At 32.2% G+C, this 72,089-nt stretch overlaps 2 protein-coding genes across 2 annotated transcripts; both read left to right on the top strand.

Moving 5' to 3' along the window:
• The first annotated feature begins 5,286 nt into the window (after positions 1-5,286).
• Positions 5,287-8,932, top strand: LOC143922708 (kelch-like protein 28). The gene is made up of 10 exons (XM_077446036.1): positions 5,287-5,540; positions 5,635-5,789; positions 5,860-6,062; positions 6,200-6,397; positions 6,474-6,653; positions 6,744-6,896; positions 7,232-7,386; positions 7,490-7,700; positions 7,859-8,036; positions 8,174-8,932. Exons 1-10 carry the CDS (start codon positions 5,422-5,424, stop codon positions 8,302-8,304), a joined length of 1,683 nt encoding a protein of 560 aa, XP_077302162.1. The 5' UTR covers positions 5,287-5,421; the 3' UTR covers positions 8,305-8,932.
• A 14,883-nt stretch (positions 8,933-23,815) lies between these two features.
• LOC143922254 (sorting nexin-13-like) lies at positions 23,816-34,858 on the top strand. The gene is made up of 23 exons (XM_077445479.1): positions 23,816-24,002; positions 24,071-24,179; positions 24,253-24,464; positions 24,540-24,748; positions 24,834-24,980; positions 26,004-26,173; positions 26,673-26,786; positions 27,338-27,470; positions 27,794-27,946; positions 28,025-28,257; positions 28,336-28,430; positions 29,044-29,129; positions 29,720-29,794; positions 29,872-29,940; positions 30,889-31,034; positions 31,106-31,324; positions 31,406-31,502; positions 31,579-31,664; positions 33,026-33,180; positions 33,248-33,316; positions 33,385-33,500; positions 34,461-34,574; positions 34,776-34,858. Exons 1-23 carry the CDS (start codon positions 23,890-23,892, stop codon positions 34,856-34,858), a joined length of 3,003 nt encoding a protein of 1,000 aa, XP_077301605.1. The 5' UTR covers positions 23,816-23,889.
• Positions 34,859-72,089: the final 37,231 nt, after the last annotated feature.

The raw sequence follows: 72,089 nt of genomic DNA, 5'->3' as shown, positions 1-72,089 counted from the left end.
GCCTGGGATTTGCGAACACACTCCAATGTACAAATTTACAGTCTTTTTACTTTATCTATGTACGTAGTAACAATAGATGAAGTTTTGTGATCATGCGAAAATTCGAACTCGAGATTTTGACTGATTCGAACTCAGAATCGATTACTGATCACGTTTTCATGATCTAGAAAAAATGTGTGTGTGTGTGTCTGTGTGTGTGTCTGTGTGTGCGTCTGTGTGTGTGTCTGTGTACTTTGGGGATTTTTTTCAACACCGTTAGTCCTATCGAACTGAAACTTTGTATCGCTTACTGAAATTCTTATTGACACTACGTAAATTTTTTTCAAATTTTTAAGTTGACCGGAAATGGTACCTCTCCTTATAGGTGTCCTCTTTTTTTTAAGTTTTTGAATTCGATTTCCTCCCAAACTACTAACTGAATCGGACTGATTTTTTTTTACATATACTAGAAATAATAATTTTTATAATTTTATATTTTTTAAATATTTTTATCTGAACCGGAAGTAGTACTTTTACTCTAGAGAATCGAGGTTTTTTATGTTTTTCTCAAAAGTCTTTTGATTTATCGAACTGAAATTTCATATCGATCAGTTTAAGCTCAATACCAAGTTATGTATAAAATTTGGTAAGCGTCCGTCGACCGGAAGTGGCAGTTTACTCTTGTTCGATTTGTCTTCCACTATTTTTTTCGACCCCTTAAACATGTGTGGTCTTCACGAAAAAATTCAAGTATAATTCATGTATCAATGTGATTAAAATAAAAAAAAATCACTAAATTTAATAAACCGGAAGTGGGATTTTTCCCTTCCGGAAGCATCCGGAAGGAAGGTCAAAAATGTTGTCGCCTGGATCCTGACCACACCCCTGAACGTATTAAACTGAAAATTTATATTTATATTCTTTATGTACTAACTTAGATTTGGTAACGTTTTGGTCAGAATTCGTAAACCGGAAGTAGTATTTTTTTTAAAAACAATATTTCATTATTTTTTCATTATTTTATTTTGACCTTTTAAATTATTTTAAGCGTCTTGATATTTATTGTGTATAATAAAGATAGTGATTTTAAGTTAAAATAAAAAATAAAACCATCAAATTTAATGAACCGGAAGTGGGATTTTCTCCTAATAGAAAGGTCAAAAATGTTGTCGCCTAGATCCTGTCCACACTCCTAAACGTATTAAGCTGAAAATTTATATTTGTGTTGTTTATGTACTAACTTAGATTTGGTAACGTTTTGGTCAGAATTCGTAAACCGGAAGTAGTATTTTTTTTAAAAACAATATTTCATTATTTTTTCATTATTTTATTTTGACCTTTTAAATTATTTTAAGCGTCTTGATATTTATTGTGTATAATAAAGATAGTGATTTTAAGTAAAAATAAAAAATAAAACCATCAAATTTAATGAACCGGAAGTGGGATTTTCTCCTAATAGAAAGGTCAAAAATGTTGTCGCCTGGATCCTGTCCACACTCCTAAACGTATTAAGCTGAAAATTTATATTTGTGTTGTTTATGTACTAACTTAGATTTGGTAACGTTTTGGTCTGAATTCGTAAACCGGAAGTTGTATTTATTTTTAAAACAATATTTCATTATTTTATTTTGACCTTTTAAATTATTTTTATCATCTTGAAATTAAATGTGTATAATAATTATACTGATTTTAAATAATTAAAAAAATTTGAACAAAATCCGCCAACCGGAAGTAGAAATTTTGTCTTGTGCAAGTATTTGCATATATTTGCGCTCAATTTGTATCGCTATCATAGTTATTAGTTCAATATCGAATTTTGTTTTGTAACCTTCTTATATTCCTCAAATACATAGATAAAGTCATGGGTTGGTTACACCCGAATTTTTTTTTAATATGCTATGGATATCCACCATAGGCATGTTTCTATCTTTTTTTTATTTTTTTGATTAGTTATTTTTTATAAAGGCTAGGAGCCACCAAACATTTATAAAATCACCTCGTTTTTACACCCACGAAAAGAGTCCAGCGTTCTAATTTTACGGTTGATTTTTAAAAAAATATGAAGACACAAATATAGAAAATATCTTTCTCATACCGATGATGAAATTTTTTTTAAAATTGGTCAAGTTTCGGAGGAGAAAACTGGAGAATACGAAACCTCATAATTGATATTTTCCTTTAAGGTTTTTTCTTATTATTTACGAGACTTTCAAAATCTTTATTGGTTTAGCTGTGTTTCTGCAGCTCACGACTCATAGTCATGTTACCCTCAAATATCATTATCCCTCTTAACCCTTTGCCCGCGTCACCAAATTTAGCAATCATGCCCTGTACGCGGCTGCGTTTTTGCGGATTTTGCTATCGCGTTTTCGACTATAAATATAGGTTGTAATATTTTTTTGAATTTTACAACCTATATTTTATTTTTTTTGACTACTGCCATCTATTGAATTTGGTAAAGTATACATTTAGTAATATTTTCAACCAAGTTATAAAATTTTAACACAATAGACGGCTCTTATACAGGTTGGAACTTCCAAGACATCTATGCGTGTCTCGCGCGCTGAGGGCACGTTCGTTAGGACATGTATAGTAGTCGTACGCGGTGGAAAGGTTAATCTGTATGACTAATTGAGTGTATCTACTTAACCATTAAGCGACACCCTCAAGGGATACATATGTAAGTCAAATATTGAATCTTAAAATATTGTTTTTAATTAACTTTATTGCTTTAGCCGCATTTTTCTTAAGAATCGTGCTACCCTCAAATATTATTATCCCTCTTAATCCTTGCCAACCATTTCTCGATACACTCAAAGGATACCTCAAAGCAGTGGCGTAGCTACAATTGCGCAGAGTGATGCAAAGCATCACGGCCCATGCTCGACAAGGGCCCTAATTTTTAAACACTCAATATGAAAAATATATTATTATTCATTTAAATATATCGAATATTGAAACAGAACAGAACAGAAAATGACAAAATACTTTCTCACGTATTCCAACAAAAGCTAAGTAAGTTAGGATTATATTTGATGCTATATATGTACATATGTATGCGTATGACAATTATACGAAAATATTGCAGAAACGAGATCTTACTTTAGACGAAGCCACTTTGGTTCGTATATATGAGAATGTTAGAAAATTACGAAATTCATACGAAGAAATTAAATCAGAAGCGAAAAAAAATGGGCCAGGAGGTTTCCTTAAATGACGATTTTGAAAACAAACGTCAAAATATCATTAAACGTCATTCTGATGAGTTAGCATCCGATTACAGATTCAACAGTGAACAACTTTTCAGAATAAATGTATTTAATAAATGTAACATTATTGACAAGGTAACCGTTCAACTTAAAAGTCACTTTCAAGTAATGCAGTTAGTAAAAAACTATTTCAGTTTTCTTGAACCTCGCAATATTATGAATTCATCAAAAGAAAATATTTTAGAAAATTGTTTAAAATTAAGGAAAAAAAATCCAGGAGTTTTCTCAGATCAATTTGATGATCAGTTCATTCAAGTATTTAATTATTGAAAAATTATTTAATTGAAAGCATGACCATAAGACACAATTACTTATCACAAAATACAGTTGTTTAGAAAGTGAGTTTTCGGAAGTTTATATCGTGTTTATGTTATTTTTTACTTTACCAATAACAGTGGCGAATGTTGAAAGATCTTTCAGTAAATTAAAAATGATTAAAAACTACAAAAGAAACTCTATCGAACAATCAAGCCTAAATAATCTTGAATTGTTGGTCATTGAACATAAACAAGCGGCAAAATTAGAAGCTAAGGTTTTAATTAATGAATATGAAAGCAAAAAAGAAAAAAAAATTGGTGAGTTATTTCTAAATTTATTTATTATGTAAAATATGTACGTAGACTTATTTCATTTCGTATTTAAAAAAAATATATCAAGGGTAATTACGTAATTTTTGCATCACGGCCCAAAATTTCCAGCTACGCCACTGCCTCAAAGGATATATCAAATACTAAAACTCTCTTACGCCTGAATGCCACTGTTAATCACCAGTTGTTTTACCAAACTGTGATTGGTTGAATTTGTCACCCTTATTGTATACTAATGGTTTTACCCGGCTTTGCTCGGTATTCGTAATATAAACCGCTTAAAAATGGCCAATCTCATACTATACAATTTATTTGAATATTCATTTGTTTTTGTTTTATTAAATCTAACGTCACGTATTCTACGAACCAACGATAGTTACATACATACTAAGTCTCTTTCGAAATTATTATTATTAAGAAACAAACAGAAAGAAACAGAAACAGAAGTCACCGGCGAAATATGCAATTTTACCGGAAATCAAAAATTTAATTTAAATTTAATTTAAAAAAAATTTAATTTAAAATTAAATTTAATTTAAAAGAAAATAAAAAATTTAAATTATTATTGGATGTAAAAACGAGGTGGAATTCAATGGCAACTATGATAAGTGTAAACATAGCACTAAAATAATATAATTTCAATACTGTTTCCAAGAATGAAAAAAGGGGGGATAAGTTCAGCGCTCTAGCACTTTTTTTTAACACTACTAATAATTTTTACAATATGATGACTAGTTGTTGCGACATTGGCAATACATATAGGGTATTTATACTATTTAAAAAAAGTTTTTAGTTCTTGTAATTTCGTTTTGAATGTTTATTTTTTTTATATTTTAATAGATGTAATTAAACACAATAAAAAAATGGCGCCAAATAAGACATTTACGAAGAGGGCCAAAAACGTCGCTACGGCTATGTATACAATATTATGTACATACATTGGACGCATGTAATACATGTATGTATATAAATTTGAGTTTTGCCACCGGTGCAATGAGAAGTTCGTGTTTGTGCTTGTTTCGTGATTATTCATAGGATTGGAATTCGTCAAAGTTACATTGTATGTATGTACATACATTTACGTACATATATGTATGTTTGCATGTAATATACAGTGGCCGCAAACCATTTTTTTAAATTCTGACAATCTCGAAAACAATAAATTTAAAAATACTACGTGATTATATTTCTTTATTTTTTTTTATTACATGTACGTATCCACACAATGTACATACGTTAAGTATAAAATAGACACTTTTTATTATTGATAGTTATGTATGCATGTATTACATATATACAACCCTTAAATAGATAATAATGTTGTAGGATGTATGGTTGAATTATTGTATTGGGATAGTTTTCATATTAAATTATTGCGGAATAATAATTCTGGTTGTAAGTTATATGATTGACGATCGCTATAGTTTATACGAGCATGCGTTCATAACCTCAGTTGGCTCTAAGCTCTTGACTTGGTTTGGCGGGCGCAGAACTTGTTACCGAGATTAAGGGCAGTTATTGTTGTAGATATTTAAAAATTCATCAGTTAGTGTTTCAGTAGTGCGAATCGAATTCATTTACGAAAGATGGGCGAAATATACAATGAAGTTCGGGGTAGGCATGCCGTAAAAATTTTGGAACGCATGCACAGTTTCTACGAAGCAAGTGTATTGTGTAATTTCGAATTGGTGGTCGGCAACGACAGGTTGGTATCATTTCAATATGTGTATGTATCATTATTAATTCAAATTTTACTTTAGTAATCGTAGAAACTGACACGGGGAGTTTGCATTTTCCAGATTTCCTATGCACAAGCTGATATTAATTACGAATAGTGATTATTTTAAGAGCAAACTAAATGATACTACCAGTGAAATCATTTTGGAAGACTGTCAAGAAATTCTTTCAGAGACCGTAAAAATGGCTATAGAGTTTTTTTACCTTGGCGAAATTGGTAAATATATGTGATATAAAGTGTTTAAAAAACATCAATATAATTAATTTTGAATGAATTTAAACTTTAGATATGGACCTTCACCAAGTACCGAAAGTAATCGAATTCGCCAAAGTGATTCAGGCGGATATACTCGAGAAATACTGTTTGGATTACCTCGAAAAAATAACAAACACTGAAAATTTCCTATTCATTGAAGAGTATGCGAAACAGAATGGATACTTGCAATTGTATGATCAAACAAAAATTTACGTTACTAATAATTATTTAGAGGTACATATATATATTTTTTTTAAGACAGTAGAATATCCGTGTTGTAGATTTACAAGTTAATAAGCTTTTTACTAGTTACATTTGTATTTTTTATATCAGGTAATTCAAATAGCCTAAAGAATTCTTCGGTATTTCAGATAATCCAAAAAAAAGAATTTTTAAATGTGAGCAGTGATACACTGTGCGAATTGTTACAGTCTGACTATTTAAACGTAACAACAGAAGAGCAAGCCTTTCAAGGATTGAAGATTTGGATTGAAATGGACATTGAATCACGGATGATCCATTTAAATACCCTGTTAAAGTATATCAGACTTCCTCTATTGTCTGTCCAGGTATTTGCAAATGTTAATATTAATTCAATCGTAACATTTCTTCTTTTTTTTATCTCACTCTTTTCTTTTTTCCCAGTTTTTATTAAAAGAACTAAAGCCATTTTGCATTCAATGTTCATTGTCTTCTGAATTAATGTGGGATATATTAGAATGGTATCAAAATCCAAAAACGAGATCGTGTCTAGCTACATTGAATTCAACACCCCGAATGAGCGCCAAACAAACTATTTTGATTGTTGGGGGAAACTGCATCGAAGTATGTCTTTCCAATTATTCAGATAATTTTATTATATTGTTGTTATTTTTAAATAACAATGCTAAGTAATATTTCATTGGTGAATTTTAGACAAGTGGTGAAATTGAAACTTGCAATGACAGTGTAGAAAGATGGTCTACATTTTATAATTTAAACAATAAAAATTGTTGGTTTCAAGCTGTTATCTTGGATAGTAAACTCATAACAATTGGCGGTAATGTTGACGGTGTATCCACCAACAAGGTAATTTTAATTTTAATGGATGTTTTAATTTACGACAAAAGGAAAAAAAATATTCCGTAAAATAGTACTTGAATTCAAAACATTTGTAACAAAAATTGGATAAACATTTGTAACATTAATTATCAATATTTACTGTAATTTTAGAAAAAAGGAATATGCATTTTCCGTAAATTAATACTTGGGTAAATTGTCCAAAAATTGTATAAATTGTATGTTTAAAAAAAGACATACAAGTGTTATTTAATCATGTTTTTCTAACATCAATGTTTAACAAACAAAATGTCTACAATTTTGTAATTTGAAAATTCAAAATGCCGTGTATGCACAAATCATAGGTATATTGTTTTGATCTTGCTACCAAACAAACGACTGAATTGAAGGAGATGCTACAGGAAAGAGAATTATTTAAAGCAGCCGTTGTCAATGGCCAAGTTTTTGTCTTTGGGGGACGCTATGATGATGATGCACATATACTGAAGTCTACCGAAAGGTTAATGATTTTTATTATCTTCGAGAATCTCAGTCACCTGTGACCAGTGCAATACATGTGACAATGAATAACGAATCATTCATTATTTTAAATTTCATTTCAGGTATGATCCTGCCTCAAACTCGTGGATTTCGTTAGCTCCTATGTTGAGCAAACGTTGTAACCACGAAATAGCAGCAATAGCAAACGAAATCTACATTATTGGAGGACAACCTGGTGGTGCAAACTATGTAAAAACAATGGAAGTTTATAATATAAACCAAAATAAATGGACAGTCGCGCCACCAATGAAACGGAAGAGAGGTAATTTTGCGGTAATTATGATTTTTTTTACTGAACTGCCTTAAAATCTATGCGATATTTTTTTCCTATATGAAGTTCATTTTTGACTTTTTGTAATCAAAATTCATCGACCCATTGAATTCGCCAATCGCAAGTGTGTTAGCTGAATACAATTTTTTGCAACTTGTAGGCTGTCACACTGGGAGATCACATCTACGCTATTGGAGGTTACGATGGATCATCACCATATCTTAATTTAGTGGAAAGATTTGACGTCAAGTCTCAAACATGGACATATGTGGAAAAATATCCTCATCTAATTTTGGGTCATAAAGCAGTTGCTTTTAACGATAAAATTTTTTGTGTGGGTGAGTTTTAGAAATCATTCTCAGTCATTATGATTTATTTGGTGCTTATTTTAACGAATATATGTAATAATAAATCATTTGAATATATATAATATTTTGCGGATCAACTTTTGATATGTGCTTCATCTTATTTTCAGGAGGTAATTCATTATCATCGTTTGAATACGATCCTAGTACAGACAAATGGACGCCACGTGGATCTATTTCAAAAAACCGAAGCAACTTTAATATGTTACTTGCGCCAATGGATCTATTGAAAATTGAATAAAATGTATTATGTTTTAAATGCGTATTTTTTCATGCTTGTTAATTAAACTATACGCATTTAAAACTAGATGATTATCCCGCCTCCGTTCGATGAAACGCATTTTTTTCACACGGATTTAATTAAACACCTGTATATGATCCACGTGTTTTATTTTTATTTTAAGTACATAATTTGCAATTTTAATATTTTGTCGATAATGTAATTTTTTTCGTTATTTTTCAAATTCTATTTCAACACTACTGATTAAAGACTAAACTAAAAATACTGAAAATTTATGGTTTTTCCACTAAGTTATGTAACCTGTTGTAACTTGCAGTATAACATTTAAATTTCGCAATCTCAGTTGAGCTGCAAAAAATTAATTAAACCAGAATTTATTCTATTGAATCATGTATTTACATACATGTCCATATATGCTGTAAATATGTACATGGATATACCTTTTCAATATTGTATTACTTATTTTTAATTTTGTGATTTTAATGATTTCTAATATGTTACTGATTTTTTTTTTGTTTATTTTTTCTTGGTTCTTGTTGTTTATTTTTTTTGTGAGACCTAATGTGACATATTGAGGCAACCTGTTAGGTCATATTGGTCATTAATTATTAAATTTTTTATCGCTATCTATTCGTTTTTATGTATTACTAGCTGAACCCGGCATGCGTTGCAATGCCACAATAACGCATGCAGTTCCTGTTCCTGTTCCTGTTCCCATTTGTCGGAAAAATGCAGGCGGTGAACATATAGATTATAATGATTTAATAGAAAATAATAGTGAGATTCAACATGAGTCTATTTGAATTATATAAATGAGTATTTATTTATTTTTATGCTTATTTAATTAGGGTTCAAAAGTAAATGCACTTTCATTATTTTCACTTAAATGCATTATATATGTAAAGACGCTATATTGTGTGTGTGTGTGTGTGTGTGTGTATGTCGTAACGCTAACCGAACATAATGAATGAATCGATAAAAAGCCTTTGTATAAATTCATTCGTCGAACCCGCTATCCAAATATCCTCTTATAGGCAGTGGTGTCACCCTAATGGTTTCCATGGTTTCCGGAAAGCTGTTATTTAATCTAAAAATTCATATAATTTTTGTTAAAAATTATACAAATCTTGAAAATGTAACAAACTTTCATGCAATAGTGTCTTAGACGGAAAAAAATGGCAATACAATTATTTAAAAAAAAAAATAATTGGAAACCCGTTGTAAAATTGGGGTGAAACCACTGCTTATATGTAGGTACATATATTCGAGTTCAGCGAGTTAAACAAAGCCATCGTCCATTTTTCTACTGGCCTTCTTTTTTTTTTTAAACATTAAATGAAATTGTTTACTTCCCGCCATATAAATATTACGTAATAATAACTTTATTTAGCGAAGTTTTGAACCATTTCTTTTGTTTTCATATTAAACAATTAAATATATAGATTTTAATTAAAATTAATTATATTAAAACGATATGTGAAAAATAAAATGAAATCGAGATCGCGGAAACGAACCCACCCTTAAGATCCTAAGTGTCAATGTTTTGATCTTAAGGGTGGGTTCGTTTTGACTGTTAAGCGAGATTTTGGCCAGAAACTCCTATACAAAGCGTATCATGCTCACAGAAAATCGTCATTTTTTTACTTACCTCTTATTAAGTTAACATGCTTTTCGTGTAAGTGGTCATTTTTTATATCTCTTATCTCTTATCCGATCGTTTTCATACTTTGCCATATTGCTCATTCACGGTTCCGTCTTTATATGGGTTGTGTAAGTTATTGTGAAGATCCTTGTCTACCAATCTTTATTTAAGATACAAAAAAATGCCACAAATATATAAGAACTTAATTGTGTTAAGTACTTATATATTTGTTAAGTGCTAAGTACATACGGGTAACGGTTATAAATAAAAAAATTCGGGTGTGACCAACCCATGACTTTATCTATGTATTTGAGGAATATAAGAAGGTTACAAAACAAAATTCGATATTGAACTAATAACTATGATAGTGATACAAATTGAGCGCAAATATATGCAAATACTTGCACAAGACAAAAATCTGCCAACTTCCGGTTGGCAGATTTTGTTCAAATTTTTTTAATTATTTAATATCAGTATAATTATTTTACACATTTAATATCAAGAGGATAAAAAAATTTAAAAGGTCAAAATAAAATAATGAAATATTGTTTTAAAAAAAAATACTACTTCCGGTTTACGAATTCTAACCAAAACGTTACCAATTTTAAGTTAGTACATAAAGAATACAAATATAAATTTTCAGCTTAATACGTTCAGGGGTGTGGACAGGATCCAGGCGACAACATTTTTGACCTTTCTAATAGGAGAAAATCCCACTTCCAGTTCATTAAATTTGCTGATTTTATTTTTTATTTTTACTTAAAATCACTATCTCTATTGTACACAATAAATATCAAGACGCTTAAAATAATTTAAAAGGTCAAAATAAAATAATGAAATATTGTTTTTTAAAAAAAATACTACTTCCGGTTTACGAATTCTGACCAAAACGTTACTAAATCTAAGTTAGTACATAAACAACACAAATATAAATTTTCAGCTTAATACGTTCAGGGGTGTGGTCAGGATCCAGGCGACAACATTTTTGACCTTCCTTCCGGATGCTTCCGGAAGGGAAAAAATCCCACCTTCGGTTTATTAAATTTAGTGATTTTTTTTTTATTTTAATCACATTGATACAAGAATTATACTTGAATTTTTTCGTGAAGACCACACATGTTTAAGGGGTCGAAAAAAATAGTGGAAGACAAATCGAACAAGAGTAAACTGCCACTTCCGGTCGACGGACGCTTACGAAATTTTATACATAACTTGGTATTGAGCTTAAACTGATTGATATGAAATTTCAGTTCGATAAATCAAAAGGCTTTTGAGAAAAACATAAAAAACCTCGATTCTCTAGAGTAAAAGTACTACTTCCGGTTCAGATAAAAATATTTAAAAAATATAAAATTATAAAAATTATTATTTCTAGTACATGTAAAAAAAATCAGTCCGATTCAGTTAGTAGTTTGGGAGGAAATCGAATTCAAAAACTTAAAAAAAAGAGGACACCTATAAGGGGAGGTACCATTTCCGGTCAACTAAAAATTTGAAAAAAATTTACGTAGTGTCGATAAGAATTTCAGTAACCGATACAAAGTTTCAGTTCGATAGGACTAACGGTGTTGAAAAAAATCCCCAAAGTACACAGACACACACACACACATTTTTTCTAGATCATGAAAACGCGATCAGTAATCGATTCTGAGTTCGAATCAGTCAAAATCTCGAGTTCGAATTTTCGCATGATCACAAAACTTCATCTATTGTTACTACGTACATAGATAAAGTAAAAATTCGGATGTGACCAACCCATGACTTTATCTATGTATTTGAGGAATATAAGAAGGTAACAAAACAAAATTCGATATCGAACCGTACAGACACATTCACACATACAGGCAGCATTACGAAATACTAATAACTATAACGGAATTTTTGATACAAATTGAGCGCAAATGTATGGAAACTATCACAAGACAATAGTTCTACTTCTGGCTATCGGATTTTGTTAAATTTTTTTTTATTACTTAAAATCACAATAAATATCAAGAAGATTAAAATAATTTAAAAGGTCAAAATAAAATATTGAAATATTGTTTAAAAAAAAATACTACTTCCGGTTTACGAATTCTGACCAAAACCTTATCAGCTCTGAGGGGCCGTTCAAGTATTACGTAAGCACTATAGAGGGGCGGGGGGATCTTTGCTTTGCTTATTTTTGATGACATGGGGGGTGGGGGGGGGTCGAGATGGTGATTACGTCAGCAGTAGTTATTTTTTTTTACACATTGGCAACCCACACATTGTCTATGCTTAAAAACCAAACACGTATTCGGGGATTCCCACAAATAATGAATACGTTTAGGTACTCGCTTGGAAGCGAGTGGGGGAATTACCGCGCGCTACTCACTTGTCAAAAATGCATATAGTAAGGTACCAATGTTTACGTAATAATGGGAGGGGGGGGGGGTAAGAGCTTTGCTTACTTTTGCTGACAAGGGGGAGGAGGGGGTAAATAATTGTAATAAATCTGCTTACGTAATACTTGAACGGCCCCTAAGTTAGTACATAAAAAATACAAATATAAACATTTTTGACCTTTCTAAGACGAAAAAATCCCACTTCCGGTTTATTAAATTTAGTGATTTATTTTTATTTTCATCAAGTTGATACAAGAATTAAACTTGAATTTTTTCGTGAAGAACACACATGTTTAAGAGGTCCAAAAAATAATGGAAGAAAATCGAACAAAAGTAAACTGCCACTTCTGGTTGAGGGATGCTTACCAAACTATATACATAGCTTAGTATTAAGCTTAAAGTTCTAGATATGAATTTTTAGTTCAGTAAACCAAAAGGTTTCTGAGAAAAACGTAAAAAGCCTCGATTCTCTAGAGTAAAAGTACTACTTCCGGTTCAGATAAAAATATTTAAAGAATATTAGGTTATAAAATTAATAATTTCTATTACATGTAAAAAAATTCGGGTGTGACCAACCCATGACTTTATCTATGTATTTGAGGAATATAAGAAGGTTACAAAACAAAATTCGATATTGAACTAATAACTACATATGATAGCGATACAAATTGAGCGCAAATATATGCAAATACTTGCACAAGACAAAATTTCTACTTCCGGTTGGCGGATTTTGTTCAAATTTTTTTAATTATTTAAAATCAGTATAATTATTATACACATTTAATATCAAGAGGATAAAAATAATTTAAAAGGTCAAAATAAAATAATGAAATATTGTTTTTAAAAAAAATACTTTTTCCGGTTTACGAATTCTGACCAAAACGTTACCAAATCTAAGTTAGTACATAAATAACACAAATATAAATTTTCAGCTTAATACGTTCAGAGGCGTGGACAGGATCCAGGCGACAACATTTTTGACCTTTCTAATAGGAGAAAATCCCACTTCCGGTTCATTAAATTTAATGGTTTTATTTTTTATTTTTACTTAAAATCAATATCTCTATTGTACACAATAAATATCAAGACGCTTAAAATAATTTAAAAGGTCAAAATAAAATAATGAAAAAATAATGAAATATAGTTTTTAAAAAAAATACTACTTTCGGTTTACAAATTCTGACCAAAACGTTACCAAATCTAAGTTAGTACATAAAGAATATAAATATAAATTTTCAGCTTAATACGTTCAGGGGTGTGGTCAGGATCTAGGCGACAACATTTTTGACCTTCCTTCCGGATGCTTCCGGAAGGGAAAAAATCCCACTTCCAATTTATTAAATTTAGTGATTTTTTTTTATTTTAATCACATTGATACAAGAATTATACTTGAATTTTTTTGTGAAGACCACACATGTTTAAGGGGTCGAAAAAAATAGTGGAAGACAAATCGAACAAGAGTAAACTGCCACTTCCGGTCGACGGACGCTTACCAAATTTTATACATAACTTGGTATTGAGCTTAAACTGATCGATATGAAATTTCAGTTCGATAAATCAAAAGGCTTTTGAGAAAAATATAAAAAACCTCGATTCTCTAGAGTAAAAGTACTACTTCCGGTTCAGATAAAAATATTTAAAAAATATAAAATTATAAAAATTATTATTTATTGTACATGTAAAAAAAATTCAGTCTGATTCAGTTTGTAGTTTGGGAGAAAATCGAATTCAAAAACTTAAAAAAAGAGGACACCTATAAGGGGAGGTACCATTTCCGGTCAACTTAAAAATTTGAAAAAAATGTACGTAGTGTCGATAAAAATTTCAGTAACCGATACAAAGTTTCAGTTCGATAGGACTAACGGTGTTGAAAAAAATCCCCAAAGTACACAGACACACACACAGACACACATACAGACACACACACAGACACACACACAGACACACACACAGACACACACACACACATTTTTTCTAGAACATGAAAACGTGATCAGTAATCGATTCTGAGTTCGAATCAGTCAAAATCTCGAGTTCGAATTTTCGCATGATCACAAAACTTCATCTATTGTTACCACGTACATAGATAAAGTAAAAATCAAGCGCTCATTAAACGCCCGCTGTTTGCCTGCGTTGAAATGATGAATGAATGTGTGTGTATGTGTGTACACTCCCATGCAGCGCATTTGACGCTAACGTAACCCAATCCAAGTCGGGTGTTCAATATCAAGAGAACATGCCAGATGATCCGCACCCCCTACTTCCCTGATACCCTGCTTCCCCGCGTCTCCTCGACACGATAGGTCGTCACGCCACATCCCTTGCTTCAAATGATTGCAAACCACCCGGCTGCATGCTCATTTCGACTGAATTTTAACTGTTTGAATTTCAGCATGTACGAAAGTCGAGATATTCATGGGGTTGCGCAGATGACATTTCGATGTACATTGTTGATTGGCAATTCTTTAAATTGACTTGGATCTTTCTGGCAAGTTTAAAATGGCAAAAGCCGAGACAAAAGTATGAAATGAGCATGTTTGCAATCGTTTGCAGCGCAGGACCCTATGCATAACGTATACTCCTAGTATTCTAAAATTTGTTTTTATGAAATCTCCATACTTTTCGATGCACTTGCACATACATACAAATCATGTTTGAAACGGTTTCAACAAATTGCCAACTTTTACCCATTTTCAGGCAAAATTTCGAATTTTTCAGCATCTCGAATTTTTGCACATTTTTGAGATTTTTACTAATCAGGAGCTGAAATAAAATGTTTTTACGAACAAGAGCCGAAAGCAAATGAGAATTTGTTTCTCTGAATTCAAATTAAACACTAGGAGGTGTAAGAAACCAAATCTTTGTTTAAATTAATTCTTATTATTGCATATTTTTGAGATTTTTCTGAGAGAGAAAATCACGCTTACGAGACATAGTATTGTAGCGTATGCTAAAAGTAGCCGCCGTTATAATTGGTTTCGAGGATTATCTCCAGGCTTAAGTGCAAGTCGGCTAACAACGAGAGACCCCCGAATGCACTTAGCAGCGGTAACGGCACTCGGTTGCATTCCCGTGGAGTTCTTAGAACTGACAACGCGAAAGCGTGGGACTGTATATCCAAGTACGTGACTAAACAATGGGGAAGTAACCGGACGTCGAAGATGTCCTGAGCGACCTTTCCTTTATAAGGAGGTACTTTGACCATATCGAGACATTCTGGACGGAACACTGGCGGTGCGTGTATCTCCTGAATCACCAATAAATGCTGTGAAACAACTTTGGCCTTTTACTTGGATTCTCCACCCACCCCTACGCAATAGTATAATTGATTGTCCTACGTACCATTTAATATATACTACATAAATATTTTGTTATTTAGTTACTGATCGTTTTTGTATTAAGTAACTGACCAAAAAACTTGTCTTTCAGAATTAATGCTGCAATTCGCATTATTGAGAGCTTAAGCATATTAAAAACAAAGCGTATGTCTGTCGATATGAAAATTTACTCAATTAAAAAATAGATTTGTTTGTAGAAAATAATAAACACATTGCAGTGTTTAAAAAAATATTATTTATATGCGTCGTGTCACCGTGCCAAACTGTGACTAATATTTTTTTCCATTGCCAAATATCCTAATCTAGAAATAAAATTAAAAATATGTGACTATTGCTTTTTCTAAAATTGTAGGTGAAGAATTTTATCGCGGAAAGTGGCATTTCGCCCTTGGAATGGCCGATTTGACACAATTGAGAACCTGTGGGCTTTAATGGGTTCTAAAATTTAAAAAAAATAGGAAATCTTCTACTAAATTAGAATTGTTAGAAACAATAAAAATAATTTATTGTTACTACGTACATAGATAAAGTAAAAATTTGGTACATTAAAATAACGGATGAGTACTTGCAAAATTTAATACAATCGATACCTCGAACGGTTGACACAGTATTAAAATAAAAGGGAGAGGGGGGTAAACAAGAATCAAAATAATTGTTATTTGTAGCCACTATTAAAATAAAAATAAAATGCGATTTTCAGTTTTTTAATTAATAAATTAGTTTCAGGGAAAAAAATTGTTTCCATTACACTACCAAACCTTCCCATATATTACTGATTCTTAATCATTTGAATAACATGGTAGTTTCATTTAAATTTCATTGTATTGCTACTTGATATTATGTCAAACATTATAAACTTCATTTAATAAGGAAATATTGATAGTTTCAAGCTGGGAACCTTCCACTAACCGCTACGGTATGTATATTTCGTTAAATATTTGCGTGCGTTACTCCATAAGTGTATTTTAGAGATAATTCGATCATCGTTAATCTTAGACCTAAGTATATTTATTTGGTCAGTAGCCTCGGTTGATTTTATCAGAAAATAGATAATTGGTTATATAATATTATCGATCACGTACTTACTGTTCGACTATTGTCTAATTTTCAAAAAAAACATTTTCATTTTCACTTTTCAATTTTCAATTAGAGGTTTTCTGTGTTCGTATTTAAATGTATTAAAATTATTCACCTCAACGTTTATATTATATGTATGTAATTACTAGCAAATTTGTTTTAGGGAGTGCGTCACGTGGTCGATCCGCGTGATGCTTTGAACAGGACGGTTTTTTGGCTAAATCAATAATATCCGACACAAAATGTATGTAATCTCTGCTTTTGTATCCCAATCAACCATTTGAAACAAAATTTATTTGAGAAATATAATAACGTAGAATCAACAAATAAATAAAGATCGCACTCGTGTTTATTGTATGTAGATATAAGAGAGTTTTCGATATAGATATTCTAGATATTCACAAACCCATACAAAATAAATTTTAACTTAGGCAAAATTTTCGTCTGTGTCAACTTACATACATACATATGTAAGTCGTAGAAATAAAATGATGTATTTTTATGATCGACCATTAGCCACAATAGTTACGTCAAATATTCAGCCCTCACGTTTCACCCCGTTCGTGACACACTCTTGAATGTATTGGTCATCACTAGTCACCGGAGCCTGAGGGGGCCGTGTATTGTTCAAAGGTTGTAAATGCATTGTTAAAGGTTTGCCCAACAATGGATAGCACTGTGACTATCCTACCTCTAGTCATCACATTGTTGTACAGTACGATTTCAAAAAGGAGAATATAGGGTAACTCATACAAGTTTATCTTTTTCATTGTTGTTGAACAAACTAACACAGGGACGCCGGGTTCGATCCCGATTGACCTCGATTGAAAAATAATGTATTCTGAGTATTTTCTGCAATGCTGCTGGTCAGACTTGGATATTTGTGACTCCAGGGCGATCGTTTCCTATCAGAGTTTGCCAATTTTTCTGATTTCGTTGTTGAAACGGTTCCTGATTAAATTGGCTAAAAATCGAAAGTGAAAAGCCCGAAAAAGCGAATATCGGAAGGCAAACATCGAAAATCGAAAGATCTAATGTCGAAAGATAAAAAAAGGTGCATGGTAAACGGTACTATGTACATATATATATAATATATATGAGTGGCATGCGGTTAAATTATCTCTCTTTTTGTCATACAGCCTTGTTTAATGTGCGCGCGCAGAAACGGAAGGAAAAGCCTGTTCTTCTTGTTCCTGTTGTATCCTGCTCGCGCAAATTAAGTGAGGATGTACGACGGGGGGGGAGAGAGTTTTACCGCACGCCACTGATATATAGACACCGGATAGTCACATTGTTCCGTTGTTGTAAATCCTTTGTAAAAAAGGTTCGGCAAACCTTAAACAATGCATTTACACCCTTTGAACATAACGCGGCACCTTCTGGGTCCGGTGTCTACTGATATATATACTAAATGTTTTTCATATGTATGCATGGTAAACGAACATTTTCGACTTTTTAACATTCAGTGCGGTGACGGTCACCTCTTTTTGATATCAGGCACAATATTGGTAAGTTGCATTCTAATATCTGCACTTTGACTTCGTTGCAGCATAATAATAAAATCCTTCTTCCCATAAATAGGTTGTAGAAAACGGAAGTAAAACAAGCTTGTTTTGAAAAATTGAGGTACACTTCTGACAACTCGCCCAGAAATCATTTAAAGACTGATCGTTGTATTTTTGTTTCAAATCAGAGTCACTAATTAAATCAATCCGATTTTCATAGTCACTTGCGCTTAACCAGCAGCGTGGTCAAGTGGTGCGTATTGAATTCTTTCATGCTTGATGTCACGGGTTCGATTCCCACTAAGAGTTTTGTTGTTGGCCAGACCTTGGTTTGTCGAGGTCGATAGTTTCTTATCAGAATTTGCCAATTTTTATGATTTTAATTGAACCGGTTCCTATAAAATTGGATTTTCCTTCCCAATTTTCTGTTGCAAACTTTGAGTTATTGTTATATCTCAGATTTCGCCAGATTTCTCACCATAGATGTCTCTGTGGTTGTTTATCCAATGTAAAAATTCGTATTGTTACATGAAAAATGTTATTAATCGTATTTATACGATGTTTGTAATATCTGACCATAGGTGTCAGTTATTGTTTCGATTTAATATTAACAATAATTATGTATTAGATGTCTCGTTAATTATGAGTTTTCAATGTCTTGTATTAAATTAGCCATAGTGACGACCTGGAGCTAATCTGTAATGTTACTGTAGGCGGGGTACATGTGTGTTGACCGTATCCCGGCCTAACGAAACACTGTTGTGCTAGTTTTATAAAGTTTTATTGTTTGCCTATGGTTGTACAAAGGTATTATATTTGTGGGCAAAAGTATGTCGTTCAGCGGTCTCTGGATATGGTAGAGTGTCGCTGGCTCGGCATTCAGCTATGTTCTGAAGGTCTCTGGATGCGGCAGTGTGTTGCTGGCTCGTTGTTCGGCTATGTTCGGAAGGTCTCTGGATACGGCAGTGTGTTGCTGGCTCGTCCGGCTGGTTGATCTTCCAAGTCCGCGTAGTGTAGTGGTGGCTGGTCAGGAGCTGTATGTCGACGCTTGCTGCTGTGGGTCGACTGGCGTTGTTTGGGTTGTACCTCCTTTTATAGTGTTTCTGGAATCACCTGATCGATGGTGGTGGTTTGTTGATGCGTAAGAGAGGAATGCACTTTTGTCGAGGCGTAGAATTTTCTGGAATGATTGATGGAAGTGGTTGTTGATGCGTAAGCGCATGTGTTTGTTGATGCGTAAACGAGGAATTTGCTTTTGTCGAGGCGTAGAATTTTCTGGAATGATTGGCGCCGTTCCGCTCGATGTAGTTTAATGGTGGCGGCGTGTTTCGACCGTTTTGGTTCCACTCGACTGGTAGGGGCGTTCCGCTCGAGTTTAATATAATGGTTGCAGGTGTGCGACGTCTGGTTTTCGGGAATGTAGTTTGTTGTTGCGGAATATTCTCGAATGTTTCGATGACGATGACGATGACGAGATTCCTACATTACTATGGCGAAATTTAAAAAAAAATTATAAATAAATAAGCCTAGTGGCTTAGCTGTCACAGAAAATGGATTCCGAACCCAGGAATCGTCCTTACTATGTAAGAGTTGGTTTCAAGTTATGTACATAGGTGTTCTAAAAATACTTTGGAAAATTCTTGATCTACCTTAAAATTTAATTTATTTAAACATTCAAGTAAGGCAGGAAAACAATCAAAATTATTAGATTCGACTGATGAAATCCAAAATTGTATTTTTTTTTTAACAAAAGATTCAATTTTATCTCTTGGATTGAAAATTGTAATACTTTTTCCTTGTAATGATTATTAATAATTACAAGGAAATCAATAATTATTAATATTTTTTTTTATTTTTACTTGTAATGATTATAAGTTAACTTCATTGCGCTTGGTAACAATATATCTGTCAGATATGCAAGTTTTATCAACCATGAAGGATTTGTTAAAACTTTAGCAGAATATTAATAGTGCTTTTCCTCTGGATAGCCATCTCACTTCAATATGTAATAAAAGTGCTTTGTGTCCACTTAAAAAAACAAAATTTTCATATATTTGGATTGAAGTGGTCTTGATTTTATATAGTTTGTCACTTTCACTTTTTGTAAGATTTTATTTTTAGAAATAAAAGCTTTTTGTTGACTTATTACTAGAGGTAGGATAGTCACAGTGCTATCCATTGTTCGGCAAACCTTTAACAATGCATTTACAACCTTTGAACAATACACGGACACCTCAGGCTCCGGTGACTACTTATTACTACATATTTATACCCCAAACAAAATAATTAGTCTGAAAATCACGATAAAGTGTTGATGTTTTCAACTCGGCCATTATTAACATTTTTATACTGAATTTTTTTCGTTACCCGATTTCTAGACTTTATTTTGTACGTCTTCCTATGAGATTTGTCACTGTCAACGCTCCCCGAAAACCCGTTGTTCGAAATTTAACTTTGCTGAAATCCTGTTTTTTAATACTTTGAGCTCGCTTTGGGATTGTAAATCGAAATGAGGGATCTGAATGTTGAATGTTTACTTATTTATTTGTTTGGCTCAAAACAACCTTCGCTGTAAACATTTCTATGTATACATAATAACGATATTGATTAACAATACTTTGTTTCTTGTGGTAATTCATATATTTTCGGCATCAAACGAATTTGACACATTTTAAGTCATTCACACTAAATGTCGTCAAGCCGACTAATAATTGATTTCACGGAACTATTAAAAATTAATTCCACATCTTATTTTGACTCGGACGAAAGTACTTTATTTATATGTGAAATTGAAACAATTTTGTGTAACCGAATTTTTTTTTTAAATACAAACCCATTATTTTAATTTCTCCATAATCGATTTCCTGCCAATCAATGTAACCCTGGAAAAATTTCAACAAACCAATTTTTGTCTACTCGTCCCATGGGATTAACGAAACTTTGAATCGTATTTGTCTGCGTGTACATATAATATGTGCATATGTATATTGGGGGTCCCAATCGAATATTCGATATTCGAATAAATTCGCCCCTTTTTCAATATTCATAAATTCGAGTATTTATAAAACAAATGGAAAATATGATTTTTTACTTTTTTTTAAGTAATTAAGAAAGTTCATTGGTAATAAAATCGTCTTTTTAATTAACTCGATTTGCAGAACTTCAACAAGGTTTTCGATTTTTACTTTATCTATGTACGTAGTAACAATAGATGAAGTTTTGTGATCATGCGAAAATTCGAACTCGAGATTTTGACTGATTCGAACTCAGAATCGATTACTGCTCACGTTTTCATGATCTATAAAAAATGTGTGTGTGTGTCTGTGTGTGTGTGTCTGTGTGTGTGTGTCTGTGTGTGTGTGTGTGTCTGTGTGTGTGTGTGTGTATGTGTGTGTATGTCTGTGTGTGTGTGTGTGTGTGTGTGTCTGTGTGTTTTGGGGATTTTTTGAACACCGTTAGTCTTATCGAACCAAAACTTGGTATCGGGTACTAAAATTCTTATAGACATGACGAAAATTTTTTTCAAGTTTTTAAGTTGACCGGAAATGGTACCTCCCCTTATAGGTGTCCTCTTTTTTTTAAGTTTTTGAATTCAATTATCTCCCAAACCGCTAACTGAATCGGATTAATTTTTTTTACATGTAATAGAAATAATAATGTCTATAATCTTATATTTTTTAAATATTTTTATCTGAACCGGAAGTAGTAGTTTTACTTTAGAGAATCGAGGTTTTTTATGTTTTTCTCAGAAACCTTTTGGTTTATTGAACTGAAATTTTATATCTAGAACTTTAAGCGTAATAAAAAGTTATGGATAAAATTTGGTAAGCATACCTCAACCGGAAGTGGCAGTTTACTCTTGTTCGATTTATCATCCATTATTTTTTTCGACCCCTTAAACATGTGTGATCTTCATGAAAAAATTCAAGTATAATTTGTGTATTAATTTGATGAAAATAAAAAAAAATCACTAAATTTAATAAACCGGAAGTGGGTTTTTCTCCTCTTAGAAAGGTCAAAAATGTTGTCGCCTGGATCCTGTCCACACCCCTGAACGTATTAAGCTGAAAAATTATATTTGTATTTTTTATGCACTAACTTAGATTTGGTAAAGTTTTGGTCAGAATTCGTAAACCGGAAGTAGTATTTTTTTTTAAAACAATATTTCATTATTTTTTCATTATTTTATTTTGACCTTTTAAATTATTTTCAGCTTCTTGATATTTATTGTGTATAATAGAGATAGTGGTTTTAAGTAAAAATAAAAAATAAAACCATCAAATTTAATGAACCGGAAGTGGGATTTTCTCCTATTAGAAAGGTCAAAAATGTTGTCGCCTGGATCCTGTCCACACCCCTGAACGTATATAGCTGAAAATTTATATTTGTATTCTTTATGTACTGACTTAGAGCTGCTAACGTTTTGGTCAGAATTCGTAAACCGGAAGTAGTATTTTTTTTTAAAACAATTTTTCATTATTTTTTTTTGACATTTTAAATTATTTTTATCCCCTTGATATTTAATGTGTATAATAACTATACTGATTTTAAATAATAAAAAAAATTTGAACAAAATCCGACAACCGGAAGTTTGTTTTGTAACCTTCTTATATTCCTCAAATACACAGATAAAGTCATGGGTTGGTCACACCCAGATTTTTTGTTTAGGATGCGTGACGAATTAGACAAATTTTCTAATCGTAAATATTAATCTATCAACGTTTTCCTATTGTAAAGTGAATCCTTAGATAATAATCAGTGCCGGTTTTAGTGGGGGGCTTGGTCGGTGGCTCCTAAGGCCACCAAATAAGTTAGGGCGCCGCTCGATGCGTCAAAGGCGCCAAAATCCATACCAAATTTTACCAAATTTTAGATTAGAGCGCCAAAGGCAAAATTTTTTTCTAATGGTGTTTAGGAAAAATTGCCCGAGGGCGCCATTGAGTGTAAGGCCAGCACTGCTAATAACCCGTAATAATTTTGTTTTGTTGATGACCAACCAATACTCAACATCCTTGAGAAAATACATCTGGCAGTCGCAAAGATAATAGAATATAAAAGACCTTCTATGCGAATCGAAGCTATACCTGCTATCCCGCTATTTCCTCGAGTTATATGTAGTTCGGGTGTGTTTCAAGTTGTAATTTGCAACAGCAATCCAAAATTATACAACAAAACAGCCTAGATGCATTTTAAAATGTACGATGTCTTGTTTCGTATTTTTTAAGGAGTATAATTTTTCCGACTCTCGTTTTTTTCGGCCGCTTTTATATTTTGGTGTACGTTGCACACATTTGTACATATGATAGGTGCGGGTCTGATTGCGTTAGTTCTCCTTGAGCATCTTAGCAAGTTTGGATGTCTCGAGAGTGCATTTTTCCGGTCACCCATTGTTTCACGTATATTGAAATATTTTTTCATAGAAAACTTGGATGTAAATTGAGTGATGAATTAAAGAATCCTCATTCATCCAAAAGTGCTAAAAGTTCTCCAAACACCGTTTTAAATAATTTAAAGTTAAAAAACCGCAATTAAACGCCGTTCATCTTACGACATAAAATATCGCGTTATGGCCAACGCGTAGAAAAAAGTTTCGCCAATTTGACATCTGTCAGCCTGTGAATGGAATCCCAACTCAAAATAGTGTACAGCTCCTTAAAATGACATCCACTGGAACGAAATGGACATGTGCCATTGTCGTATTATTCTTAGCCACCTTCGGAGTATTTGGATGCTTGAAAATCTTCATCATGATAGGACTGATCCTTTCAGGGTACGAACTTTATACAGCCGAGTTGATAAATGTACTAATCTCATTTATATGGGCTTAATATTTTTCAGCGGCTTCACCGTCGTACGTCTGTCTCTCGATGGAAAGAAGAAATATCCATCACAAGCTGATCTTCTGTCGAATCCTCTTGATCAACGATACTCCTCTCGGCCATTACGAGCAAGTGAAATACAAATAAAATTAAACATTCGCCTATATATTTGAATGTTTAATCTAACTTTTTTGATTTCAGTCAACTTCGTCTGCTTATAGAGTCGACCTAACACAATTGAAATATAAAAAAATCACCGGACACAAGGAGGTGGACTCTTTCATTATAGAGATTATAGACATTCTAATTGAAGACTATGTTTCGTCTTGGTACAGGACGGTAGCGTACGATACGCATTTTCCGCAAGCTATCAAACTGGCGGCTCTCGACTGCGCAACCGACGTTTCCAATCGGTGGGATGAATTCCAAGATGTGTACTATTATTGGTGTACTAGTCATATAATGTATTGAGTTTTGTTCAATTGCAGGCTGCAATCGGTCGATTGGCTGACCCACATTACAGGAAAGTTGGTTGACGATATGGCGTCTCACCTGCGGCTGTTCCGAGTCTCCGGAGGTGGAGTCCCGACCTCTAATCTCAAACAGCAAAGACGCAGGTCTCCGGCTAGGTCACCGGCACGCAGCACTCCCCATCATCGCAGGAACAAAAGCGATACAGATGTTGCATCATATAGCGGTAACTCTTTGTTAATAGTTCACCTGTTTTGGTGTTCACATTCATTTTATGTATTTGTATCATATTGTTTGTTTTTTTTTTATAGAAATGCCGAAGTTTCCTACTAAGACTTTCATTGGCGGCAAAGCTGCAACGAACACTTTAGAGCAGAGATTTTTTGAAATAGAATACGAATTGGAAAAGAAAGTGGTGTCTAGAAAATACATAAGTACTGATGTTTCGAAAAAGTCCGGTAAGTTTTAAAAATAGTACTAGGATAAGAATTAAAATATCAACTGTGTTTTGTTCAGTAAATAGGTGATTAGTGAGAGGATGATTTACTTGCAACATATGTAAGTATAAGTCGGTTCCTGACCGACACGGCTCTTGTATTAACGTGCCCACACGCAATTAAGCTACATAGCCAAATGCGAATTGATATTGATACCCTGGGAGCACCAATTTTAGGAATAGTATGGCGCTAGATTTAAGTCCAACCATGAAAATAGAAGCTATATTTAAGACAATGCTTTCATTACGGGTGTATTTTGTGTCTGAACGCTTGCCAAGCAGACCACAAGGCGCCCTCATTTTTCTTTGATAAAATTGAAAAAAACAATCGTCTTTCTTTGAACTTATGAAAAATTTTATGTTCAACTTAATTTTTCTACTTGAAGTTACAATACTGACTATAATTACTGAATATAATTATAATTTACGAGGAACGCAGGAAGTCGACTGTCAAATATCAACGACTCGCGAATAAAACTTGTCAAAAAAAACTGTCGTCAGTACAAATGGTTACTTGGAATTGTATTTTAAAAAAGTACTGCCAAAACGTGACTTTAAACGAAATATTTAGTAAAGCAAACCAGACTCATGGCGCTAAAAACCAATCTGCCTAGGAGCGCCATATTCCCTCGGGCTGGACCTGGTCGTTGTAATGGCGAGAGTAAAGAAATTGAAATAGCAATGGGCGGATCACGTACCTAGAAGAAGGGACGACAGATGTACGAAAGAAGTGCTCGAATGTTACCCGAGAGAATGTAAAAACCGTGCAAGGAAGGTCACAGGTGAATGAAATCAGAAAAATGTATGGAATGAGATGGATGAGAGTTGCTCAAAGAGACCAATGGAATCATGTCGGAAAGGCCAAAGGAAGAATGGCTGTGAATGATGATGATGATACAAAATTCGTTCATTTTGATAATATATTGATAATATAAGATTACAATTAATATTACTTAGACCTATGAATTACTTTGTTACTTTGCAGTGTTCATTGCCGAGCTGTCGCAAGTGATATTGTTTTCAATCGTCAAAAGCGACGAGCTGAAGAACAACGCTACATTGTGCTTATTGAGAGCGTTGCTGTGCAACGTGACCACATCACTCTTGGATCACATCGTCAATCCAGACACCCTGAATACTCTAATCCTGAGAATGGTAAGTCAACATTGTCACCAAATACCATATATCAAACCAAACTTAACATTTTAACAAATACTATATGATATAAAACTAAAATTAACATAACCAGCAGAATAGACTAGTGGTTAGCATATAATGCTTTGAACAAAGTGGTCACGGGTTCAAATCCCACTGGTTTCTGCTGGCCAGACCTTGGTTTTGTGACTCCTCGTCGATCGTTTCCTATCAGAGTTTGCCAGTTTATTTGATTTTCATTGAAAAACGGTTCCAACGAATTGACAACCTAACCCATTTTCTCACAAATCTCGAGTTATCAACAATCTCCAATTTCGCTGAATTGTATAAAATGCTGCAAATTTACAAATTTGACCATAGATGTCTCTGTGGGTGTTAGTTGATATGTATTTACTTTGTATAATAATAATAATACTTGTATCAAATATACAATGTTACTGAGTTACCTGTTAGGCCTTTCTGGTATAAATTAAAAAAATAAATTTGAAACTTATTTCAGAGCTCGAGGGATACTCTGTCAACGGAATCCTTCTTGACGGTTCTTCGCACCACGGATAATGTCGACGAACTGAAAGCGACACTGGCCATAGTCCAAAAGGAGATCCACAATTTGGTAATGCTATTCAATTGCGAATATGATATTATTGTTGAAATTTACATATATACATATATGTATATATATATATATATATATATATATATATATATATATATATATATATATATATATATATATATACATATATATGTATATATATATATATATATAGAGGTATGCGTGCATTCGCACGGCACATTTCAGGTATTATTTCCTAACGCATGCGCGCTTTATGTGTTCATGCGTTGTTGTTAATTTTGTACTCGGTTATGTACAGTGTGGTTTTTTTATTAGAACAGTGATGTGCGGTTGTTCTTGTGCGATATTCATGAACACCCGTCTCGTTCTCCGACGAAAGGGTCTCTTGGACTGTATTCGTTGGGGGGGTGGTGGCCTCATGTTGAGGGCTTTAAGGGTCAAATTCCTTGATCTTTAAAGCGGGCTTTGAAGGTGAAGGAATTTGACGTTCAACAACTTTGCGTTCAAATGCGACCCGTTAATGTTGCTGCGTTGTGTGCCGTGTGTTTGTTTGTGTGAATTTAAGATTAGGTTTTCATTGTCAACAGGCGTCCAGGGATGCTGGGGGTGAGTGCGACATTGGAGTCAAGCAACAGTTGTCTTCGTTGCAATATCTTTCGAGACTGCTCACAAATCGGACGTCGATGCTAGCTCCGCCCACACCCATCAGATCGACCATGTGTTAGTGTTTATACAGTTTATATAACGAAACAGTCCAATAAAATTTAATACTTGATACTTTGAGCGTAGAGTTGAAGATGTACATACAATAGTTTTGAAACCAATCCGCGTGAGTACCTTTTGTGTGTATGTATGTATGTAAGTAACAGTGTGTTGCTATTTTATGCTATTGCTATAAATAAATTTCTGCTCATAATATTTGTACCGTAACTTGTAATTTCATATTAAAATGATTCAAATGACTTGTCAATTCATATTCAAATTTAACAGACTTTGTGAAATTGTTGTTGCATGCCAAATCACAATATTTACACCATCTTCAGTTTTGACTAAGATGCCTCTGGGTTTCCTACTGGATAATCATCTCGCCCTATGCTACTTTTTGGACTTTGCACATTCAGTCAGCGCTCACACGTACATATTTTGTTACATCAGCATCGAAGCCTGGCACGCTGCAGCGTTGAAACATTTATCAGGTAACTATCGACGGGAAGATAAGATGTAATTATTGTCAAATTTCCCACAGCTTACCTGTGATCTTTTCGCATTTGCAGAGATCGGAAAGAGTTCTACAATCACCGATGTCAATAAAAGTCCGTCTGGAGTGGCTCTGCGGACCGCAGCCTTCACCATATACGATCAGTACTTCTCCAGAAAGTCGATGAATTACTTGGACGTGCCGAACGCAATGTTGGAAAAATTCCACGCCAAACTTAGCATGCCGCTGAACGATACTTGTCTCAATTGGTTCGATGAAATTAAAAAGTACATTCATTCTAAACTCGAGGTTGGTATTAATGCACTTTGTCATTTATTACTGTACTATGAGTACGATGATACTTTTATAAAACAAGTCTGTTTTCAGTCGGTTGAATCTGCATTTAGAAATTCAAATCAATACACTAGGTTATTAGCCGAGTTGGATTTGGAAGGCACTACTCCAGCCATTGAAAATCCACGGTATAAATTTTGATTGATTTGGAGGCCATAAGACTGCCCTTTTATTTATTCAACCAATCATGCACACTCGTCTAACAGATTGCTCCAATGCGACGAGTGTGCTATACAGATTAAGAATTATGTATTAATTATTTAAACCGGTATAAGTACACCCATTTATTAAAAACGACATCTATAGTCAAACGATTAACAGCCACAGGGACATCTGTGGTGAAATTTTTGCAGCAATTTTTAATCAGTTAAATTCGAGATGCTGTCTAACTCGAATTTGGCAGAATGTTGCCAATTTGCTGGAACCGTTTCAATGAAAACAGATAAATTGGCAAACTCTGATAGGAAACGATCGACCTTGGAGTCACATATCCTAGGTCTGGCCAGCAGCATACGGGATAGAACCCGTGACCACACAATTGAAAATATTACATGCTAACTATTGATTTATGCTGCTGGTTTAATATTGCTTCTCACCTTCTTGGCCATTCTGTTAGTGAAACATTCCCACATAACAACTAGGGCAGTCTTATGGCATCCCTAACTTCCATTTTCATGACTTATTTTTATTGAGTCTTTTTAAAAAGATATTTTAACAACTTTGTATGCATTGTTTTATCAGATTTATTGATCACCGTCGTACCGGAAGTTCTGGATCAAATTTTTACATACCAAAACCAAATATTGAGACCTCGTCTGAAGATACTGGTTTGATTATTTTATTTATTGTTCGCTGTATGTAAAATTGACAGAAATTTTAGTTTATAAAACGTATAGTTAATCAGTACATGTTACGTTTGTAATATTATATATGATAACCACAGCACTGTTGGCATTCATAGATTAGTATACATATACATATGTATGTATGTATGTTCATATATATCACTACAAAAGTAATATATAAATAAATGAAAATAAATCATAATCTGATTTATTTTATGTATGAGATCTACAGGTCTGATTTGGTTAATTAGATTTTTATTAACAAAACAACATGAAGTCAAAGGTTGCTTGCACTCCAGTCAAGTAAACATCATACGTATGTTTAAAAAAGAAAATACTAAAGCAGAATAAGAAAAAAGAAAAAAAATGATATTATTAAGAAAATCATATAAATACATAAGGTAAAATTAATAAGTTAGCCACAAAATATTGTAGTACTTGAGAAAAGAATGCAAAATTATTTTTCTGAATATAATAATACATTTTTTGAAGATGAATTTTGAACCTAATCCATAATAAAACTTGTCTTATTAATAGAAAATTTGTAGAATTACTTTTTTTTTGTCTTTTAGTTATGACCGAGGAATTTGAGTCTAAAAACGAACAAGTTGTGGCAAAATTGAACATGGATTCGTCACTACAAAGCGGTTATTAAACAATATTATAGTGTCTATATGCATATTTATTCATTAGTGTATTTCAATTATTACATTGAATGTTTCAGACGTTCCAAAATCGTCATATCTATCTCCGGAATTGCCGTGCAGGCTTGAAGTAGTCATTGTCGAAACAGGTGCATTATTTATATTTGTTGCAGTCCAAGCGTTCACTCCGGTTCGTTCATGAACATATTAGTTTGTTCATACACGAACTATTGGTTTTAGTTTAAGTATTTACAGTCAAAAGCTTAAAATAGACTCGGCAGGTGTCGAATGAAACTTTTAGCGGTCAAAACTTTTGTGATGTCAAAACGTCAAAGTTAATATAATTTCTGTTTCCGCTAATTTTTTAAATGTTGCAATTCTAGAATATTTTTATATCTAATAGTTTGTGCCTGAACAAACTACATAGTTCGTTTGTCAATTTGTTCTTTTGTATACACTATAACTGGCCAGATTGATTTGTGTATGAACAAATGTATGTAGTATCTGGTTGTCTAGAGACATAAGCGATGGCTACACGATAATTGGTTCATTTCCAAAAGGTTCAACGACAAAATGTACCCGACAATTGGTGCACTGGAAAAATGTACCCGCGACAAAATCTTCACGCGACCAAATGTCCACGGAAATAACGTTCAAGTGACAAAATGTTCAAAAGTTCTAAATTTTCCTATTTTAATGGAGAAAGTAACTTTTTATTGTATTATATCTATATATCTATCGCAGATTTCACTGAATTAGATTAAATGTTAGGGCTTCTCAACCGTCTCCAAAATTTTCTTAATTTCAAATGAATATTTTACTTTTTATCGTATACATCGCGGATGTTATTAAATTAGTATAAATAACAGGTGTTCTTAACCGTATCCAATATTTACTTATTTAAATTGAAAAAAATACTTTTTATTTGCAATTGCAACGCATGCCGGGATTCAGCTAGCAGGTTATAAAGCTAAATCTTAGACTAGTATGTTCGTTTACGAACACTTTGACTGTAACATATACACATACTGCTGGCATACAACATTTATTATTCCAATATAATAGTATATAGCTAATATTGAAATAATACAATTCAGGATTAATGCAAGAAAGAGGAAAAGCTTATGGTGTGTATGCTCTGGAAGTGAAACGTTGGGATCCGACGACCGGCAGACAACATTGCTGGCATGTATATCGTCGCTACAGTGATTTCCACGAGTTGCAAACCGTCATCAAAGAAGCTGTCAGTATTTGACTTTAATATTTACACGTGGGCAATTAACGTTTTACGATTTGTAAAAATGACATTTTCAGTATCCGGAATTGAGCAAAATGGAGTTTCCGTCGAAGAAAACTTTCCACAACACGTCTCGCAACGTTCTGGAGCGCCGAATGGTCACGTTGAGCACTTGGATCAGTGCACTTGCATCCATGGGCTCGCCTGGTGGTCCTCCTCGCTACGCACCACTGCATCTGTATCTACTTCCGTTCCTGAGTCCGCGTGGACCTCAAGATAAGCAACAGCCGACGGTGGTAAAGCTCCTCGCAGCGTATCTGTAACGGAACAGTTTCATTTAAATAGTGTTTTTTTTTTATTTGACGCGTTTCTTTTAGATCAATTCGATTATTGTACAACCCTTACGTCAGGGTATGCGCACTCTTCGTAACGTTCCGGAACAACTTGCAAACACCGTGGATGATATTATGGGAGGTATAGTGATTTTTGTGTCTGGTTACAATTTCTTGTTTATTGTATATTTTTTGATATATTTTTTATTATGTTCCAGGCTTATCTAAATTGATCAGTACTAATAAAAATATTTCCCATAATTCATTATTATATGGACAGAACTACTTGGGGCTTGAAAATGAGGTTATATAATTATTTTTAATATACGTATATGTATATTTTATTTAAATTAAGGATTGAAAGTATAGGATGGCCATGCATTGTCAAGTGGTTCTATGTATATCAAAGTAACCATTTTTACTGATTTTATCAGTACATTGCTGGTTTTGTGGGTGTTTGTCCTGTCAGAATCCTTCGGATGGTCCTGTTTATAAATATTGAAATCGATTATTTTATTTTTATAAATGTACATCTATGACTTTCTAATGTTCATTGACGTTTTTAATAATTAAAGTATTTAGAATCATTCTTTTGGATGTCTTGGTTTTGTTGCATAACCTAAAATCATGTAAAATGGTCACCTTATTCTAGATCTAAAGCTTCACAAATGAAATTAAATATGTAAATTTAAGTTAATTTGACAGTGGATATAAAAATACGCCCTTTCTATTAGTCAGCTAAAGCAATCCGACTTACATATGTATGTATATCCTTATCTTTGTATTACATCTGACTTATATCCTAGAGATTCGTAACAAAACTCGTTACAACTAATTGAAACAATGTATAGTTACTATGCCAAAGTGAAGGTTTATAAATATTATACATACATACATACATACATACAGAATATATAGCAAATTAAATTGCAGTGGAATTCATTATATTTTATTTCAAGGCTGTTGGCAATAAGGAGAAAAATTTTTGACTAATAGGTTGATAACGTTTTGAATTTAGAATTTGCCCACTTTCAATATGACGATTTTATATGTTGTAGTCCAATTGTGAATTTCGTTAGTTTATGAACATACTAATTTGTTCATACACGAATCAATCTGGTCAGTCAAAGTGTACACAATAAAACAAATTGAGAACGAATGTATGTAGTTTGTTCATGCACATATTATTAGGCATATTTATAAGTATTCTCAATCGTTTGTTCCATCCTTTACGTTATGCTTACCTTGGGTTGCAATATTTTAAAAATTAGCGGAAACGGGAATCATAGCAGTGTTGTAACGTAGTTTCCATAAGATATCTTTTTAAATACTTGGCGGTTTGACACCTCGAAGTTTTGGCAACTCAAAAGTTTCATACGACACCTGGTGAGTCTATTTGTAGATAGGTTTTGACTGTCAGCACTTAAACTAAAGCTAATAGTTCATGAATGAACAAACTAGTATGTTCATGAACGAATCGGAGTGAACACTTGGACTGCAACATTGTATATATGTATGTATGTATGAGTAATATTGAATTTAGAGTTATCATTCACAACCTTTGATAAAATAACATATCGATTAGAAGCCGCTTTCCATCCCTGATTTGAATGTATGTAACATATCATTGATTTTTAGTTGTAAATTAATCAATCTCCGATTTAGAATGTCCTGGACTCGGAAGAGTTGCCTCTGCGAATGCTGTTGCTACTTTTGGATGAAGTTTTCGAATTGCGGTGTCGGAATCGTTGGTTGAGAAGACAAATAGCCGCCATTTTACGTCAAATACTCACTACTATGTTTGCAGACGTGCTCAACAAGTGCGAAAGGTTACCATTGAACTATCCTAGTTAACAACGTGTCATACTAATCAAATGTCGTTTTTAGGAAAATAATCGATGCCATATCTTCGGTGACGTCTCCCGCCTCAATCGCTTCCTACTTGGATCACTTCAAGTGAATACAATCATGCGGTGTAATTTTTATCATTTGGTGTTGTTTTTCATTTTATTTTTGTATTTTAGGCGTGTATATTTCACGGATACTAAAACTAAAGAAAAGAAATGTGAAGATCGAGACATTGACTCTCAGGCGCGTGCTCGCGTCGCTGCTAAAACATTCCTTTTATCTTGCAGACAAGGTATTGGTATATCGCATACATATTAATATGTATATTGCATCCTAAGAGCACAATGATGATTCACTCACTAGACCCAATTCATCAAGGTTTTAAATACTACAATAAATCAAGAATACTAAGTTGTATTTCAGTTGACCGTATTTCAATCTTAAGTTCCTTTGACCTTTTAAGTCTGTATATAATTACATTGAAAGTATTCATTCCATTGTTTTCTGATAAGAGTATGAAAATCGGAATAAATAATAACTCAAATTAGTTAAATCATATACTTACATATCACCATTGTGCTATGTGTGTAAAAATGTGTGCTACAATGTTTGTTAAAGTAATTATTGTTGGGTACGATTTAACTGTACATTGAGAAAAATACTTTGTATCTTAAAAAAAATGTTTGTGCATTAAAAATTTGCATTATTTTCGGCGCATTAAAAAATCTAGTATTGTGCATCGAATAAAATTTTTTGGCATTATAAAGTGACCATTAAAAAATATGAAACGATCATTTGAAAAAATAGATTTTCTAACATTAGAATAGATACAAATAGTTGCAACGTTGTAGTCTTCCGCTATTGACAATTGTCAACTGTCAAAAGTTTTTACTTTTGTTTCTCACTAGTGAAATTACATATAATCTCACTAGTGAAACGTAATCTTAAATAAATAAAACTTTACCAAAGGTTGGTTCGTATTTTGGTATTCGCGACGTTGCCAATACAGTTCATTTGTCATTTTAATGCACATTTCATCCACTTTTTAAGTAGCAAATATTTTTTCAATGATCAAAGCAAACTTTCTAATGCAATCTGTATCCGTCATTTAAAAATCCATACAATTATTTTGTACAGAAACTTTTTTTAATGTACAAATTTTCTTTTAAATGCACATTTATTTTATAAAATGGACGTTTAAATTGTTCCGATTATTATTTACATTAAAATAATTGATCTATGTATGTGTTAGATGAACTGAAACGCCTCATCGGATCTCAAACTACGCAGAAAGGTCTGATGACTGTGTTTGAAATGTTCCAAAACCAGATATTGAATACTAGGCTTATTTTCGTTCTCATTGAAGGTAATAAGATTAAGTACATTTCCATCACTATATCTAGAAAATAGCTAATGCTAGATGTCTAGACGTTTTCTTCGTTTGTGTTTGTCACAAATTACACCACATAAAGTGACTCTAGCGTCAGGAATTCTCAATATATAGTGGTGAATCTATGCATATACACATTTAATGGTTCAATTGTGATTATTTTTGATTAAATTTTAGGTCTGATTAAAGTAGTTTTTCAAGAGAAAGATATTGCAAAAGTCTTTCAAAGAATGCTCAATGAAAGCCCATCCAGCTTTTGATGAAAAAAATCAAAGATATGTGAATTTTATTTATTTTTATATTATATTATATATTAAATCAATTTTTGTTATTTATTTTTTATATACATTGGTAAAAAGATCAATGTGATATTATCATTCTTTGTACTGCTTTTACTTTTTTATTGATAAATTTTAGCATTTTATTTTATACTTAGTGTGTGAAATATTTAGTAATAAACAATGTAAATCAAAATTGAATTTTTACATCAATGACCGACTTGGGACACCTAAGCAGGCACTCTCAGATTTTATTTTATGTGTATATAAATGAAATATTTATACCTATTATTATTGAGTTCAATATTTTAATGAAATATTTAATTTAATACTAAATTATTACTAAATATTTATTTTTTATTTTATATTTACATATATTGTAATTTAGAAACTCATTAGTAATCAATTTCAATATCAATTATATATGTACATACGTACATACATACATACATATATGTATATAAAGGCTGATTTGATAAATAAAAGAGGTTTGTAAAAATGATGAAACATCTCTTGATATTTTTAATGAAATTTTATTATATCACAAAAATGAAAAAATATTCATTTAAAGTTGATAAATTTAATATATTTATTTTTTTCTTATACAATAGCGGTCTATTTTTAAATATGTAATATATTTTATTTATTTCCATGTATTTAAATATTTTTTTATATGATTTTAAATTGATAAATAATTTATATTTTGTCGCAATTTACTGATTTGTTATATGTACTACATATATGTACATATGTATAACTGCAACATAAAAATGAACCTTTTTACTATTTATTAAAATATTAAACTAGATTTTTAAGTCATGAAATGTATGTATACATAGGTATATATGATTGTTCTTAATCATGTGAACTTTTATTATTATTTATTTTATATTTGCATGTAATGTATGGATCTACTTATAGCGTAATATAAATATATTTATACAATTCGGGTATTTTTAATATTCCAAACATATTTTCTTGTTCTTGTACTATATCTTTTCAGGATAGTTTTCTACCATTGAATATTGAAGAATAATCTTTGGAACTCTTCCAAAACACAGATCAAATCCGAAAAAAATATAAGCCTTATACAGAAGGACAGGTAAAAAACACAGACGACCTATTTTCTTGGTTTTGGGACTTTTGTACTTTATCTACATATGTACATATGTATATCTCAAAAATTACCTAAAGTACATGTTCTTTTAACTTGTATATGTACATTTTTTACAAGCTTTTTATTAGCTTCATTCTGTTAGTTCAGAGACCTTCCTGCCCATTAAAAAAACTGTTATTTTTACACAGGATCCTAAACATCTTCGGGTAAATAGTTCCGTAAATCTTGGTATTTTCATCTCCAGCCTACCTACTAGGGGTGGCATTACCGGTAAATCGTAAAAATTTCGCCATCTGCTATAATTTTATCGTGAATTCAGTGCAATATACAGGCATATATATGTACATATTTCATGAAAATCGATGCAAATGGCGTATTCTGGATTAGGTTGTCGAGAGTTTGTTTATTTTCGGTATTGAATGTCCAAAATGACTAAAGCGGGATGAAGCTTTTAGTCTAAACAGCATTTTTTGCGACTGGCAGCACCGCTTTCCTGATTCATGCCGCTCTAATACGAATACGATATATGGCAACGTAATAATAACTCATTGTAATTAGTTTTAGAGGGCAACGAGTTTTCTGTCAGTTAGCACCACTGATACATTCGTAAGAGTGGCTACACTGATGCATGCTTAAGAGTGGCAACACTCACCAACCAAGTCGTAATAAATGTGATCAGTAGAGGTCGGAATCTGAAGGGGCCGGAAACGAGCCGCCTATTGTTCCATTGTTGTAAATCCTTTGTAAAAAAGGTTCGGCAAACCTTTAACAATGCATTTACAATCTTTGAACAATAAACAGCCCCTTCAGATTCCGGTCTCTAGTGATCAGGCAGTTTTTTCATTTATACTTATTAATTATTAGCTGTATTACCCGACTTCACTTGGTATTTGTAATATAAACTGCTTAAACATGACTAATCTAATGGTAAAAATTTTATTAAATTTATTTGAATAGTTTTATTTTATATAAATTTATTTGGATACTCATTTGTTTTTTTTTTTTATTAAATTGGCTCTCACGAACAAACAAACATATATACTCTTTCGAAATTATATATGTATACCAGAATCCAAAGAGAAATCGGGTAGGGCTTCGCCCCCGGAGGCTTCGAATCCTTTCAATCGAAAAAAATCGAATCGGTGACTATGAATCGAAAAAAAAATAAATCGAATGTGTTGTATACGAACCAACCAACGAATGGTACATACATACATACAAAGTCTCTTTCCAAATTATATATTAGATTACGAATGGACTCAATGGACATTATTCATCTGAGATTTATTTTTAATTGTTTACGGTTCAATCCAGGCTAAAGTTTTTCGGAAAAGTAACCACATACAGTTATCTAGTCCATGTTAACTTTTTTTTTTATTTACCGGTCAACACTGGTACAACGGTAATGGAAGAAGTCATATACCGTTTACCGGTAAATTAAGATTCCCACTTTTTACTTTGTCTTTTTGCTATAATACCATAATTATGTGATGTATGAGCAGAATTTTGATTTACTCTTTTCCATTTGAGCCTCGCAGGGATGTTTTGTATTTGTAGCTGGTTCTTATTAATTGGAACAGGCTGTAGACGCAAGACATTCCCTTCTTTGTATTTTATTACTAGAAATTTTCATTTATCCGCTACTATTTTCATGCTTTATTGTTTTTTTTTTATTATGATTGCGTTTAAATGTTTTTTTTTCATTCCCTACTATGTTTCCTGTTACATGTATGATCTTTTTTTTGTAATTTTTTATCTTATTTTTCTGTATTATTTTTTTCCCTCTCTTGTTTTCTTATGTAGGCCATTAAGTTCTTCCTGTAATGTCACAATGGTCCAAAACTATTAAAATAAAATAAATTATTTGAATAAACTCGACCTTTTCTTTCGTTACCTACATATACATATGTATATCCTCGTTCCTCAATGACCCCAAAATTACATTAATATTTATCGATTGGAACAAATTCAAACTGTTGTATACATAGGTATATACCGTGATGGTGTAATCGGTCGCAAAATGTGTTCGATATGAGGAAGTCTGCAAAATCAATTTTTTCACAATTTAGCCAATAAATTTGGGCCGCTTCCCAATAGAAATGTTAGCTCATGGAATTCACACAAATGTGATCGCACTCTCGATTGGCATTTAGACTAGATGTTTGATATCTCACGACGCCGACAGACAATGGACCAGATGAACGCATTTCGTGTCCAAATTTGGCAACGCCATAACGGAGCACGACCCGGGCGCAGCAGTCCTTGTGCACAACAGATTTCCGAAAATCGTCGAGGTCTAGCAATAACATACATAATCTTCGGAGAGATCGCAAGAAGGCCACCTCGTGACCGAATGTCTTATCACCGGCATCCACCCTAGTGCACGGTGGTCACCTTTTATAGGATCCTCCTGCCACAATTGATCTAAATGACTTGTTCCTTGACAAAATCCAACTAAAAATGTGTGCACTTTAAAGGGAATAAAACATGGTGCAAGTAAAGCTATCAATTTGAAAGTGAAAGTGAGCCAAAGTTACATTGCATCATTCGCATGTTCACTTGTCACTCTCACTTTCATCCGCGGAATCGATATCGACCAAGTCAAGTCGGTGAGCATTGAAGTGACGTCACGTGCAAGCACTTGCATGACGTAGCTTGTGCAGATGGTAGTCGAGCAAAATATATAATATCAATATTTAGAATTGAACAAATACCAAATATGAACTATGTTCACTTTTTATTTAATACTTGGGATAGGCGGCATAGCCGATGGATTCAATTTTATATTTTTCCATGATGCTACGCCAGATGCTACACAACCTTTAGAACAGGCAGGGTTTAGGGCAAATTTCAGCACAATGGACCTACAAGTAGTTGGCGAACCAATCAAGCGCGCCAACGAATATCAACGGCCAGTGCCGGTTTTAGAGGGGGGCTGGGTCGGGCGGTGCCCGAGGGCGCCAAATAAGTTAGGGCGCCGCTCAATGCGCCAAAAGCGCTTTAAAATTAAAATTAGAGCGCCAAAGGCCCTACATTTGTACTCGGCAAATTCTATTCAAAAAATCTCCTGGAAAAAGCCAATCTTCAAATTTAGCTCACCGCGAATTAAAAATCTGATATTATTAGCAATGAACTTATCAATTTAAAAGCCTTTCACTCATTTTATTAAATTTTATAAAACAGCACAATTTACAAGAATTATATCCAAACATTTGGGTTTCTATGCTTTTGCTGACACTGCCTGAAACTGTAGCAAGGTCCCAAGGCCGGAAAAAAGGAGGATGGTAATCCAGTTTTTTATAATTTTTTTCAAAGGGTGTTTAGATAAAACTGCCCGAGGGCGCCATTGGGTGTAAGGCCGGCACTGTCAACGGCCATTGTGTCTAGGTTTCGTCAATTATGAGAAAGCCTTCGATACAGTTAGCCATAATGCAGTACTTAGTGCTGTACAAACACCGGGAGTGCCAGAACCCTATGTGCAAAGCAGTAAGGCAAGGAGATACCATCTCGCCCAAGCTATTCAATGCGGTGCTTGAGGGAGTTTTCAGGAACTTGGAATGGAACACAGCTGGAGTAAGCATCAATGGTCGCTTCTAGAGTCACTTTCGGTTCGCAGACGATATAGTTTTATTAGCTCGTGATTCAGCTGACCTACTTAACAGACTAACACAGCTGGATAGGGAAAGTAGAAAAGTAGGTTTAAAAATTAACGTAGAGAAGACCAAACTAATGTTCAATAGTTATTGCATGTAAAGAGTGAAGAGATTGAAATGGCAATGGGCGAGCCACGTGGCTAGAAGAATGGACGAAAGGTGGATAATAGAAGTGCTAGAATGGTACCCGAGAGAATGCAATAGCGTAAAAGGAAGACCACGGGGAAGATGGGTAGACGAAATAAGGATAATGTGTAGAGTGAGGTGGATGAGAGTCGCGCAGAATAGAGACGAGTTTGGAGCATGTTGGAGAGGTCTTCATCAAGCAGTGGATGGTGAGCGACTGTAAATGATGTTGATGATGATTCAAATAGTGGTGTCATAGAGGGTAGGATGTTGTTTGCCAATTTAGCAAGGAACTATTTCAACAATGAAATTAGACAAATTAACGATTGACTTATTTATTTATTTATTTTACAGGTATGAACAACATACATATATACATACTTCTTTTTACATTTACACACTATGTACATATGTATACTGTGTACAAAGTAAATACAAATATCAATTAACATCCACAGATATATGTACATCTCTGGTCATATTTGCAGCATATTATACAATTCAGCGAAACTCGAAATCTACGAGAAAAAGGGCAAGGTTACTAATTTCTGGGAACCGTTTCAATGAAGATAAGATAAATTGGCAAACTCTGATAATCGATCGACCTAGAGTCACAATCCAAGCTCTGGCCGGCAGCAACCAGTGGGATTTGAACCCGTGACCAATTTGTTCGAAAGTATTATATGCTAACCATTAGTCTATGCTGCTGGCTATACTTTGGAGTCACAAATATCCCAGTCTGACCAGCAGCACTACAGAAATACTTGGAATAAATTCTTTTCAATCGTGGTTAACCCGGGGATTGAATCCGGTAACTACATATATATTACCGGCTGAAAGCCTTTACTACTGGCTGAAAAGTAAATCTGAGTGGGTGTTTTTTACACCCCCCTATTCTAAATTTTAGTATTATACATTTGCACAATTGTAAATATTGACATTACGTATGTTTTCTACTTTCAAAATAGCGTGTGTATTTTTAAACCATTTAGAAAAAAAAGTCCACAATTCCAATAAGGAAACGAATCAAAGTGAATAAAACGTCAATGTGACTTAAAAATTGAAAGGGGATTGTATACCTACTTAAATGGTACCCAAGAGAATGCGGAAGAAAGTAAAGTAGGTCACAGGTGCGTTGGTTTGACAAAAGAAGAAAAATGTATAGAATTAATGTTTCCTGTCAGGATTGCTGGATTTTATCAGACTCAAGGCGCAGACACACAGAGTGGTACCCGACACATGTTTTTTTTATACAGTTTTGCACGTGTAAAAAACGCTAGAGCGCCTCATCTATGCCAGACCAAAACTCATCCGTTGGAGTGTTTTCGGTGATATATTTTCCATTTATTGACAGGTTTAACAATGATCGATAGCGGCGGCTTCCATATTTGAATAAATGTAGGAGAAACTTGTAGAAATAATAAGATCGTACGAATTATCAATTATATAAGTTAAATCCTATTCACAGCTGGAGTCTACCTAAGCATGCCGTGGCGTACGATTCTATATGTCTGACATGTTTTTATGTACATATAATACATATGCATATAAAATTATCGTCAACGTACATATCTGATCAATTGTTTTCTTTGAAAGACGATAAAAAATCATAGACAATTTTAATTTTCATAATTAATTAACAGAATTGCGCAATAAAAATATTTTTCATCATAAAGCAAATTACTAGAAATGAAGTATGTTACTTTAGAAAATTAAATAGATTCATAGAATATGGAAAAGTGGAAGCTGGATAGATAGGCTTCATCCAATTAATTGGTAGTTAGGTAATAATCAAACGATGACTTTTTTTTAATTTTTGTCGTAAATCTGATGTGACTCACAGGGGTCTAATGTGAAACGCCCGAAAACGCAAATATCGGAAGGCAAAGATCGAAAATCGAAAGATCTTAAGTCTAAAGATAAAAAAGGGTGCATGGTAAACGGAACATACTTAATTTGCGCGAGCAGGATACAACAGGAACAAGAGGAACAGGCTTTTCCTCCCGTATTCTGCGCGCGCACACTAATAAGCTCGTAAAAAACACATATATCTCCGAATCTCGAGCCAATCAACATTTTTTTATTACCAGGTTCGTGTTTACTGGGCATAGATTTATAAGAAAAGTCATATCTCGTCTCTGAACCATTTTTCGTGTCGAACACTGTTATTAAAGCATCAATGTCTCCTGCTAAATACATGGGTATATAAACCTCCTTGGGCAAAAGTACTACATAAAGATTTGCAGTTTTTTCACCTTTATAATGTGTACAGCCAACATATGTATAGCAAAAAATAGACGCCAATTTTAAATTAATGAGATTTCAGCTGTCAACTATCACTGTGATAAATATACTATGTCATAGCTTCATTAAAATATTTCACAACTTCATCCATTGCTTATGGATAGAGAACATTCACAATTACGACTTGTGTTTTCAATTCCTTATAGTTTGGTCTTTTCATTACTTTAATAGTGCAATTCAATTTATACAGTTTTTAAGTTAAATCTCAGCATGTACACATATAAGTAGACATTTTTAAAAACAAGACATTTTTGTGTCCCGTGACTAATTTTGGGAAACCAGGACGTAATTTCTAATAATTTATGATCCCCTATGTACCTCTAAAATATACACAAGATTACAAAACCATGTCTTTTTCTTCTAAATGCAGTCCTTCAACTGTTATACTTTTAAACTGCGAATGATTTATAAGGCAATATTTATGATTTCCTCAGACTTATTTTTTTTTTTTCGAAAGACTTCACAGTAAATAAGACGAACTGTAATTTATTACATAATAAAACAGGATTGATTGTGATCTATGATTTGCACACACACAGAGATAAACACACCAAATATGTATCATACCGGTCTCCGTGACGAGCCAGAATGTTAAATTACAGAAAACACAAATATCGGAAGGCAAAGATCGAAAATCGAAAGATCTTAAGTCGAAAGATCAAAAACAAGGGTGCATGGTAAACGGTACATACTCACTTAATTTTCGCGAGCAGGGTACAACAGGAACAAGAGGAACAGGCTTTTCCTCCCGTATTCTGCGCGCGCACATTAATACGGGAGGAAAAGCCTGTTCCTCTTGTTCCTGTTGTCCCTGCTCGCGCAAATTAAGTGAGTATGTACCGTTTACCATGCACCCTTGTTTTTCATCTTTCGACTTAAGATCTTTCGATTTTCGATCTTTGCCTTCCGATATTTGTGTTTTCTGTAATTTAACATTCTGGCTCGTCACGTAGACCCATACATATTTCAAACACAGCTCGACACACCTTTTTGATGACACGTACATACATGGTTCGGTGGTTGGGCTTTTGTCTAGCACCGAGAAGCGCCGGGTTCAATCCCGTGAGTTGACCTCAATTGAAAACAATTTATTCTGAGTATATATGTAATGCTGCTGTTCAGACTTGGATATTTGTGACTCCAGGTCGATCGTTTCCTATCAAAGTTTTCCTAGAAAATTTTTCTGATTTCGTTGTTGAAACGGTTGCTAGATTAAATTGTCTAAAAACCTTCCTACCTACTATGTCATCACTATGATTAATGTACAATAAAATTTATGTATAAGTTTTAATTCATAGATGTTTCGTTACGTTCGAGTTTTCAGTGTGTCGTAATTCAGCGACTTATGTAATAAACATTTTACATTGTTTGTAATAGGCCAGGAAGGCGCATTTGGGTTTACCTTCCTGGTATATACATATATGTATATAACAACATAAAAAATAAAATAAAATATATGTATGTATCTGCTTCATCTTGGCAAACATTTTGACTTAGCATTACCTCTATTCTTGAGGATACGTGTTCACCATAAATCTGAAATGATCTCCTTCGTGTATAGTAATAAAACTTATATCGTTAAATGAAACAAGAATGGTCTTTCGTAACGGTACCGATTACTTGACCTGATGACTCACCTTTGTAAATGTATTAAAATCATATAGTACCGTGTCTAACGAAACTATTATTAATTCTAATGAGATTCACAAAGCAAATTATCGTTTTGCCCGATTCGGTCAGTGGTGATCGACCACTGCGATGCCTCTTGTGCGCTTATTGTTTTCAATTAGGACATTAAACGAAATGGACTGTCGATGATTGAAAGCTTCGTGACCGTTTCGAATGCACAATTTCGACGATCGGTCCATTCGAAATGACAGATGAGGATCGACCTACGCACTTGACCCAGGACTATCGATACTAACGAGGAACAGTCGAGAAATATCTCAATCGAAAACTTAAAGGTCGCACGTCGAATTGGTAATACCGGGTGATTAATGGACCTGCGCTCGATGAATGTTAAATTGAACCGAGATCTACTTTTCAGTCTATACATACTTACATACCTAGATATTCGTATATATGTATGTGCTTTATAAACATTGAATGCCATCTGGAGATGGTCACTTTTGTTTCGGAAATTGGTTACTATATAAAGATCTTTATATATGTATATAAAAATCAATGTTTGTCTGTCACGTATGCGTTCCTATGTTCAACCGATTGCGATGAAACTTACAGGAGTTATTGTTTGTATGTCCGTAATGATTTCTGTAAAAAAAAATCGCCCAAAAACGGGAATAGAAACAGGAAAAACGGGAATGAGCGGCATTGCAACGCAATAATTTTAAATGTTTACGCGTCTCCACCTGTGTTGTTAGGGTGAAATAAACAAGCAATTGAATAATTTCAAATGTGTTTTTCTGAAAAATTATCATTACTGTAATTTAATTTGATTATTAAGTATTAATTTGAAACTGAAGCATTCACTTATCGAAACACATCGAGAAACGGGAACGGGATTTGCTTGCGTTATTGTGGCATTGCAACGATTGCCGGGTTCAGCTAATATACCTATATAATATAATATAAAGATCAGTATACATTGATATGTACATACATTTGAAAAATAACCAACTTACATAGTAAAGACCTATCTTAAATTTCAACTTCTCATATTAAAGACCTAGATTTTAATAAATTGTGCCAAGAGCAAATTGTGCCGCTAAAACTTATATAAAGATTTCAGAGACTTTCCCTACAACGCAATATATGTACTTGATAGCCATTGCTGCATTCTTATGGTTATTTCTCAAATAAAAAGGTAGTAACAAGCCATGTCAACACTTGATTGAATTTTATGACTTTTGAACAACTTATCGTAGACTTAAAGGATCGGCTAACTAACTACAGAAAACGAAGGCCAAAACAATTATTGTCCAGTCTAGTCCCACACAGCATTCTTAATGCCAAACATCAACAATGTATGTATGTATATATATATATATAGCCCACGAAGCAATTACCGCTGTATATTTCCTGATCACTTTCTACCAATAAATTGTTATTCATTTATGGGCAATATAACCAGTGTAGCCCGGGCTTAAGATTCTCTTATTTTTATTGAAATATCATTTAGTTAATGCTCAATAGATTTAAATGTAATATATTATTTTTTTATCTCGTTTAAACATCCTGTATATGTGATGTTTTATCGATCTAGATCTCATTCGGATGATATGATGCCGTGCATCGCAAAAAAAGTGCATCATTTTTTTTAACGAAATGGAAAGGTCATCACAGCGTGCTATTAGTGTGTAACACAGCGATTGAGTAAACTGAACTATTACTAGGTACAAGGTGGGTCGGAATTTTGGTGTGAATATAAAAAATAAAATATGGCTTTATTTATAGGATATTAGTAATTTCACTTTCAAGGTGCAAATATTGCACGTTTGGATGCATCGTTTCATTTTTAATTGCATCTGCAGTAGCGATCGTGATAGATAGTCATCTAATCACTGCAAGGTCATCGTATGACATTGACAGGTAAAGTTTGCTCATAAATCTGTCAGCTTAGAAATTGGACTCACAGTTTCGTCCGATCAAATGGGGGTTGAAATTACTTCAAACTTCTACATACTATACGAACTACTTGAAATTACTTCAAACTTCTACATACTATACGAACTACTTGAAATTTCTTCAAACTTCTACAAACTATACGAACTACTTGAAATTACTTCAAACTACGCACTTCAAATTACTGATGGTTTGAATCCCAATTAATATATATTTTTGTTTCAAATTGAACTTGATGTTGAATAAAAACAATCAATAATTGCTCAAGTGTTTGTAATCAGTCTAAAAAAAATCACGTCAAATATTAATAATAATTTATTACGTCCTGAGAGATAGGTGTTTTAAGGATTGCCATATATCAAGTGAATTTATTAATGATTGCATTCCAATTAACTGGATTTTAATTGTAAGTTATTTTTACTACATATTTAAAATTTAATTAAAACACATGTATGTACAAACAGCATAACAAACATGGTTCGGTGATTATTCCGCAAAAAGCGATCACGTCACTAAAATCCGGAGAACGGAACATCTAGCACCCAAAAATCCATCAATCGAAAGCCAGTCATGTGAAATATTATACTAACGAGAACTCGAGTGTTTCGTGATCGAGATTTTAGTGACTTGCGCGAGATCGCTTTTTCCAAACCTCTTTACGTTTCACATTAAGACGACATTTTTATATCTCTTATCTCTTATTGCAGAATAATCCGTTTACCAACAAACATATAAGAGAAAATACAATACAATGAAATGATTTATATACATACATAGTTGAAAATCATGATTATTTGCATTCCAAAATAGTATGTAATATAGGTTTAAAAACATATACATATAATGCATATGTATGTATTACACAAAAAAAATCGGTATTAAAAAAGGTGAAATTAATAATTAAAACATTGTAAAATTATAAATTATGAAAATAGAACAAAATAAAAAAAACTTGAGTAAATCAGAACATGAGAAAATGAAACAAACATACTGTTTTTTTTTGCCCTGAAAATAAACATACTGTTAGAAAAAGGGCTATGTAGTGTCGGTACAGTGATCATTATTTAAGGACAATGTAATTTACAGTATTATGTAAGGACAGTGTAATCGCAATTTAAGAATAATTACAGTATTATGTAAGAACATTGTAATGTAAGGTATTATGTAAGGACAGTGTAATGTAAGGCCAGTGTAATGTAAGGCCAGTGTAATGTAAAAACAGTTCAATGCAAGGACAGTGTTTTGTAAAGACAGTATAATGTAAGGAGAGTGTAATCATACTTTAAAGACAATATGATAGACTGTGTTATGAAAGGACAGTGTAATGTGAGGATAATGTTATGTATGTTGTAATATAAAAGGACAGTGTATTGTAAGGACTGTGTAATGTAAGGACAGTTTAATGTAAGAACAATGTAATGTAAGGACAGTGTAATGTAAGGACAGTGTAATGTAAGGACAGTGTAATGTTTTTAGCAGTGTAATACTAAAAACATAAAGAAAACATGGCAAAAAGTAAGCAATTATTTTGATATGATACCAATAAGCTACAAAAATAAGAACAAAACTGCATTAATAATTCAATTTAGTCAAATTGTGAACTTATTACATTTGTGTTTAAAAGACGTGATATGACAGTAATAAACCTCTTTATATCAATCGATAAGAATTCTTAAAACCCAAAAAATAATAACAGACTATTCGAAATAAGTAACATGACCATTGGAGTAAGTGTGTAGATATAAACAAAAAAAAACTTTTTATATCTACACACTTTTTATATGATTTTTTTAACATTATTTTGATACACATACATGTTTTCTTAATATCATGGGAAAACGCAAGATGTGTCATTGTTTTTTTATTTATAAATAAATGCGTTTAGATTTCCAATTAAAATTGAAATTTGCGAAATCTTTCCCACACTGATAACTATGTCTGTTGCAGAAAATTGAATATTTCTCTAAACAATTCTGACGTAATTTTCTATTCATATTTACGATTTAAAATGAATCGTTAACTTTTAAACTGTTATGTACATATATATTATATGTATGTATATAAAACCTACGCCCCATCGAATAGTTTCGTCAGAACAATTACAGTAGAACGTGTCGTAAATTCTTAAAATTGCTCCTGCGGCCAACACGCAACATTTGACGTTTTAAATTTCTCACAAAAAATTATATATATATATATATATATATATATATATATATATATATATATATATATATATATATATATAAATTAGCAAAATCTAAAACAATTACACTACATATATGTACGTAATCAATCTTAGCTGTCTTCTTCATATATGAGCGTCATCGGAGCTGTTTAAATGCTAAAAATATATAAACCAAAATCACCACAACTGTACATTAGACTTCATAAACTTTCTTTATCAGTTTCCGATTGCTATTGTTCAGTTTTGTATAGCATAATTAATAGATCAGCTCAACCCATTTACTTAAAGCCTACCGTAACTACTTCGTAAATCTCTTGGGTATTATTTTAGTATTTTCCAACCACAATCTTCTAGTCGCATGCTTCGCCAATTGCCATTTCAATATCTTTAATCGGTCCACTATGACCCACTTTTCACTATTTCATGCGAGAATTATATGTACTTCTACTTCCTGTCACAAATTCTTCCCATAGCAACCAAAATACTACTACCTTTTCTATATAGCCAGCAGTATGGCTTAATGGTAGCGTGTATGCTTAGCACCAAGTGATCAGTGGGATCGATCCGCCATACTGTGGTTAGATTTGGGGGTTTTTGTGACTCGAAATCGATCATTTCTTATCAGAGTTTGTCAATTTTATCTGATCATTGTTGAAACGATTCCTCAAAATTGGCAAAATATCATATTTCCTGCTGTCACAAATTCCTGCTGTATTTATTGTGTGTATAATTTGTAAAAATTATGTACAAAATCTAAATACATAGATGTCTCAATGGATTAATTCTGTAATTAATTAATTGTTATTTCGGTTTCTTCAGCTTCTGGATATATGTACAGTGATTTGTGTTATAATAAAATGCTGCATTGTTTGTAATTAATTGTCCAGGAAAGCACATTGGGGTCTTCCTCTCAAGCTTTCCTGGTATATATGTATCTATGTATGTAAAAATAAAATAAAATATATATCAAACACAGCTTCTTTATTCTTTATTCTTAATATTATTTCTAGCTCCGCATCAATGCTATAAACTTATTTAAATTTTATTTGGAAACACTTTCGATAAACCAATCTACCTATTTTATTTTATTTGTCTATAAATTTAGCCATAACTTTTTCCTATGCAAGAATACTCCCATACTATGTTTTGCTATAACTACATATGTATGTATATACAAGCGTATTACATACACCTCTTTTTTCTCAATGAAGCAACCATTCAACTACTTATTAATATTTGTTCTCGTTATATTCTCATCATAGCGAATATATGTAATAATATACACTGAATTTTTGAGCAATCTTCATTTCTTCAGCATATATTAATTATCAATACATCCGGATGTCATTTTAATTACCCTACATTTATTTCAGCAAGGAGAAACATTAAACATAAACGAGTCTATTCAACAGCTAACCTTTCAACTGCAAGCACTCCCACTGCATGCCACATTTTAAGCTGTCGTTAAATATATTTTAGCACGATTGAGTACAGTATGGGAAAATTCACATTGGACGATGTATGTACTGTACACAATATTTTATTTTATTTTATTAATTGAAAAATCAACAGACAGGATGTACATTGATATGTAAAAAAAAACAAATAGTAAATAAATAATATATGTAACATCCGAGTCCAATAATAGATTTTTTCAAAAATGAAAAAGATAAATATAAAGAAAACAAATTAAAAAGTAAATAATAAAGGCATGACAAAATATGTAGAACATTTCATAATTAAACTATAGTATTAAAATATTTGGAAAAGGTTATAAAATAGAATATAAGAAGAAATTGAAATTTACAAATATAAAACAAATGAAAAAGGTAAATACAAAATAAACAAATGAAAAGGAAAAGAATGAAAGCTATAATATGATTAAATAGCACATTACATAACTAAACTAAAGTATAAAAATATTGGAAATATTGGAAAAATAGAATAGGAGAAGAAATGAATCAATCGGTCAAGATTCTCTTGATGTTAGACCTGAATTGATGTAGGGAAATACCAAATAGATCAACCTCATTCAGCTCTCCGTTAAACATACGATAAACGCGCTGCAGATAAAAATATTTTTGGGAATTAGTATTGAAAGGATCAAGTGAAAAGAGTGCAACGTGTCTAGAGTACCGAACTGGGATTCTGAAATTAGCCTTATTCAGTAAATCAGAACAATCAAGGAAACCATTTATGAGCTTAAAGAAGAATATAGCATCAGTATGTCGTCGCCTGACAGAAAGATTGTTAAAAGAAAGGATTTTTAAAATGTCGGAAACAGTAGAATGGGTATAGGTAGGAAAAAGGTAGCGTAAGGATTTAATAAATTTAAGTTGAACTTTCTCAATACAATTAATATGGGATAAATAAAAAGGTGACCAGATAATTGAGGCAAATTCAAAGTGAGACCTTACAAAGGAAAAATAAAGTAATTTTAGTACATAAGGATCATTAAAGGGTTTTGTTGAGCGGAGTAGGAATCCAAGAGATTTAAATGCTTTGTTGGTAATAAAAGAAATATGTTCAGAGAAATCTAGTTTATTATTGAGTATTACACCAAGATCCTTAATAGAAGATGACGTGTTAAGGATTGAATGATTTAATTGATATTGATTGGTAATAATTGACTTATTTCTAGTGAAATTTAAAATAGAGCATTTTTCTATGCAAAAACGTATCGGAAAATTGCACACACACACAAACTTCTGTCGGCGTGAAGTTCTCGACAGTATGCTAATGTTAATGGCCATGTTCAAAACAGTGTTCGACCTTTGAATACGGAAATTGTCTTGGGTACTACATCTATCCATTACAATAGAGACGAGAGCAGATTCTACCTGACCGGCGGTCGATGATTGCAACATTTCAGCCTCATCAATTTCACCTGCGGCTGAAAGAGACGAGACGGACATTTAAAGTTGGACGATTCTACGTTATGTATTTGAATGTACACGGTCGATGTTAACCCTTTGAGCGCCGTGCTCTAATTTGAACGAAAATGTATACGAAACTCAAGTACACGCCCGGGGACTCAATAGGTCAAAGGTGCCCGGAAGTGATAAATCGACCAAACAAATAAGTTTGGTGAAACACCGTTTGACTAATCGGTACCGAGTTTTGCACAGTTAATTAATAGTCCACAACCTTTATCTAGCGGAGTGAATTTTTACTTTATCTATGTATGTATGTACGTAGTAACAATAGATGAAGTTTCGTGATCATGCGAAAATTCGAACTCCAGATTTTGACTGATTTGAACTCAGAATCAAGAGCTATTCGAATATATTCGAAAATTTAAAAAAAGGTAATTACATATGTACTAAGCATAAATTTAAATTAATCGTATTATCATAGTTGCCATTTAATTCCACCTCGTTTTACAGCCAATAATAATTTCAATTTTTTATTTTCTTTTTTCAATAAGATTTCGCCGGTGACTTCTTAAATATTCGTATTATTTTAATGATGTTTTCTAAAATTTCGTAGAGATTATTATCGATCTAAAGGTGATTTTCTTCAAACATTTCCGTATTTAATGAATAAAAATCCGTTTCTTCACATGTAGACATTTCATCTTCTTCATTATTTTCATTTTCATCATAATTATCCCCATTATATATGTACTAGTGTAGGGCCCGTTGATTTCAACGGGTGGTTTTGAAAAGAAATTGAAACTCGAATAAAAATAAAGTTAAAGATATGGAATCGACTGGTTTCTGAAAGACAAAGGCACAAAAAAATGAAAATTATGAAAAAAATGAAAAATATGAAAATAATGAAAAATATGAAAAAAATGAAAATTATGAAAAAAATGAAAAAACTGAAAATAATGAAAAAAAATGAAAAAAATGGAAATAATGAAAAAGATGAAAAAAATGAAAAAAAATGAAAAAAAATGAAAAAAAATGAAAAAAACTGAAAAAAACTGAAAAAACTGAAAATAATGAAAAATATGAAAATAATGAAAAAAAAAAATTTTTTCGATTGTCGACGAAAGCCGAAGTCGATTGTCGATTGTCGACGAAAGCCGAAGATACGCGAATGATTGGTTCCCCATACTTGTAAAGGGTAATCGAATATTATGTACGTAATTTAGAGCATTTTTTCTATCGAGACCGTAGTGTAGTGGTTAGCGTGAATGTTCTGAACGCGAGGACCCCAGCTCGATCCCGCGTTTTGGAATTAATTTTATTTTTCAAATATCGCTAAAATATAAATTAATTTCAATAATTTCAATTAAAAATATATATTTAATTGTTTTATATGAAAAGAAAAATAAATGGTTCAAAACCTCGCTAAATGAAATTATTAAAATTACGTATTTTTATATGGCGAGAAGGAATATTTCAATTAATGTTTAAAAAAAAAGGCGAAATGAAAAATTGGATTTGGCGTGATGTCCGAGACCATTAGCTCATTAGACCCATATTCAGGCTATTTGGGGTGATCGGTTCGAGTCGCGACAAAGTCGTCTCGTCGAAAAATGAATTAATCGATTTTTATCGATTCGTTCATTATGTTCGGCGAGAGTTAGGACACACACACACACCCACACACACACAGATTACCGTCTTTATATATATGATTTCATTTTCTTCATAATGGTCGACTTCTTTGTCATCACTCTTTTCATGTTGATTTTGTGTATATAGTTTATAAAAAAATATAAATACGAATAATATTCGAATAGTTGATGAAATATTCGTATAACGAATGGCTCAAAAAACTGACGTATAATTCGAATACTCGATTGGGATCCCAGTATTCACCCGTTTCCTTGTATGGGAAATTCCACTACTGGTGATAATAATCATATACTTAACTATCCGACCTCGATGTGTATATTTATGGTCGAGATTTTTACACCGAACAGGATTCCGAAAAGGATTCCGGCTAAGAAGTGCGTTTCGCTCTCGATCGTGTCTACATAGAGCGAGTAAAGGGATTATTTAATGGCTGGCGCGCCCCGGATTAAACTTTACAAAAGGCGGCCTTTTATTGCACAATCGGGCCGAAACATTGCGCAACAAAGACCACATGTACGCGGATGTCGGATCGGTGAGAGCGATCGTCGGCAAAAATCTTCAGACCGAGGTGTCGAAGCCTCGCGAAGCCGCCTAATGAAACGACCTAGCATTTTGGCATAATTAAAACCGCAGAGGCTCAAACGTGTCGATTGAAGTATTGGGAAAAGCTAAAGGTCGTATTTTCGTCGGATTCGAATGTGCTTCCTCGTGTTCGATTAATTATAATATGCATTTGGAGCTGTGAGTAATAATAATTTAAAAAAAATATACGACTAAAAACGAAGCCTTAAAAAATGCTTTAATGGATGAAATAGGATATGAGTATACATACATATATTCAATGGTGTAGTCGGGCCAGGTCGCCGCCCTAGTAATCTATACATATGTTATACATCTATATATAAAAATGAATGTCTGTGTGTGTGTCTCGAATAGGCTCCTAAGCCACTGAACCGATTACAATGAAACTTTCAGGATTTGTTGTATGCATGTCCGGGAAGATTACTGTAAAAAAAGCCGGGATTAAACGGGAACCGAAACGGAAAAAACGGGAATGAGTGTCAATGCGACGCAATAATTTCAAATATGTTCGATGCCTGCGTTTTTCCGACAAACGAGACCGGGAACGGGAACGGGAACGGGAATTGCATGCCGGGTTTCAGCTAGTTTGATATGAAAAATTGTTTTTCGAATACAATTAAATAATATTTTTAATATCATTTAATTGTACTCAAGAGTCTACTCTCGTTTTAACATTTGGTGACTACAACCGTATCCTCACTCAAATGCTCTTTTGAGTGCAGAAAAACAGCCCAACAACAACCCATTGAAAAAATTATAGACACTTTGAATGATGCCGAAATCGAATCATCTAACAAGATGTTCAGAACTGTATATTATATTGCAAAAAATAATAAGCCTTACTCAGACCATTTTGACTCAGACTTTTCAAGTTAATTAGCATTTGATTTTTTATAAATATTTTTACTATCAATATTAGGATACATATTTTTTAAATAAATATTTTAAGAAACACTGACCTGGTACTTTTTTATTTAGCGCTACACCACTGCATATATTCGTATGCATACATATTGATATGTAATTGCTGTGAGTATAAAGTGTGATTAAAAAATACGATAAGTGTTTGCTCAGTACTATTCGACTTCATAAGGCCTAATCAGGTCCAACATTACGTTTTTACGAACTTCAAATGGACGACCAAATGTTAAAATTTGCTTCAATTTTTGATTGATGGAATCCGGTTGATATAATAATAAATTAAATCACCTAAAACTGTTATTGTAAACAAACAAAAAAATCAAAATAACTAAATATATTTGAAGAATCGATTATAAAGTGATTTTTAAATAAATATACATATATACATATCATCATCATCTACAGCCACTCACCATCCATTGCTGGATGAAGGCATCTCCAACACGCTTCTACTCGTCTCTATTTTGCGCAACTCTCATCCATCTCACACCACACATTTTCCTAATTTCGTTTACCCATCTTCCCTGCGGTCTTCCTTTTATCCTTTTACATTCTCTCGGGTACCATTCTAGCACTTATTTTATCCACCTTTCGTCCATTCTTTTAGCCACATGACCCACCCATTACCATTTCAATCTCTTTACTCCATCCACTATGTTCACCACACTAATACTTCTCACCCACGATTCCGCTTCCTGTCTATCCTCGTATATATGCCGAGCATACAGCGTTCCATACTTCTTTGAGTGATATAAACATATATAATCTTTTATATTAAAACACAAAAAGTGCTGAAAAGTTTACGAAACTTTATATATATAAGCAGGGCAAAATAGCATTTTGCGTCAAAATATGACATTTTAGCCTGCTTATACATATGTACATATTACTAAAATTTTCGTCACTTTTTGTGTTAAAAGTAGAGGTACATATGTACCTACCGAAACTCTCAACGACTTTTAACTTCAAAATAGTTATGGAAACATGAAAAAAATACGATTTTCTGAAAAAACCGCTTTCATCTTTGTATGGGAGTTTCGGGTAAAACGGTGACTTTGAATTCTTGTTAATTAATCAAAACTTACCATAATCGACCCAATTAAACTGCAATAGATGATCGAAATTTAACTAAAAAGAAGATATATGACAAAAATTCACTTTTTAGAGGTTTTTGCCAAGATTTGTTAAATTGATTGGTTAGAGGCACAGTCTAAAACCGTTTGATTATTAGAGGCACACTTTAAAATCTATATATATATATATATATATATATATATATATATATATATATATATATATATATATATATATATTTATATATATATATATATATATATATATATAAATATATATATATAGATTTTAACGATTTTTAACGTACCGATCTATATATGTACATTCTCAACGAAACCAAGGTTGATCCACAAACATCCGCATCCGCAATTTGGCGCCAAAACTCGAATAATAATCTACACAAACAGATAGACTGATCGTTTTGAATAATTTAAATATGTATGTGTGTATGTAGGTATATACAAAATATTCGGTGGTGATTTTTCTTTTCAGAAATCACTCTAAATAAATACGCGACCTACCTATGTATCTATTCGTACGTTGTTTTGTCGACTCATGGTTTTCGCATTTTTTCGACGAGAAATATTCACTGCAAAAGTCGTGCAAAGCGAATCGTTCAAATGGCAAAGTATCGATTTGGTAAACGGCTATGACTAAGATTTTAGCTCACAGTCGACATTTTCCGCGGAGACAATTCTAGGATGCTGACCACATTTTGCAATCCCGAGAGTGCCTGATTTCTATGTACATATAAGGACCAATGCAGAAGTTATAAAGCGAAATTCCTATTTTAAATGCAGAAGTTATTCCGCGAAATTCCTGTTTCTAATGCAGAAGCTATTTGTACTTCTATATATTTATATAATGAGATATATTAATATCACTGACGTATTCTTCCCATAATCTAGCTTTTTTACAAAGCTCTGGAAATACTTAGATTATGTGTAGTTTTATTGGAAAAATTCCCGAATGTGCCACTGAATGTTTTAACACTTGCCACACTGTGTTGGATAGCGAGTAACCAGGACTTATTTTTTATTTTATTTAACCAAATATACTGAATGCAGGGTTTCCTATTTTTTATATATTCCTCATCAAAACTTCTATGATTCGAATTATACATATCATCACGAAATAAAAACAGAAATCTAAACTCAAAAATTCGAGAGAGAGGGGGGAAATTCAGTATGGGCCGCGCTCAACAGTCATTGTAAGAATGATATCCGCCTTGGAATTACGGCTCTGTTTCAGCCGTCATTTTTTTCATTTCGATGACTTATTTTGTATTATTTAACGTTTAATACACGACAAAATGAATGTATGGCTAATTACAATGATCAATCTCGCAGATTTTGCGCTATTTCAACTAAAAACACACATCTTTAACTGGATGCTTGGCGTCCAGCACAGTGGATAGTGAGTTTTTAAGGTCAGTAAAGCAAATGTTAATGAATATCAAAGTATTTGGATAAATCAAAAAATATATATGCATATGTACAAGTAAAAAAGAAGAAACAAAACAACGTTACCTGTTTTTTAATGCATTTATTTTCTAATAAAATATTTCCGTTTTTATATCGTTTTATTGTAATCATGTTTATATAATATAACGTTAATAATTAAGAATTTCTAAAAAACTAAATGGTGTTTTGATTTACTGTTAACCAACAGTTATTATTGATATTGAATCAAATTTTATTGTTTTTTTCCATTAAATTTTTTAAGTAGCATGTGAATGTTTGTCATATAAAATTAAATATGTTTTTTTATATTTTATATGTGTGTATGTTTATATAAAATGTGTGCTATTTATATATTATCTGACCAAAGTGACATATTGAGGCAACTTGTGAAGACACTGTGTTATATGTGTATTAAAATAAAAATAAATGATTCAATAATAAACAACGAAATGTTGTATTCATAAAAGAATTTTCTACAACATTTCGATACCTACTAACAAATAAGTAGTATGAGTGTATATAAAATGAATTTGATTATTATAAGCAATAAGACTATAAACATTTTAAATTATATTAAGATGCAAACACACTTAATTACATACATACATATATACACTACCTTAACAATTTATAACCAATTGAAAATGCGCTGCGACCTAAAAATTAATTGATAACCACTGGTGTAGAACCAATTTTCAAAATTAATTACACGGTTGCAAATTATGACGGCATAGTAACTATGCCGTCACAATTTGCAATATACGCTAAGTATCACACGAGGAGTGCATATCAAATTCTAGCCGCAGATTCTCCGTTTTATCGTCACATCAAATTCAATCATCCACTTAACTACACTACTACCAAAGGACGACCCAGAAAAAACGAATCGAACCAATTAGGCGAATTTTATTCAGATTACGATCGTATGGAGGGAAAACCTTGCGCGAGCGGAAATTCCTACGAGCCGTTAAAAAGGGTATACGTTTCACCTCACACTCTTTTACGTTTACACGGATCGTAGTTGTAGGAACCGTTGACGAAGGTTGCCTAAAGTTCAAATCTGGGTCCTCCCATCGACCTTCGTTACTTAAACACTGGCTACACTTTCCGAGCTGTCCGTATGTCTCTCTCTGTATATGAATGAAATGCGGATTATTTGGGTAAGTGTGATAAAAAAAATAAACGAATACTCGACATCATCCTTATTACTCTTTTCATTCAGTCTGACAATTATGAACATACATACATATGGGTATAATGCGATTTGCTTGTGAATGAAAATTTACATTTTCATTCACAATAGCTGTATTTTATTTTGATTTTTAAATGCTTTTTATTATTACGAAATTATGTTCACAATACTTATTCTCATATCTATTTTAATAGCTACTGATCTACTGATCATTTTCTATTTTACAATTTTTATTTTATTTTGTTAGTAATCACAGTATTATATTATTCTAATGTTAATGTACAGCATAATATAAAAAAAACAGCTCAAAAACCTATTTACAATTCTTATAAATACTCATAGTACATCTAATACATAATATTAATTAAAGACTGGGATAAAGTCGACGATCTAAAGCAGATTGTGTGTAGGTAATCTGTGTTTATACCTGAAGGGTATAGACATTTTGGTGTAATCACTGAGACTATTCACACGTATGTTAGTATGGTTATTAGCGATTCTGTCATAGAATCTACTGGTTAGTTTGTTAATAATGTCTGTAACAAACGGAATATTATATATGGCATCCAGTTTTTTCAAGTTAATATACATATATGGGTGTATTATAAATTATTTTTAGGGATTTATTTTGTATTACTTGGAGCTTCGAAAGGTTAGTATTCGAGGCGTTATTCCATACAGGTGAAGCATATTGTTTATTCGAACCTTGCACTTTGAGATACATACATATATATATATATGTATATAGATATGAGGCGTTTAACTATGTCATGTTAAAATGTAGTGTATTTATTGTATACTAGTGTTGTGCCCAATGAAATGTCATTGCATGGGTTATGGCATATTCATCTACTAATTAAAAAAAAGAAATAAAAGAAATGTGTCGGTTCTGTGATTATGATAAGTTTTGACTAAGTAAAAATAATTCAAAGCCGTTTTGCCAGAAACTCTCATACAACGCGCATCACCACGCTCACAGCGGACTGTATGGCAGCAACGATATTTTCAGAAAACCATCATCGTTTTCATATTCCCGTCATGGTTTTTATTGTAAAAGTTGTTGACAGCTTCCTTCTATGTCTATCTTTATTTTAAATATAAAAAAATCCGAAAAAGTTTATAAATTTTATCAAATATGACCACGCCAAAATGACATTTCGTCTTTCGTTGGATGTCTAACTACGAATAAACTACTACAGACTAATCTGCGAAAAATATCAGCCTTTGGAGCTAAGATACAATTAAAAAAATAATGCGTAGCACTTATTATAGTATAATTATAATTGTTTCACTAAGAGACTTGGAATGATCAGAAAACAAAAAGAAAATCGAAAAATTTCGGGAAAGTGAGTTCATATATATGAATGTACATATGTAGTTGAGCATCATTCTAATAATATACACAAATCCTGTGCGTCACTCAAAATTTTTGCGGTCAATTTTTAGATTTCAGCCTCAGTGACCCGTGAACTTTGAGAAGCGTTCAATGATAGATCGGCGAATGCTTTTACATCAATGAAATTTTAAGATTGCGTATCTGGACGACCGATCGCGCTCACAGCCCACGCCCGGTTAGCCTTCAGGGCTCTAAAGTTGTGTATTTTTTTAATTATATTATTATAAAAATATAGACGGATTTCAGTCGATTTCTGATGAATTGAAACGCGCGTGTGAGATAATGATAACGTTGAAGATTTCGTTGATAGCCGAATATGTAATAAATCGGACATGTAGAACATTAACAGAAGGTCAAACCGATTTTCTGCACTTTTTTTAGTTTTATTAATTTTTCACCTACCTCTTAATTCGAATTCCACTCGAAGAATTTATATAATATAATAGTAAATTATATGCGGTTTTTATTCAAAAAAATAAATAGAGTTTAATAGCCATTTAATTTCACATTAAAGCAGACTATTTGACAGGCGATAGTATAATAATATCGTGTGCTCTTTATTAATAACGCCATTTTATCGCATTGCCGAATCTTTCGATATGGTGAAAAAAAAAACTAATTAGTTTAGTATTTATTAGTTCGATGCGAAAAGTTCGCGTTGAAAAAATCAATAAAAGCATTCACATTAATTATTTCATATATGCGACGTATGTATCGATTCATCATTAATAATGACGATTATTACAAAATTCAATCTGAACTGCATCCATTGTATATAGAATTAAATGAATCGTATAACAAAATTATGCTATGATTGATTATTACAAAATGGCTCAGTTAAAAATTAATTTCAATCACTCTTTAATGTTGGATAAAATACTATAAAGCCTATTAATTATTGTGATAGATTCACAATAAATAGATTAGTTGAGGTAAATTGGATGATTATTACTAGCCAAATTATTACAATGCTTTTCACAATTATTAATTCTATTATACATACATAATATACTTACTTGAATTATATTATAATACCGGTATGTTTCAATAGTATTTTTCAATTTTTTTTAATTGAATTACTTTTACCAGCTTTTCGTTTAAATTAGTATTACTTTTTCGTTAACGATGGCATTGTAAATATTTTATTGAGTCAAATTTGAAATTTGTTTCTTTGAACTCTCATTTAAAATAAATTTATTGTTAATCAAAAAGAGTTCAAAGAAGAATCACAAGAATACCATTTGAAGTTTGATCATGAAAGGCAGAAAAAAATTAGTCGTACCTCAATGGAGGCGAAAAGTTTAAGAGGAAATTTATAAAATTATTAATAACTCCGCGCAATATTGAAAAACAAACTCGTCGAGATTCAATCATGCAAATTCGAATTTTATACCTACACGAAATTTGTTTATTTGATTTTCCAGTTCAAGTTCAAATCGGGTTTTGATTTTTGTAATTTTTCCATGTTTTAATTTCGCAATCGTATGCTCAAAATAAATATTGAAATCGACAGTTAGTATTTCTGCTTTTAATTTAAAAAAATATATATAATACATATAATATATGAAAATTAAAAGATAAAACGTCCTACCATTTATTTCAATACTCATTTTGACTTGAGAATTACGAGATATTTTAGTTACAGATCGCACACAGTAAAAAAAGAAAAAGTTGCATAATTCAAAACACGTTTTCAAATTATATATTTCGATTACTTTACCAAATTGAAAAAGATCAAATTTAATTAATAGAAATAAACAATATTTGTTCTTACTGTAACAATTGTTGCATTCAATTATTTCACTTTCACGCTTCAATACTTGGATATTGAAAGTAAACGCAGCCATTGATGAATTGATTTAAAAACAAACAAACAATGAGCATATTAAATCAACGATTTTGCAAAACAGTATGTTGGAAAAAACCGAATAAAAAACTCAAGTAATATTATATTATATTAATATTAACCGTCCGACGAGCTGGAAGCACATTCGTGACTGCGTACAAAAAATAGCGCATGAATCATTGTTACGCATTTATAACTATTTTTCTTTTTTTTGTTCGTTTTACAAAGGCATCATAAACATCGCACGAGTGTATGTTTAATGTGTGATATAATGAGAATCGACTTTTTTTTCGTTAGCACTTACCGATCCTCGCGCACGTTATTCGTGTTCTTAGTGTCTTATCGAGCCAAATCTACGACACAAAATGATTAAAAGTCAAGTTCAAGCAAAGAAAATAAGTGTTTTTTATTAATTATACATTAAAAATTATACATTTATACCTCTTGCAATTAAATTTTAGTAAAATCATCGAGACTGTCGCATATATCATTTATAGGTATCGACTTGCAATCGTAATTTAATTATAATTTTTATTTCTGGTGAATTTAGTCGCAAAATCACTGGTTTCCGATCTATGACCTAGACGAAAGCTTGACAGATGTAAAAACTTAAAAGGAAATATTTGAATGGAGTAAAAATATGTACATGAAAAAGGCAACGCAATCCGATTGAACGTTCAACGATTGTAAAGAAGAATATGTATGTATATGAACACATGTGTGTATGTACATATGTACGTGTATGTATATGAAACGCAATGTACATACTACATACATATGTATGTATGTATATATGAAATATGTGATAGAGGAGAAATATATAAAAGCATTGAAATACTTTCAAGAATATAAGAGATGTTTTCATTCTACATATTATGCTTTGAAAAATACGTGTGAGTATATTTTTACCTAAAGAATCACTAACATTTAACTGAATGAAAAAAAGTTTGAAATATCATTTTTGATTATTTAGCGAAAGAAATGCTCAAATAGATATTTAAAAACAATTCCCGTTGAGAAATGCAAAGTTTAATACTTGTCGTGTAGGAATTTTCCAAAATTTCCACAGGTTGCGAATATTCACGCGTCGATGTCTCTCGTGGGTATCGGTGAAGTTTGAAGAATAGTTCGATCATAGTTATTATCAACGTGCAATTTCTAGATATTAGATGCAATTTCAAAGATCGGTTTCTACGATGCACTCAAACTGTCCGGATTACCAAAGCACCGATTGCAATTAATCGTTGCAACACGAGACCACTTTACCGGCTAACCGAAATGCCCACGGCCACCGCTCGGCCAAATGTTAAGGGGCAAAACCTGACCATCTCTGGAACGAGCTCTGACCAAGACACGCGAACTGCTATTAGCTCAAAATTACCACCGCTAATTGTGCGATAATACGTGATACGAATCGAACCCAATGAAAAATGAGCTCGTCCCAAAAAAAAAACAAACCAAAAACTACATCACACCGAAATTATTTTTAAAATGTATCAAATTTCACATCACTACAATGGCGCTGCCATTTATTCCAAACGTATATTGCACTCGTATTATATTTTATCGTATTATATTTTATTTAGTACAGATTACGTACATTCCTATCGGTAGAGCTTTTGACATCGAAAATGCTATTCATAAGTTAAAAAGATCACGATTAAAAAAGTATCATATTTTTATCGTCAACAAATCGTATATTATCTATCACATTACAATAATATCATTCAAAAGAGCAAGAACGTAAGCTATTTATTAATAAGTTGACCGGATCACTTACAGTCACTCCACAATATTGTATAAAAATAATTGAATTGTTTAAATAAGCAACTTTAGTGTTTTCATTTTATTTTTATTTTAATAAACATATACCACAGTGTCTTCACAGGTTACCCCAATATGAAACTGTGGCCAGTTAATACATAAATAGCACACATACATATAAAAATAAAATATATAAAAATACATTAAATTTTATTTAACAAACATTCAAATGTTACAGAAAAAATTTAAAGAAAAAAGAAAATTAAAAATTGAAAATTTTTAAACATTGAATAAAATTGAATAGGTTTAAATTAAACTAAAAGTAATAAAAAGCAATGATTTCTGCGATAACTTGCATACAAGTTATATATATATATATATATATTGTATGTAGTTATCTATATCTATTTTTTTTAGTAAACCTTCCAATTGGTCCATAAGCTTTGTTCATAACCTTTAATATACGCAAACTTCAAAATACGCGATTTTCATTGATTAAAATATCTTGGTTGACCAATAAAAATCGCTTAATTTTCTTCCTACTGCAAACGATTCGATGATTATTCCGCACAAAGCGATCTCGCAGATGTCACTAAAATCTTGATCACAGAACATCTGGCACCCAATTCCATCCATCGAGATTTACCCACGCGAACTATCATACTAACGAGAACTCGAGTGCCAGATATTCCGTATTCGCGATTTTTATAGCAACGATTGTCGTGTGTACGATCACAATGTGCGAAATAATCCATTTAACGCTGCAAACAGTTGTGAAATAAATTATATAGCAGAAGCTTGGATGTTGTAGAATTAATTGATAAAAATATTATTGTACGATATTCTAGATATGTTTGTATGATTATTCCTCACAAGATGATTGCCAACACGAGTATTGCTCACATGAAAATCCCGCACACAGAAAACCAATAGTAAAAAAAAAACAATCAAACTAATATATAATATAAAGCTATAGCCAGCAGCATAGCTCGGTGGTTGCGTTAAAGCTAACCACCGAGAGGTTCCCGGGTTCAAGTCCTGGACTGATATTGATTGGAAAGATTAAATTCGAAAGTATTTCTGTAGTGCTGCTGGTCAGACTTGGATATTTTTGTGACTCTAAGTTGATCCTATTAGAGTTTGCCAATTTATATGATTCAATTTATATGACTAATAAAATTGGAAAAACCATTAATATTGAGGATATATCAAATATATCCTCAATATTAAAATATGATTTCAAATATTTGTGCAAAACAATCGGTTCACCTCTGAATACATATACATAAGTAGGTCAGCATATTTGAGAATAGATTCTTCTGAAGAATTCTGAAGAAAGTTTTATTTTACACGACTACGTCACGATCTTTGACGGGTTTTTCTGCGAAGATCTTTGCGAATTCTAGATCGGCCAATTAGTCTGAAGAAATCAAAATGCGAATACGGTTCGCAGTTGCGCAAATGGAGCACATCTCTAAGCGCCAAGGTCTGGTGTGCATTTCATCAGGTAGTTATGTCACTCGATGCACATCACACACAACTGACATCACAGACATAAGATTATGCTGTGTGTATGTGTGTGTGTGTGTGTGTATATGTTTTAACCGGCAATTACAAAACCACGAATTGACTCTTGGCATATTATCGTGTATTCAAATTGGAAACGGATATTTTTTGCCGACAAAAAACAGGAACTCTGCTAAATGAAACTGTAAATCAATCGATGGAACATACTAACATTTTTGATCAACACTTTTAATTTTAATGCAATGATATCTCGATTGAACCCATAGTCAGTTGATAAGACTGTATTCATTTAAAAATAAATATTACGTGGTCAATTTGGCCCCATCCTGTTCCTAGACAGAAAGGTCTAGAAATTACCATCATGTATGTATATAATATTGCTATTCTGTGTGTCACACTGCCAAAGAAAATGTACGAACATAATAACAAAAGAAAAAAAAACTTATATATATACTGTTTGCTACCAATGTTTCTTCTAGGCAAGTCTCTGAACATTTAGCACTAATTGATTATTTCTATTGATGTTATATATCGTTTATATGTAGGTAGGTAGGTGGTTTTTGTAATTTTTTTCATATTAAACAATTAAATTTATATTTAATTATTAAATTAAATATATTTAAAAGGTATTTGAAAATATACAACCGCGTGTGGATCGAAACACAGAACTGACACATTTATTTTTAATTAATAGCTTAATATGTCATAATCCAATCGATGATATTTGATTGGGTACAACACTTGTTATACACATACTTATATATATATATATATATATATATATATATATATATATATATATATATATATATATATATATATAATGCTATTTTTTCACAATGGGGGATTTTAAAATTTATATTAGGCAGGCTTTAAATGAATAAGAAATAAATAAAATTGCATTAGTTGTGAATATTTATATGGAGAATATATGCACTTTTTATCAGTGCAAATCGTAACATACATAATATGACATTATGTTAAGTGTGTGTATTTGATCTTATGTAAAAATATATGCTAGTAATTTATTTAGTAATAGTATTTAATTGTTCTTAGTATCGATATAAAGATAAATGCACACAAGAAAAACGCACACATGGAAATTACACTCGCGACAAAAGCACACGAGATAGGTACTCACATATACGACTGCACACAGTGAGAAGTACACACAGTCCGTTGATTTTGTAATGTGAACAATGCGAGTAAGTTTCAATAAATCGTTCGTACTATCCTTTATATTTGGCAGATGACAGATATTTTGAAAAGCTTCGGTTTTTTTTGTTTTTGATAATATTTTGAAAAGCGCTCAAGGTCAAATTAAAATATGGCGTGATAGGGCGTCACGCCACACCCCTATGCATAACGTATACTCCTAGTATTCTTTAATTTGTTTTTTTTTAAATCCCCATACTTCTCCGCACACTCCCACATTCAAACATACATATGTACATACATACATTTCGTCCGTTTTATATATATTATATTGCGTCAAGAAATTGCGATGTATAACGTAAATTTGAACTGAAAAAAAAATACGGAGGTACAATATTAAAAGATGGCAAAAGTTAAATTCTAATTCCAACCACCGAAATATAAGACAATGAAAATTAATTCCATTTTAATTAAAACTTTTCACACAAAATTTGATAAATTTATTAAAAAGGTATAAAATAAACATTTGAAGAGATTTACTCTCGCTTTATATTGCGGTCTCGTTTATAAATTTGTTTTATTTCCAACACTACTTTCCATCATGACGGTCTCATCAGCTTCGCTTAATTAATATCGCCTCGGGTAACAAACCTTAATTGGTATTGTTAATGTTGGCAATGTATTCTAGAATTAATTTTCCCGTTTTTTTTTCTCGCGGAGGAAAAATTCTACACAAAAAAAAATCCAAAAAATTAATATTACATTATTACAATATCGAGTTTCATTGAAAATATCCATTTTTACCGGTGCGATATCGCATCATAAATTCGGTCGAGTTGGAAGTGTGCAGAATTTTAATACATCGTATCTAATTCCAATGCAAGCCGAGTCGCGATTTGAAACAAACGTCGACAGGGAAAAAGGAAAAGAAAAATTCTCGCACACGAACAACGATTATTTACGTACACTGGGAAACTAAAAATGTGAATATGCGAGATGAAAAAGAAGAAACTAAGTGGCAATTACGAAATGGCTCATCCTTATGGCAGAAACTGGTCGTACGGCAAAAACTGATATCAAACAGCGTATTGAAGTAGCCCGCACTGATATACTAATGCTGTCAAACTACTGATATACTGCTGTCAGTGGCGTTCCATTGCCTAACGCATCATTAACTTATAAAAAATATAATTATTCATCGGCGAAGTGGATAATTTGCCATTGGTTATTTTTCTAAAAATTTATTCCAAACGGAAAAAAAGCTAAATAGTTTCAGCAAAAATAGTCATTCAAAATTTTTGATGGTCAAATTCCTTACATTTGTTATTAGGAAAAGAAACAAAAATGTAATTAATTTTATATTAAACGCTACTAATTATAGCTTGCAGTTGAATGCAAAATATATTAGTTATTGTAATCGATTATTAGTATAATCAATTCCGTTTTAAAGTATTCATTATATCTGCACTATACGTATGTATGTACATATATAGGAAGTACATAAGTCATCTTTTTTTCATTCTTTCAAAATTACAACAACAAAAAAATCAAATACAATAGCAACAATTCGATGCGCACTCTTTCATATTCAAATTTTGATTTGGAGATGAATTTAATTCAAATTTATTGTAATGTATAATTATTGCGTTTCAATGATACTTTAAAATCGTCAAATTAACTAAATATTCCGGCCCCGCCCAAATGAGCCTACGATTTATATTCAGAAAACTAGTGAAGTGTGTGTAATATAATATTTCTATATTGTATATATATTTTGATTTTTAAATGCTTTTTATTATTACTAAATTATGTTCACAATACATCTTATATCTATTTTTATAGCTACTGATCTACTGATCATTTTCTATTTTACAATTTTAGTTTAATTTTGTTAGTATTATATATTATATTATTAATCATAGTATTATATTATTCTATTGTTAATGTATGTACAGCATAATAGGAAAAATATCTCAAAAACCTATTTACAATACATAATGTAAACTAAAAACTCTCTAAAGTCGACGATCTAAAGTAGATTGTATTTAGGCAATCTGTGTTTTAGGACAAATCTGATATTTTTTGTATTTAAAAATATAACTAAATTTTCTTTAATTGGTAAAAACGTTTTAAAAACAAGCCTGCTTATTGCCCTTTTTTTTAAGATATCACTCATGCCGATGTCTTGCCAATTATCAGAATTAAGGTATAAAAACCTACATCGCACTTCAATTTGGTGTTGTATGTAGTTTGGCGGATTAGGTTCTTCCTGTAATGCTATAATGATCCGAAACTATAAAGAAATAAATATATATATTAAATTCGATCCCCTATATTGAGCTATTATGCTTTGTAAATAAATCTACCACCAGTTATGCTACTTCGCATTTTTAATAGTGTAAGTTTACCTTATGTATATCTCAAGGACAAAACCGAGTTGAAAATTTTCGATTTGGCTTTTTAGGGCTTAGCCGAAATGTACCAGAAAATACAAGCGAAAATTGTAGTTCAGTATATTATTATAGATAAAACAAGTTCAGGGGCTATCAATACATGCTCGATACAAATATTTATTTGAAATACACAACTAAATGCGTGTATTAAATGTATACGAGAGCCTATACATATGTAGAGGTAGTTTAGCACGTGAACAAGGATATCCGGGTTGAGGTCACGCTTCGGGACCTCAAACCTGGAAAAACCTGACCGCAAACTATTTTTGTTGAACTGCGGGTTCCCGGACCTTCGTTTAGTTACAACAGATCTATACATAACATGTATAAGGGGTTTGTACGTTGATTTTTTTCCCCATTTGGAAAAAATTATGAAATTAATCGATGATTCGAGTGGATCTATAGAGTGTATCGGTATATCGTACGTTTATAAATCGATATATCACGATTATTGTGGATGATTTCATTTATTTATTTTTTTGCCTTTCTAACTAAAAAGTTTATGTCTTATATATATGTACATATGTACATATTTGTATGTATGGAATCGCTCTGATCAGGCAAGACTGTGAATATATATATATATATATATATATATATATATATATATATATATATATATATATATATATATATATATATATATATATATATATATATATATGTACATGCTTTACAATTTATTATTCGATACTAATTTGAGTGAAAGTGAGCATTCACGGGTTGATTTGTCGGCAGAAAAGTCTCTCGTAGAGTATTAGTCAAACATGTCTTGACCGAGAACAGCATGGAGGGGGAGTTGCCATTTTTATAAAATCCTCAATTAAACATTGTCGCGTAATAACTCCGCCACTAAAAAATTTAGAACTAACCGCCATCGAACTAACAATTAACAACACCCGTCACATAGTAGCATCCGCTTACAATCCTCCCCAAAAACGATTATTGGCATCCGATCTTAACAAAATATTTAGCATTGGTAGTTCGGTAGTGGTAGCTGGTGACTTTAATGCCAAACATCCGTTATGGAGTTGCGTAAACACTAACCAACAAGGCACAACTCTTTTTAAATACATTCAACTAACAGATACAATCTTACTTCATCCGGATACATACACACACTATCCCACAAATAACTCACAACCATCCACACTAGATCTTGTCCTCGTCAAGAACTGCCCAAAAATATCGACACCAAATGCCCTTCAAACCCTGTCGTCTGATCATCTCCCGATAATCTTCTCAATCGACGGGAAACCCGAGGAAATCATCAAGCATAGTTGAGATTACGGGAGAGCTAACTGGCGAGAGTTCAAGTCGTACATAAATGACCAAACTATTCTAACTTCTACCACACTCACAAAACAAAACAGAAATCGACAGCTCCATAATACACCTGACGGAATCAATAACTCGATCCAAACACCTTCACATACCTAAGACACGATACATTGAACACAAACTAGAGATAACTGACTTTGTTGCAAATCTAATTAAAAGTAAAAATAAACTCCGTAAAATTTGGCAAACATCAAAAAATCCAGCATTGAAAACATTAATAAATAAGCTCACATATCAAATTAAAATTAGAATCAAAGAAATCAAAAATGAAGCTTGGTCTAAAAAATTAGAAAAATTAAGCTCAGTTTATGGCTCTCTATGGAAATTAGCTAAACCGATTCGCAGGACAAAAAACTCGATTCCTCCATTAGATGATGCAGGAATCTCAGTGACGCGTGATTGCGACAAAGCAGAACTATTATCAAAATCTTTCCAAAAACATCACACACTCACACAACATTACAATCACATACTTACGTATAATAAAGTCAACCGGTCCATTAAAATCATCACAAAAACTCCCACTAACAGTACTAAAAATATAAAATTGGTGCATCCGTGTGAAATCCAAAATATAATACGTAATTTAAAAAATAAAAAGGCACCTGGGCGAGATTAGATAGAACATATAATCAAACAACTTCCGTTTAAAGCTTTAGTCTCACTATCTAAAATATTCAACGCATTTTTACTCACCGGGTATTTCCCAGAATACTGGAAAACAGCTAACGTAATTCCCATACTTAAGCCCGATAAAAGATCAAAAAACCCGGCCAATTATCGACCCATTAGCTTACTTTGCACGCTTTCAAAAATTTTGGAAAAAATAGTCTACACTCGTTTACTTAAAGTCGTAAATAAGAAATTAATAAATGAACAATTTGGATTTCGCACTGGACATTCCACGACCCAACAACTAACAAGACTAACTGAACACGTGACGAAGAACTTTAATATGAAGAGAAGTACCGGAATGGTATGTCTCGACATAGAAAAGGCCTTCGACACGGTTTGGCACAATGGACTCATTCATAAGCTCCTTATTAACAAAATACCAAACTACCTAATTCTCATCATCAAATCGTACTTAACTCGTAGAAAGCTAGTGGTTAGCGTAAATAATGAATTATCGTCTCCAAAAATAATCGCAGCTGGCGTTCCGCAGGGGAGCTTGCTTGGCCCACTCTTGTTCTCCATATATATATAAATGACATACCTATTCCAAAAAACTGTCACATAGCCCTATATGCAGATGATACAGCTTGCTTCACAAGTAGCAAAAAACTAGACACTATTCTTAAAAATCTTGAATTTGCAATTAAAACAATGACTGAACACTTCACTAAGTGGAAAATTCAAATTAATCAAACCAAAACAGACGCCATATTCTTTAGTGTTAGAAAGCATAAGCCAAGTTCAGATCTGAAAATCTCCTCTGGAGAAAGTCTGAAATGGCAGTCAGTAATAAAATATTTAGGAGTAACGTTTGATAAAAGAATGAGATGGGTACCTCACATTGAGGCAGCGAAATGCAAGGCGATGCGGGGTATACCTCAATATATCCAATATTTAATCGCCATAGTTCTTTATCAACGCTAAATAAAATAAAATTATATCGCGCGCTCATATTACCATTATTAACCTATGCTTCACCTGTATGGAATAACGCCTCGAATACTAACCTTTCCAAGCTCCAAGTAATACAAAATAAATCCCTAAAAATAATTTATAATACACCCATATATACTAACCTGAAAAAACTGCATGCCATATATAATATTCCGTTTGTTACAGACATTACTAAAAAACTAACCAGTAGATTCTATGACAGAATCACTAATAACCATACTAACACACTTGTGAAGAGTCTCGGTGATTACAACAAAATGTCTATACCCTTCAGGTATAACACTCAGATTACCTAAACACAATTTGCTTTAGGTCATCGACTTTAGAGAGTCTTTAATTAATATTATGTATTAGATGTATTATGAACATTCATAAGGATTGTAAATAGGTTTTTGAGCTCTTTTTCCTATTACGCTTTAGATTAACATTAGAATAATATAATACTGTGATTACTAACCAAATTAAATTAAAATTGTAAAATAGAAAATGATCAGTAGATCAGTAGCTATTAAAATAGATATAATATGTATTGTGAACATAATTTCGTAATAATAAAAAGCATTTAAAAATCAAAATCAAAACATGTCTTGAGACAAATCTTTCGATTTTGTTTTTGTAGAATTTAATTTCAGATCATATTTTTCATATTATATTTTAAAAAATGTAAACGCAGTGTTAAAAAAAATTGCGATTGTATTAAGTGGTGAACAAAAGTCTTATCTGTTGACAGATGGCAGTGAAATGACTATGATTGAAAACTCAAAATCTTCAAAAATTATTACTTTACTTACTATTTATCGCTATAGATTTAGAAGCTATTTCAAAGATTGTTATCCCAATACTCTATGAAGGTACAAAATATGTAATCTTAGCCGATTGAATATTCGGTTATGGTCATTTTAATTTAAAATATGAAAATCTAAAATCTAGAATATAAAAATCTTTATAATGTAAGATTTTCAATTAATTCTTAAACCTTATTTATAATAAAGCAAACGTAGTAGTAAGTAGCAAAACTCTGTACTTTTTCTACTTTGTTATGTACAATTAGAAAAAGTTCCATTAATTCGTAACCTTTTGTTGTGAGAAATTCAAACACAACAATCTTAGTAATGTTAGATTTTCAATTATAACTTAAATCTTCTTATATCCCCAGATTTTTATTTCCGAATATGTAAAATGAATGCATCGGCATATCTTTGTAATGAAAGATTTTCTATCATTTCTTAAAGCTTCTTATAGTCTTAAATTGATTTTTCCGAATATGTAAAAAAATCAAACTCATAATATTCTTATTTATTTATCTATTTTGTTTAATTTATTATAATTATTTTATAATTTTTTTTTTATTATTTTGTTTAATTTTATTAT

Source organism: Arctopsyche grandis, chromosome 2, assembly GCF_051622035.1.
Source record: "Arctopsyche grandis isolate Sample6627 chromosome 2, ASM5162203v2, whole genome shotgun sequence".
Lineage (NCBI taxonomy): Eukaryota > Metazoa > Arthropoda > Insecta > Trichoptera > Hydropsychidae > Arctopsyche > Arctopsyche grandis.
Note: the sequence above shows the minus strand (reverse complement) of the source record. Positions and strands in the feature narration are given on the sequence as shown.

Bases quoted from the DNA above. Each gene is read 5' to 3' on its own strand.
- LOC143922708 (XM_077446036.1), top strand. From the start codon at position 5,422: ATGGGCGAAATATACAATGAAGTTCGGGGTAGGCATGCCGTAAAAATT. The intron at 5,790-5,859 runs GTAAATATATGT...TTTAAACTTTAG, and splicing joins TTTTTACCTTGGCGAAATTG to ATATGGACCTTCACCAAGTA. The intron at 8,037-8,173 runs GTGAGTTTTAGA...TCTTATTTTCAG, and splicing joins CGATAAAATTTTTTGTGTGG to GAGGTAATTCATTATCATCG.
- LOC143922254 (XM_077445479.1), top strand. From the start codon at position 23,890: ATGACATCCACTGGAACGAAATGGACATGTGCCATTGTCGTATTATTC. The intron at 24,003-24,070 runs GTACGAACTTTA...AATATTTTTCAG, and splicing joins ATAGGACTGATCCTTTCAGG to CGGCTTCACCGTCGTACGTC. The intron at 26,174-26,672 runs GTAAGTCAACAT...AACTTATTTCAG, and splicing joins ATACTCTAATCCTGAGAATG to AGCTCGAGGGATACTCTGTC.